The following is a 72,089-nucleotide window of genomic DNA, read 5'->3' on the forward strand; positions in this document are numbered from 1 at the left end:
ATGAAAAGTATTTTACTTCAGGACATCAAGCACACCTCATACCTTCTCTCCTCCTGCCTTGGTGCGCCTCTGGTAACTCTTTGTATTCTACAAGTCTCCATCATCCATGTTTTGCCTCCTCATCACCTCCTTCCTCAGGTTACTATATATGAAGCAGGCGCCTGTGTACACAAGTCATAGTAATCAGAACCATACCACTAAGCTACATCTCCAGGTCCCACTCTTTTTATTTTAAAGTTTGACCTCTAGTTCTCTTTTGGATTCCTCATTTTCATTTTTACTTTTTGTTTTCAGTATTTTCAGTACATAAAATACTCTATAAAATTAGTTATTTACCTCCATATATGCGAATAGGGTGTCTGTCTAAGAAAGTTAGGGCCTTGTATAAGTTTGGGTTCATAGCCAAAAACTAGGAAATGTATGTTAACACACACACACACACACACACACACACACAGAGAGAGAGAGAGAGAGAGAGACAGAGACAGAGACAGAGACAGAGAGACACAGAGAGAGAGACAGAGAGATACACACACACACAGAGAATGATTAGTGAAATCAGAGGCAGGAAAAACAATACTGTTTAAAAAACATTTATATTCTTTCATAGATATCTATCAATGTGAATTGCTAAGACTTTGTTCAATTGTCTGATTCCCTGTGAGGTGAGAAATAATGGTAGTCTAGTTTCACTTACATTGGTCTTTCTTTCCTGAGAATGAACACATAAGTGTTACAGCTCTGGAGGGAAAGGTGTCCTGGCCGTTGGATGCCAGACAATACCTACAGCCCTGTTCCAGCAGAAGACGTTTTCCTGGTAGAGGCGTAGGCGTTCTGATGCTCTCCGGGGAGAGCCATTACAGCTTGTTCTACTCTGCTGCTGTGAAAGAATCCTAACCCAAACCTCATTCAAGGGATTCATTGGGAGGGAGAAATCCAGGAGAGTGGCTGCCTCTGTCAGGGTGGAAACCCCAGCCGCAAGCTAAAGAAGTAGAGGACAATTATACGGTTTCTTAAGGTGCGGTTTTTTCAGGATGAAGATTTCCAGGGTGGGAATTGGCCAGATTTTAATCCCTGAGTTTGGACAAGTTTAGAGATTGGTTGAATTTCATTCTCAGGGATTGGTTGGGTTCATGTTCAGGGATTGGTTATCTATGTGCTTAGTTGGTCAGGGGCAGGGTATGCTTCTTTGGTTTAAGGGCCAGGAAATTGGCTCTGTTCTCAAAGTCAGGGCATATATTTTTGGCTAGTCATTTTACCTTTTAGAGTATGTCTTCCCTCTCTCATGTCTTTCAATTTCTAATAAGTTTTATTTCCTGCTCATTGTAATCATAGTTTGTCTTTCAAGTTCTTCATTTTCTTTTGAAAACTTAGTTATTGATTTTGTCTGCAGGTGCATGCAGCAGGTGGGTTGGCCCACAGTATTCATGTGGAGGTCAGAGGACAACTTTCAGGAGGTCATTTCTCCCTTCCACCATGCGAGTCTTGGGATCAGTTCTTCAGGCTTGTTGTCAAGTGCTTTTGCCACCAAGCCATTCAAATTGATCCGTAATCCTTTATTTCCATATGAACTCTATAAAATTAATGTATGAAATGATGTTTATAAATGAAAAGCCCTTAAGTACCATTAAGTTAAGTGTATATGATGAAGTTGAACTTGAAATAATTTACCAACAATTACTATTTTCTAGAAGAATTTTTTACATAGAAAATCTTCCTTAATGAACAAAAAAGACCAGAGTAAAATCAGCACTGTTTTGATAATTCTGAGACATACTGTAAACACTGTGAAAAGACCTGCCTCCTTGTTTGAAGTCATGCTGATCAGTGTATTGCCTTCTGTCTGAGACCACATTTACCTTTTTCTTCAGTGAAGAAATTTGAGAGCTTTTCTATTTGTCTGTTTTGCAAACCTGTATTAAGACACAGAGCCTCTTTGGAAAGGTTGCATTATTTTCAGCCTCACTTAGGCTAAAGATGCAAAGCTACAGCATGTGTAATTCATAATAGAATGTTTAAACTCAGAGCAAATTTGCATAATCCTCACCAATATTCCCCTATTTGTGTCTCTGTCTCTCTCTATCTTGTTCCCTCTCTCTCTTTCTCTCTCTCTCTCTCTCTCTCTCTCTCTCTCTCTCTCTCTCTCTCTCTCTCATGTGTGTGTGCGTGTATGAATACATGTGAATATCATGATGTACATGTGGAGATGAGATGAAAAGTTTCAAGTATTGGAACTTTCACCTTGTTTGAAGTAAGTATTCTGCTTAAGCCAAATGAGATGGCCCACAAGTTTCTGGAAGTTTTCCTGTATCTACTTCCCATATGCTGGTAAGGACATGCTGGAAATATGGACACTTGTAAACGGAAATACAGCATTTGCTTTTAATTCTGGGAATCCAAGCTCACCTTGCCATACTTGCAGGGCAAGCACTTTTACCCACTAAGCCATTTCCTCAGCTCCCTACAGGTTTTGGTTATGAATTAAACCAAAATCACATTAAAGTATTAAATTGGATAGGTTTATTGAAAAGAGAAATTTGAACTCCCTTTGTACCTTATTAATGAATTCTCCGAAGAAAATTTATTTGTTTGTTGATTTGATGAAACTAAAAAATGTATATTAGCTCAAATTCTGTGGAACCTGGGTTTTATTGTTCCTCCCTGAATATATCTGGAATTTTTAAAAAATTTTTCATGTGAGCATTTTCATTACTACCTGTTAAAGTTGGTTTTTTCAGTTGATTTAACGCTCTTACACTGATGTTCAATTCCCTCTTCTTTTTAAAAAAAAGAAGGTAATTTTGAAGTATAATCTAATGCTTAAAGCTCCTGTCCTCATTCTATGCAGTTAAATGATGTCATACATAACCATGGCTGTGCTGTATATAAAGGCAGAGTATAATTTGCATCTTAAGTTCCATCATTTCTTCTTAGGCACTGTCCTGAATACAGATGCTATAGTGAGTACTAACACTAGAGGGGGCTCCCATTGGTGCTCAAGGGCTTAACTGATGGAACTAGAAGATCCTCAGACTGCCCAAGCCACATTCAGAGAGCCTAGTTCAGTCCTATGAAGGCTTCCCCACTGTCAGTCCAGAATCATGAGCTCTCGCTAACTCCAGTAAGCTGTCTCTGTATGTTTCCCTATCATGATCTTGAGTCCTTTGCTCATGGGATCAGGCTGTTTAGAGCCCATCCCCTATGGTGGGATGTCATGTTCAACGTTAATGCAGGTGGAAGGGGCTTGATCCTGCTTCAACTTGATATGCCAGACTTTGTTGACTTCCTATATAAGGCTTTATTCTTTCTGAGGAGAGGATGGGGACTGGGTAGGTGGAAGATGAATGGGGGGAAGAGCGGGAGGAGGGGAGGAAGAAAAACCTGTGGTTGGTATGTAAAATGAAAAAAAATCTTTTAAATAAAATGTAAAAGAATATCTTTTTTACTTGTCCCAACTTGCTACAGGGTGCTGGCATTGTGGTTGTCTGTGAGTAAATTTACTCTCTTGATTAGCTCTCCTGAGGTTGCCCCTGGAAACTCTTCCACAAAGAGGGAGGCAGGGGGTGGCCGACTAATACCTTTAGTGGTTTCAAAAATCTTCCGCCAATATGTCTGTTTGCTCAGAATTGTAAGATGTTCGTTACCTTGACAACCATAGGCAGGAAAAGGCTGCGCTTTGAGCGACTTTAGATTCCTTTGCAATTCCTAATGGGGATAAACGATTTGTATGGCTAATCAATGCATGACAAAGACATGTTATTTAATAAGATTAATGAAGCTTTTATCAAACATTTTGTATCCTAGACCCAATGCCATGGCTTCCTTAAGAATGTACTGAACATTGCTTAGGATGTAGCTAACACTGATGAAATAAAGATCCAAGGAGAATCTTTTTTGAAATGAGGTGAAATTCCATTGGGTTGGGCATATGAGACCTCAGACACACAGTCTAGTCTGGGGTGTTTTTCTCAGTGTTTAAGGATATTCTGTAGTATCCGCTCCTGCTTCCTGAGTTAGTCATTTTCTACTGAGATCCCTGGATGGCATAGTTTTATCATCCAACTTCACGCTTACATCTTTTGCTTTCAGTCTGTCTACACAAACAAATTTGGGTTGTAACCACAGAAATATACTTGCTCTGTTTATCTACAATAGAAGTTAATTTCATGGATATTGCATCAGTTATTTATTGTAACACATTATGCAAAACTTTAGTTGCTTCAAATAACTGGCATTAATAACCTAACACGTTCTGGGTCTGGGAGCAGTATAGCCAGATGGTTCCAGCTCAGGGTCCCTTGAGGTTACATTTAAGTTGCCAGTAGGATCTGTCATCTAGTGAGACTTGAACAGACTAGAGAAAGTCATCTAGGCTCCCACATGAGGCCACTGGCAGGAATATGCACATCACCTTGCTTCTTTATTGACTCCTTTTTTTAACATGACAACAAGTCCCTATGGAAGGAACTATGAGAAACGTAGCAGAATGAAGATGGACGCTTAAAAGAAATCCCACACTAGTTCAGAATTGAGTATAATAGAGGGCCATTTATTTAAGGGTAGACTCACAGATTACAGTCCTCTGCTGGAACAGGGAACAGCAACTGAATCCTGCAACCAAAAGAGAGGCCAGACGAGTGCTTTACATAGGCATATACAGTATAAGAGGCCTCGCCCAAGTGGGCAGGTAACTTAAAGGCTACTGGCTGTAGGAATTTGTGCAGCAGCAGAAAATTCCTTCACCATCTTGTCTCTGAATTGACTAATTGTCACTTGAACTTTATTGCATCAACTACAAACACCAACCCTAGTACAGTGTGGGAGGGATACCTAAAAATATGAACACCAAGAGGTAAGTCACCAAAGGGTACATATATCACCCCTTTGCTTTATCAGTGTATAGAAAATTAATTACATTGAAAAGAAGTTCTTCCCAAGTCTTCTCTCATGCTTTTGGTTGTGAGCCTATTCTTTAATGACTGAAGCATCTTTCTGGCCCCACAAGTCTTCTTTCTAGAACTACATGTGTCACTTGGCAGAGACAAATCTGGGTTATTTGTGGTTATTTATGTGTGTAAAAGATATGCTTTAAGAGAGCATATATGACTTTGTCTTTAGGCATTATTATATGTGCATCTTGAAAAATGATGAGAGGCTCTATCAGACATTGTGCTCCTCTTACTATCTAGCAGGATTATGGGATCTTTTGTGCTCTAAGAGTCTGGGGCAATAATACACATTTAACTTAAGATAGAGGAGAAGGGGTGTTTCAACAGCCTGCCGGTGGAAAGATAGGCCCTGTGTCAGCTCAGCGAGATTCCTGGCCAGCAAGGGGTACTGATCCTCTAGCAGAAGATTCATCAGAGGGGTGAGTTTGCTCCTGACCCACGGCAGAAGCCCGGCAAGGAGGAGCTCAGACATTCCCCGACCCCCTTGACTCCCTGGTCACTCTGCAGGGGCTAAGCCCTCTCACCTCCTATCCCATCTCACTTTCACCCAGGAACCCCTTCCTTTATTCCTCCCTTCCTCCTCGGGGCCATACAATCCCCCAGCTCAGCCGGGTTGCACGCTGGGGCTGGGCTGGAAATGCAACCGGGCAGGAGGGAGTTCCTGTGTTTCAATAGCCTGCCTGTAGAAAGGTAGGCCCTGTGTCAGTTCAGCGAGATTCCTGGCCAGCGAGGGGTACTGATCCTCTAGCAGAAGATTCATCAGAGGGGGCAACCTGACCTGGTACCAGAAGATCCATTAGAGAACATTTGAAGGAAGATGGGCAGAAGCCAAGGCAGGAATCCCTCCAACAATCTGAAAAGCAACTTGAAAACATCAGATCCAAGTGATCCTACAACAGAAGGACTTGAACACCCTAATCCAGAAGAAGTGGAAAAAAGTGCCATCATGAAAGCAATAGAGACCCTTAAACAGGATATGAATAATTCCCTTAAAGAAATGGAAGAGAAGTATAACAAAAAGTTTGAAGAAATGAGTAAACTCATAAACGATACCCTGAGAAACCAAGAAGAAACAATCAAACAGGTAATGGAAACAGTTCAAGAATTGAAAACTAAAATGGAGGCAATGAAGAAAACACAAACCAAGAACCGGCTGGATATGGAAAATCTAGGTAAACAAACAGAGACTACAGAATCAAGCATAACCAATAGAATACAAGAGATAGAAGAACAAATCTCAGTTTCTGAAGACGCCATAGAGAAAAAAAACGCTCTGATCAAAGAAAACAGCAAATCCAACAAATTCTCATCACAAAACATTCAAGAAATCTGGGACATAATAAAAAGACCAAACCTAAGAATAATAGGAGTAGAAGAAGGAGAAGAATTGCAGATCAAAGGTCCAGAAAATATATTCAACAAAATTATAGAAGAAAACTTTCCCAACCTAAAGAATGATATTTCTATGAAGATTCAAGAAGATTACAGAACATCGAATAGACTGGATCAAAAAAAATCCCCTCGCCATATAATAATCAAAACACAAAATGTACAAATTAAAGAAAGAATATTAAGAGCTGCAAAGGAAAAGGTCAAGTAACTTATAAAGGTAAACCTATCAGACTTACACTGGATTTCTCTATGGAAACCATGAAAGCCAGAAGGTCCTGGATAGAGGTACTGCAGAAACTAGGAGACCATGGATGAAAACCCAGACTACTATACCTAGCAAAGCTATTGTTCACTATCAACGGAGAAAACAAAATATTCCAGAATAAAAACAAATTTAAACAATATGTAGCCACAAATCCAGCCTTACAGAAAGTCATAGAAGGAAAATCACAACCCAAGGAATCTAACATTGACAACACTGCCTACAATAACTCAGACATCTAGTGACCCTTCACAAGTACAACTCAAAGAAGGGAAACACACAAACTATACTACACAAAAAATAAAAATAAAAATAAATAGCCGGAGTGAACAACCACTGATCCTTAATATCACTTAATGTTAATGGACTCAACTCACCTATAAAAAGGCACAGACTAAGAGATTGGATACAAAAACAGGAACCAACATTCTGATGTTTACAAGAAACACACCTCAACCACAAAGACAGACATCTACTCAGAGTAAAGGGTTGGGAAAAGGTTTTAAAAGCAAATAGACCTAAGAAACAAGCGGGTGTGACCATTCTAATTTCCATCAAAATTGACTTCAAAGTAAAATCAATCAGAAGAGATGGAGACAGACATTTTATACTCATAACAGGAACAATTCATCAGGAGGAAGTCTCAATTCTGAATATCTATGCCCCTAATATAAAAGCACCCACATATGTAAAAGAAAAACTTTTAGACCTCAAGGCAGTCATCAAACCACACACACTAATAGTAGGAGACTTCAACACACCTCTCTAACCAATGGACAGGTCAATCAGTCAGAAACCTAACAGAGAAATAAGAGAATTAATAGAGGTAATGAATCAAATGGACTTAACAGATATCTATAAAACATTCCACCCAAATAGGAAAGAATATACCGTCTTCTCTGCAGCTCATGAAACCTTCTCTAAAATTGAACACATACTCTGTAAAAAAGCAAACTTTCACAGATACAAAAAAATATTAGTAACCACCTGTGTCTTGTTGGAAAACCATGGAATAAAGTTAGAATTCAACAACAATGCTTCCCCCAGGAAGCCAACAAACTCATGGAAGCTGAACAGTCAACTACTGAATCACCCCTGGGTCAAGGAAGAAATAAAGAAAGAAATTAAAGTCTTCCTTGAATTTAATGAAAATAAAGACACAACATACTCAAACCTATGGGACACAATGAAAGCAGTGCTAAGAGGAAAGTTCATAGCACTAAGTGCCCAATTAAAGAAAATGGAAAGCACACATTGGAAACTTAACAGCACACCTGAAAGCTCTAGAAAAAAAGAAGGAGTGAGAACATGTGCAAGGAAGTCAGGATCAGAGGGAACCTTCATCTGACGATAGATGGAGATTGAGACAGAGACCCACTTAGAGCACTGGACTGAGCCCCCAAGGTCCAAATGAGGAGCAGAAGGAAGGAGAACATGAACAAGGAGGTCAGGACCTCGAGGGGTGCGTTCACCCACTGATACAATGGGAATGATCTAATGAGAGCTCACCAATGCCAGCTGGACTGGGACTGAACGAGCATGTGATCAAACCGGATTCTCCGAATGTGGCTGACATCGGGCTGTCTGGGAAGCCATTGATAATGGCTATAGGACTTGTTTAGTCTGCATGTACTAGCTTTTTGGGATCCTAGTCTGTTTGGATGCTCACCTTCCTAGACCTGGAGGGAGCAGGGAGAAACTTGAACTTCCCACAGGGCAGGAAACCCTTACTGCTCTTAGGACTGGAGAGGGAGGAGCAAAAGGAGTGCGGGGAGTGGGAGGGTATTGGGAGGAGAAGGGAGTGGAAATTTTTATAAATTAATAAAAAAAGAAAAAAGAAAAAATGAAAAAAGATAGAGGAGAAGGAATTTTAGGTCTTCACTATTCAATTTGTACCTATAAGTTCCATATACTATCAAGCACTAGAAATCAAGCCTTAATTAAAATGTACTAAATATAAAATACTTATTCTATGTTAATATTTCAATGTAAATAACATATTGACTTGGAATAGATACACATATGTTTAAGTTGAAGAATTTAAATTAAATTATCCATTCTATATTGATTTAAAATATCAGCTACTGAAAAAAAACACTGTATTACTTAAGTAATGCATGAATGTAGCTCACCTTACCTTCCCATTAGTTTTTCCTCTTGATTCCTGGATGGAAGGTAGCAATATAAGGAAAAGACTTCCCATACAGTGTCTGAGGTGTTTTTACAGATTGAATATTTGGATGAAACAAATAATCAGGTCAAGCTTCAAGTAAGAAAAATGACAAGTAAACATTTTGTATTCTGCGCATAGTAGTGCATACCAAAAAAAAACCAGATTGAGCAAGTGCCCACGGATTATCAGCACCTCCCATGCATCACTGTTGCTGTATTCTTTCTGAAAACCTTTAAATAATTTCTAAAAAAAGCCCCTCATGTGAGGAATATAGAAGATGGAGAGACCTGGGTCTTATTGCCCTTGGGCAAGCCTTCAAACAAAGCAGAATCACAGTCTCTGAGAGTATGTGGAGATGTACATAGATCTAACCTACATGGGAAGTAGGAAAAAGACAAGATCTCCTGAGTAAATTGGGAGCATGGGGACTTTAGGGGACTTTAGGATTGAAGAGGAGGGGAGAGGCAGGAAGGGGAGCAGAGAAAAATGTAGAGCTCAATAAAAATAAGTTTTAAAGTAGAGCTTGTATTGCACCTGGAGAGAGCAGACATCTAAAGATATAATTGGCTTCATTCTTTTCTGGTTAGTCTAAGCATTCTTTTGCTGCTTCCTCGTATATTTTCTTTCTGTCTCCTTGTATTTCATTTATGCTTCATCATTCCATCCATAGTCATGTCTGATCTTTTGTGCTCAAACACATTATCATCTTCTGTGTGGCTGTTCACAAAGCCTGGCAACTGGATCATATTCTCAGATTACAGGATATACATGGCATTCTATGTTTGCTATTGGCACTGGTTGAAAGAAGAGCATTTTTCTTTGTCTGAGGTTACCTTAAGAGAGATTTGCTTCCAGTGTTCATAGGTTGCCTCCCTGCTTCCTTCAACTTAAATGGGTCTCAGTTTATAAGCCACATGTACAATTGCACCCAGAGCCACAACAGAAGACACAATGCCCTATTTTAGCTCAGCATGGAATTAACATTAATGATAATAAACGGCCAGCTCCCTACTACAACGAAGTCTCAATGATGGCACCAACAAACTCAGAAAGTGCTGTCCTGCAGCGATGGTTTTGAGGCATATAGGCTGTATTTCTTTGGTTTCCATGCTGCCTTAACCTAAACGCACTAATATTAACAATAGCATCATTTCTTAAAGGGGGACTGCTTCCCTAAATCCTTCTCTGAGTCCTTTGACATTCCATGATATTCCTACTGCAGACAAGATGGTGAATTCTTGGTACCTTTATATCATTTAGGTTTACCGTCTTAAGGACACACTTGGGTTTACTGGAATTGATACATGTGTATATCAGAAATTTAGCAAATTGATTCTCAATAGCTGCAGTATCCATTTCAGGCAGACACTAGACCAATGCACATCATTTTTTTTTAGCTCATTCCACTCCAACCTCTACTTTCTTTATAACTTATTCTCATACATAAAGCATCCAGATATGACCCTCTTATTTAATCGTACCCTATCTCAAGACTTGATTGTAAAATGATTCTAGATAATGGACCACTTTGGTATGATCCCAGGATGTCCCTTGGGTGGGATTAATCATTTTAATTCTCCATGGAGAGAGCATGGATTTCCAGTTTACACTGAAAATTCAACACTTTTTCATTTTCTTTTCTTTCTTTTCTTTTCTTTCTTTACTTTTTTTTTTAAAAAAATCAACATGTTGTTATTTGAGTCCTTTTTTGTAAAATTCCCTGTCAAATAAAATCAGAGAGTCCTTGATAAAAAAACACTGCCAGGAAAGTAAGTAACATAATAGCAAGACTTGGGTAAAACACTAGTCAAGAGATTCAGTAAAGGGAGCATAAGAAGCCTTGTGATTTCAAGTAAGATGGAAACCAGTACACCATAAAATAATGGCAGTGACAGAGCCAGGTGATGTCGTGGCAGTTTCCAGTGAATTAAGGTGTTGTTCACCATTCTTGCTGGGAGCAGGGGCGCTGTCTTTACACATCCAGCAGAGTGTTATTCTAGAACGGAGCTACACAGAGTCGATGTGCTCTCTTTCGATCTCGGTAGCTTTTGACACTTTATCTGTCCACCGCGAGCAAGCTTGTCCTTTTTGGAATAAAAGAACACCAAATGATTCAATAATTTGCCCCCTTAGTCTGCATTAATCTCATTCCTATGCTGCAGCCTCTTGTGTCAATCTAGGATGTCACTGAAAGAAGCATGCAAGCAACAGTTTCAGGAGGAAACCGTCTCTTTAAATTTTCTCAAACCTCTGCTAATGATGCCAAGGGCAATTCAGTTTAATTTTGTATTTTCTCAGAAATGATCTGGCCACAGGGCAGAATGACTTTTTGAAAACAAGGGAAATAAGCCAGCAGTTCAATCTGTACACTGTTTAACACACATATTCTCTCCATTAACAATATGTTGTAAGAGAGAGGCTAGGGGTCATTAAAGGACCTGAAACACCCTGCAATGTGTTTGCACAAGATTAGCCTCTCGTCACAAAGATGTATTCATTCTTGTACAGCGTTATGTCAGGGTTGATGGCCTTTTTGTGTGGAACTTTTCCAGTTCATCAAGGCAAAAATGCCCAGAGCTGTTTTCTGGGATTGAAATAAAAGAGCAAGCTGTGGCAGCTGGAAACCTTGGTGCTATTTCTCTGTCGTACTTTTCCCTCCGTTTTCTGTTCCTTTTGTCCACCTTAGTTACCTTTGTTTACTAAACAGAGGAAAGCTTGTGGAAAATTGTGGTAATAAACTCTCTCAACCTGCTGCACACCAATTTGACTTCAATTTTAATATCAGGGTGTTTCAAGTAGTGCATGCATTTCTGCTTACCTCAGAGCTAGCTCCTCAGAGATATGAATGAACCCAGACTCTATCTAGACTACTCCATGGTGACTTAGGCAGCTTCTCAAGCTCTGCTGCCATGGCAGAAGCTCAGAAAAACACTCCCTAGTGTATGGTGCTCTGGTATGGTTCATACTTTGCCCTACAATATATTGAAAGAGCACAAAAGTCTGCCATCTGAGACCTTCTTCTGGCACCAGGGTCTGTTTAATTGGCTGAATCAAGTAGGAAAATCTTGACTCTGTAGCTGGGTCTACTCCATCCAATCACTCTCTGCAGATACCTAACTGTTCCTCATGTCTGGATCTAGTAAGAAATGTACCTCCTCTGTGGCTCTACCCACTTCGCCTCAGGGCTCTCTTCAGGTACCGAACTAGTAGTTCCTGAAGCTGAAGTCAATTAGAGGCCTTCTGCCTCCTCTGTACCTCTACTTACTTTTTCTTAGGACTGTTGGAAGATGGTCAGATGCCCATGTGACTGCCTAGGCATTCTGTATTGCTGAGCCTCTTAAGAGTCCCGCATCCCCTGAGGCTCTGCTCACCCTGCCCCAGAAATCTCTGCAGACTCCCTGATCATCTTCAAGGCACAAACAATAAGAAGCCTGTTTTCCTCACACCTTGGAAATGCCCTGAGCTACCTACCCTTGGGACTCCAGAACATGGTCAAAAACCACAACCAACAGCCTATATCTAAGTGTCTAGATGGGTTGGGGAGACAGGGGGACCCTTCCCTGGTTGTTCCCCCATACCTCCTCCCTAAAAAAGATAGTCTATTTCTCTCTAAAATTACCACTCTCACCAAAAACAGTTGTCAGTTAGAATAAGTCATATAAAATGAAGCTTAAATTCAGTTAAGCATAAAAGAACGTGAATTCAGAAAATAAACACACTTGTGAGAAGTTAAACAAAACACCATGGAATGATTAGGGTATCATTGAAGAGATTGAGAAATAAAGTTTCAAAGAATTATTGGAATTAAAACAAAATAAATACATAACGTACCAGAAATCTATGGGATACAATGAAAACAAACCTAAGAAGAAAAATATATAGTTCTAAATGTCTATATTTAACATAACAGAAATACCTAAGACAAACAAACAAAGAAATACATAAACAATGTACCTCTTTGGGGGGAAACAAAACAAATCAAACCCAAAGGCAATACACAATAATAAATAATCAAAACCAGAACAGAAGTTAGTTACATGGGAATAAGCAGAAAAACAATACAAAGAATCTATCAAATGAAAAATTTTTTCTTTGAAAAGATAAACAAGAACACCTTCAGTCAAATTAGCCAAACAGAACCAAGAAATAAGCAGGCATAAATCCTCTAATAGCCAACAAATTAGACTTCAAATCAAAGCTAGTCAGAAGAAACAAGAAAGATGACTTCCGAGTCATTAAGAATATATTACAATTATATGAACTATACATGGGTGCTTTCAACTTCTTAAGAGAAATACTTTTAGATCTAAAACCAGAGATTAACTTAAAGATAATGATCGGAAATAACTTAAATATTCCATTATCACCAATACAAAGATTATTTACAAAACAAAACAACAACAAAAAACTGATCAGAAAAGCATTCGTGTTAAATGACTTCATCAATCAAATAGACCTAACAGATATCTACAAAACGTTCACACTAAAAAGTACATATTCCTCTTTACCACCTATGAACTTTCTCCAAAATTGATCACAGATTAGAACACAAAGCAAGATTCAACAAAATAGGAAAATTGAAACAACATTGGGATTCTATTTGATCACAACCAATGAAACTACAGAAACATACCAACTCTTGGTAACCTAACCACACAATTTACAATGATAATTAGATCAAGGAAGAAACCAAGCAAGAATTTAAGGAATTCCTGAAAGTGAATTAAGATGAAACATGGATAAAATCTATTGACACATAAAACATGGACAAAATCTATTGACACATGAAGCAGTCCAAAGAGCAAAAAAGAGAGAGAGATCTCAAGTTAATTTCTTAAAAGTGCATGTGGAAGTTTTAGAAAACAAGAACAAGCAAATCACAAAAATAGTAGACTGAAAGAGATAATCAAAATTAGAATAGAAATAAATTAATTAAAATTTGAGAAAAACAATAAAAAGAATTAAATGAAATAAAATTTTGGTTATTTAAAAAGATTTACAGAACAACAAACCATTCATCAAATGATGGGCGTGGTCAATCGGTAGTTAGAATTAACCAGACTAGCTTAATATAAAAGATTCAGCTTTAATAAACAGAAGACAGGAAACTTACAAAACCAGGGTTCCAGTGATCCAGGAGCGCAGGGAACAAAAGGGCAGAGGCAAGAGCACCTGGGTGTTTTATCTGTTTTCTTTGGCCCTAGGGGGACACAACCTAAACAGAATGTGATTGGCTGTGCTTCCCCATCATCTGCCCCTTTTGTCTAAACAAGATCGAACCAAACCAAATACAACTATATACAGTAGGAACAGATACCAAATATAAAATTACAAACAACAAACAATATTAAGCAGGAGACATATAACAAAAGTTCTACTAAGCATTCCATTTCAAGGAATCTAAATAATGTATTAAAATTGAGTTTAGCTAAATCATGAGGGTAACTCCAATTATCTAATCTTCAACTCCATCAAATATTTGAGAAGGGAAGTAATATTACTTGAGCAGCCAGGAAGTACAGACGAGAAACTTCTGAAATGTGCAACAAATGTCAGAGACAACTGACTACCTGGGCAATCACCCAAAATCTCATTTGCAATGTTGAGGCTACCATCTTTGGCTAAGGCCTAACATAACTGACATGCCATTTTCAAAGGCGAAAACCTTTTTAGAACTATCTTACCCTGTCTTGGCAAGATAAGACAATCCTGTTTTTATCCATTAATGGATACTCTGTAACTCTGTCAGTGGTCGAGGTATGGACTTTTATTCGCCCAAAGGCCAATTCTGCCAAGAAGACAAGCTCCAAGTGGAGTGTCTTTGGTGCTCAATGTTCTCTCAGGAGTAGAGCAGTGTTGCCAGTAGTGATTGTATCTTGTTAGTACAGAACTCTAGGTTAGATTAAAGGCTGTTTTCTACAGCTCTTCGAAGAGGTTGAAGATTTACTATCTATACTAAAGATATCTCTATGTATCTAAAGAAACTGATTAGCCTAAATATAAATATGACAAGCATACATGACTATTGATTTATAATTCTCGATACCTATCTAACTTGAAGACTAAGAGAATAAACAACTGTGCAATAAATGAGAACAATGACCTCCAAATGTAAACAATGTATATCATTACATAAATAATATATAAGTATATTAATCAGAGGTAGAAATGTACACTTCAATATGGTAATATATGTTCATATTATATAAAATAATATCACACAAATTAATAAGGCTTGAGATGTTATGGGAGACATTGATAATAATGCTGAGGAAATTCAGAGAATCATATGGACAAACTTAAAATTTATAATCTGTTAAAGTAGAAAATATAAGCAATGAAAAAATGAAAAAAAATTTAAGTATATCTCATGTGCTGAAGTTCAACCAAGATGAAGTAAATAAACACTGATTATTACCAGTGAGGTAGAAGCTGTAATTAAATATCTCCCAACTAAAAAAATAAAAGCCAGATTCTACCAGACTCTCAAAGAACTAATGCCAATACTTCTCAAATTATTTCATAAAATACAAAAGGAAGAAATAATTCTCAATCCTAAATTATTTCTGTGATGATACCTTGAAACCAAGACCAGATAAAGTGGCAACCCATAAGAAAATTATAGGTAATCTCTCTGATGAACACAGACCAAAATATTCTCAATAAAGTTCTTCCAAACTGAGTTCAAGACCACCTCAAAAAAATCATCCATCAATATAGAAGAAGTCCACAGAGATAGTCTTATTAAATTTGAGAAACATACATATGTGTTGTAATAAATACAATCAAGTAAGTAAAAGACATATACAATAAAAACATCAAGACACTTAGGATAGAAATGAAAGTATATACCAGAAGACGGAGAACCCTCCCATGCTTATGGGTTTGTAAGATTAATATTGTGAAAATAGTCACCCTACCCAAAGCAATATACAGATTCAAAGCAAGACCCGTCAAAATTCCAATGCAATCATTCATTCAAATGGTAATTTCAAATTTTATATGGAAACACAGAGAGGTCAAGCGATCCTGAGAAACAAAGGAACAGATGGAGGCATCCTTGCCCATGATTTCTAGTCATACTACAGAGACATAGTTAGAAACAGCATAATACAGGCATGAAGACATACACATTGATTAATGGATTAAAATTGCAGATTTACATTCAAGCAGATGTTCCAATAGCCATGTGATTCTTGACAAAGAGATCAAAATACACTCCAGAGAAAAGAAAGCATTTTCAACAAAAGGTTTTATTCAAACTGGATATCAAGTTTGGCTTCACCTTGACAAAACTCAATTTTAGGTGGATCAAGGAACTCAAGATAATTCTTGATGTACTGAATCTAATAGAGAAGAAATAGGGGATATGATTCAACTTATAGAAACAGGAAAGGACATTTTGACCTGGACACTGTAACACAGGCATTAAGACCAAGAGTTGAAAATGGAACATAGTGAAGCCAAAGTCTGTATGGTGAAGAGATACCATCACTGGAGTAAAGAGAAAGGCTACAGAATCAGAAGAAAAAATATTTGCTTGCCAGACATCTGACAGAAATTGATATCCAGAATACATAAAAACTTAAAAAAAACTAGGTGTTCAGAAAAAATTACCCAATTATGAATTGGGAAATAGAAGCAAAAAGAATTCTTTTATGAATAAATACAAATGGCCCATAATGCAGTTTTGTAATTTCTTAGAAAAATGTTTAAGATTGTAATTTAAATCAATATATCTTCCCTTCCTTTCCTTCTTCTCTACCTTCCCACATGCCCCTTATTGTTCTTTTCAAATTTATGGCACCTTTTTTATCAACTTTTGTTGCATGCATACATACATATTTTTTCCTAAGTACACAGTTATTTGTATGTATGTTTTTAGGGCTGTTTGGCACTGGACAGCCAACTGATGTGCTCTTCCTCGGGGAGACCACCCCCCTTCTTTTCCCAGTTTTCCTCTATTGCCTACAGTTCTTTGTGTAGAGTTGAGTCTTCATGGATTTTGTAAAGTTCTCAATAACATGATTATAGTTCTTTACCTTGCTAATCTCAAGTTTAAGCAGTCACTTTGGTGAGACATTGTGGTTGTAGCTTCTGATGTTATGAGCAGACATAATCTTGTAGCAAACACCCTGTTTTTGTTTTTTGTTTTTTCACTTTTAGCTTCTTTCTTTCCCCCAGAACACTCACTATCCTTAGCTGTTATGGTAGTACAAGTGAAACTACTCTGTAACTTCATCTAACCATAGAATGACTGATAATCAAACAAACAAAACATGACAAATGTAAGATGTAGGGAAATGAAAATACTGTTGGTAAGAGTGCAAACTAGTACAGCCACTGTGGAAAACAATGTGCACATTTCTCCAAAAGTAAGAATAAGTCTACCGTTGTTCAAGATATAACATTCCTGGCTGTATTCCCAATGCACTCCACATACCTCTATGAAAGTACTTGCTCATCAATGTATATTGATGCTGTAATAATATCTACCAGGAAATGGAAGCAAACTAGATGTCCATCAATGAATGAATGTACAAAGAAAATGTACATTCATTGCACAATGAAATAATGTTTAGCTATGAAAATGAAGTTAGGAAATTTGTTAGTAAACTGAATATGGCTAGAAATCACCATCCCTAGTGATATTATAAAAAATAAATGCCTCGTGTTCTCTTACGTAGATATCATTTTGAATCTTTAGATAAGTGTACTTTTATTAGAATACCCTTAGTAGACAGAACATTAGCAAGGGACTATTGTCAGGGATTTCAAAGTACGGAATTAGAATGTAGTGTGTATGAAGGGAGAAAGCAGGAGAATGAAAAAGAAAGGCTGATGGAGTGGGAAAAGGGAGGAGAGGATATAAGCATTGGTATAAAGACCTTAAAAATGCCATATGGAAAACCTGCTATTATAGAATCCTCCAATAATATATGTATAAATAAATAAAAGGGGTTTAAGCGTAGTCATTCCGTAATAGTCGAACAATGCCTCTCTAGATACTATAGGCTATCAAATAAAAAAAAAACTTGATATATTACGACTCTATACTAATTTATTTCTATAACAACAGAAACAATTAAAAGATATTTTACTGGTAAAAAACAATCTTACTCCATTCCTTCTTAATTACTATGAATACTAATGGTGTGTCTTTTCCTCTAGAGAGTTGCCTATATTGCATTATTGCAAGTATCAAGTAGTTAGCCATATTGCACCTCTCAGAACACTGATTTTAGTCAAGTCTGAAAGGCAGCTAAAAAAGAGAAGATAGCTCAGGAAAAGACAAATGGGAAGACTCATAGAAAGAAGGAAATTGCTTGGTGTGCAGGGAGGGAGGACAAGCAGGAGAAGAAGGAGACTGTTGAAGGAGGAGGAGCTGACCTACACATCAGGAGATGGTAGGGTTTGGAGCAAATCCTGGACTTGCCAGATAGGGAATTAATTCTATATTCATAATGAATAAGAATATTACTAACAAAACATCTTGCAGATGTTACCTAGTTTTCCTAAAACTACATTGTCTTATGTTTAAAGTAAAGAAATATCTTTTCTCTGCCTTTTAGCTATGGTCAGAGCAATTTCAGTGTTTATCAGCTTAAAATAAAAAGAGATAGCAAACTCCAAAGACTGTCTCTAATCTAAAGAACAGATAATCAAATTCTTTGTTTGACAGTTGCCACACTCCCCGTGATGAAGGGTAGTTCCTATCTTTATTAGCACAATGGTGAGAAACTGACACAGTCACAGCTCCTCTGACTCAGACACAACCACTTTGATGACAAAATTATAAAGTAAATAGCAAAAGTTCAACTCCTTCCATTTTCTTTGGAGCTATATTGTAAATTCAGAGAATTTACCTTCCCCTCTGTGTTTCCTTGAACTGTTTGGAGTTAGACATCGCTATTAATGTGCATTGAATGAACAGAATGACAGCCACGTGCCAGGAGATTTCCCCAACAGTGACGGAGTGTGCACAGCCCAGAGCTGCATAAGGACACAAGAGGGAAAGGATACCACAGGGAGCCCTCCTTGCCTCTTCGGTCCCAGACTGAAACCTTCTATATCCCTGGAGGTGACCAGGCAGATACATTTTTAACATTTTTTCCCTTATTTTTGAGATTATAATATAATTACATATTTTTTCTCTTCTGTTTCCTCCATCCAAGACCCTCCTTCCTCTGTTTTAGATTCATTGCTTCTTTTTTGTTCATTAAATTGTTGCTGCATGCATATATGTATGTGAATACCACATATATTCCTAAATATATCCTGCTCAGTCTGTATGATGTTACTTCTACGCAAGTTTTCAGGGCTGGCCTTTTCTACTCATTATTGTTGTTCGGTAAAGTGGATATAAGGCTTCCACAAGGCCTCTGCTTTCCTGCCTTTTAAACAGGTTTCCTGCTGATTCTAGGACGCTGGCTTTGCTTTTCTTTGAGTATTACATTTGAAAATGCTTTGATAATACTAATTTCTTTTGTACTTTTTTTGAATTGTAAATCTTCTGCCATGTACCTGACCATTTTTATATAAGTGTAATTAAAGAAGGAAGCACCCTTATTTCCCAGTGTTTGTAGAAGGTGAGGAGACTAAATTTCATCAGCATCAATGAGCAGATGCAGGTGGCCTATCCTGCTGATCACAGCCCCCGGTGCCCATCATTTCTCTCCTCTCGTTTTCCCGCTGCTCAGCCACTCCACCTCATGTCCCACGAGAGTTGAGAAACACTGGTCTTGTTTTTCTTCACACTGACTTCCAAGTCAAAGGGCATAGTCACATTTCCAGAGTGATCCTTAATCCTCAATTGCAAATTAAAATAGCAGGATAGTTCTAACACTCCGATTCAGAAGTTGATAGTTCCTGTGTCTCATGTATACATCAGAACATCATAATAACTCTGCTTTCACAGGAAATTCTATGCATTGCATCATTTATCTCTGAATATTAAACCGTTAGATTTTTCCAAATTTAAATTGGAGGAAAACTAGAATATTGGGCTATATTTCCCATGGATTGCCTGTTTTCTCGTTCATTATAAAAGAAATGCCAAGTTCTTAACCCATTTTATTAACATGCATTAAAATTTAATGCCGTGAGCACACACTAAATAATGAAATGCACATGTTAATACATAAACCTTTTATTTATTCAGCATAAAATGCTGTTTTATATCTAAAACAGCCAGACACTAGATGCCTTAAAGAATTCATACTCAGTAAGTTTTGTCTAAAATTCTTAATGTCTTTTTATAAAAGTAAAATGTTGATCAGAAAGAGTTCCAGTGTATCCCTGTTTTCTTACAATAATTTAACTAGTATCGAATCCTCCATGATCAAATGGTTAGAAAAAGTAATATGAGCAGCATGCTCCTTACATGCTCTGGTCTTACTTGTGCCCCCTCCCCTTTTTATCTGCTAGAATCCCCAGGTATGGTTTGGAGATGTAATGTTCCCTGAAAAGGCTCAGGCCCCTAGTACGCAGTGCTATGGAGAAGGGTTAGATCGTTAGGAGAATAGCTTCAATATTAGATAATCCGTTGATAAGATCATGACTGAATGATCTTTTCTAGAAAGGTTTAGCTAGAAGTCAGTCAATGGGAATGCTTCTGTAAAGCAGTGGTTCCCAATCTTCTAACACTGCAACACTTTAACATAGTTCCTCATGCTGTGGAATACCTAATCACAAAATTATTTTTGTTGCTACTTCATAATTGTGATTTTGATTGTTCTTTGAGTTATAATGTAAATATCTGTGTTTTCCTTATCTTAGGCAACATCTGTGAAAGGGTCCTTTGACCCCCAAAGGGGTTGAGATCCACAGGTTAGGAACTGCTGCTCTAATGGTGTGTGTGTGTGTGTGTGTGTGTGTGTGTGTGTGTGTGTAAACAAATACATATTTGTGTATGTATATACAAACAAATACATAATACACACATACATAATATATGTTCCTCTATCCCTTACCTTTGTCCCTTCTCAATTGTCCTCAATATCTGATCTCAGTCATGGAAAGCTAGCTACATTATTCCTCAAAGAAAGTAACCATGGGAAGATACTTTGAGCATCTTTCTAGGCAGATTACTAATGGGTTCAACATTTAACCATGGTCTTTTTAGTTTAAATAAATAAGTAAATACAGTAACAAATAATGCAGGAATAGTTACTCATTTTCTCTCTTGTTTTCTTTCATATTTACTAAATGTTCGACTAACCCTTCTTTTACACTAAATATTAAATAATATGTTATGGAGGCATATTTTCACTTATAGCAAAGATGGAGTGGATCAATCAGAAACTCTAGTTTCAAGGAAATCCAAAACCATCTTCTCTTTTCCCCAGGAGCCAGGCGTGCACTCGGTGAACATTTGTACATTAATGGAAAACACACATGTAGAAATAAATAAATCTTAATGTAAATATAAAAAACCTGGATAATAGTGTTGAAGATCTGATTGAAAATGTCATTTTGCTGTAGAGGTAAATGAGAGAGCAGAGACCCCCAAAAGAGGAGAAAACAGGATCTTCCCCTAAAGTATCTGTCAGATAATAGTTCTGTGAAATTATGTCTGAGAAATAAAGTAAGTGATGAGACCCAAAGGGGGGAAAAAGTTCAAAAGTTTGGCAATTAGAGGAGGGCAGTGAGTCGTTTTCTTGGGACAATGAGGATACCATGGGCACAGGAATCTCAGAGACATCAAGAGTTGGTAAAAGGGAACTGTACCTTCCAGATATTTCTATTTGAATGCATGAATCTCAAGATGATCGCCCCAATATGCCAAGAAGCAGACCTGAGAGCCCTTTCAATACCAGCAGTCTTCAGTTACCCCTGTCTGGCTGGAAAAAGAGTAATTAGAGTTGAGTACTTGTTGTGAATACGTGAAGTATAACTAGCAAGCACTCATGGTGATTCTCCAGCAGTCACTTTGAGCTGCATCTGAGCTTTGGTGACAAACGGAAAGAGGCAGAGTCTAATGAACACTTTACGTCAATCATAAATCACAACAGTTTTGAATAGGTTACCGGGATTTGTTCTCTATTCCAGTCTTACTCCCAAGGTAATTCAATCATTGATGGAGGAAGGGAAGTTAGCCAAGCAAATATATTTTTAAAGGATAATTTCTAACATTGATCCAAAAATTTGCATGCATACTAAGATACATAGAAGTGGGGGTGAGACACAAGAGGTGGCAGTGGGGGGATGGCTTAGAGGTTAAGAGCATTTGCTGCACTTACAGAGAACCTGGGTTTGGTTCACAGCACCCATGTGGTAGCACACAAGTGCCTATAGCTCCAGGTCTAGGAGATCCAATGTCCTCTTTTGACTATTGCTGGCCTCACGCATAAGTATGGTACGCATGCATGCATGCTAACAAAACACTCACTCATATGTTGGCAGAGACTGCTCATTCATTTCTGGCTGCCCAGACCATGAAATAATCATTTAGAAAACTGTATTAATTAAATCCCGGCTTGGCCTATTATCTCTGGTTTCTTATTGGCTAGCTCTCACATCCTAAACTAACCCATCTCCACTAATCTGTGTATTGTCATGTGGCTGTGGCTTACCTGGTAAAGTTCTGTCTGGCTCCTGTCTTTGGCAGGGCAAAATGGCTTCTCTCTGACTCTGCCTTCTTTCTCCCAGCATTCACTTTAGTTTTCCCTGCCCACCTCTGTTCTGCCCTTAGTAGGTCTAAGACAGTTTCGTTACTAACCAATGGCATTCACAGCATGCAGAGGGGAATCCCACATCACCTATAGAATAAAAAATACTAAAAAAAATGTTAATGGGGCCAGGGGAAGGTTATGGAAACTGCCATTCTTTGAAATGTCAGCTTTCTACCAAATTTATATATTAAATTTTTAATTATCCTGATGATTTATTTTGGAAGTAAACTTTCCCTATGTAACAGTAATTTAATTTAAAAGAGATAGAAAAAAAAGGAGAACACTAGTTTAATATAATTAGTGTCCTTACTAACAAGAGACAATAGAATGTTCTCTCCTTCCCTCCCTCCCTCCAATGTTGTATACATGTACTCACAGTAAGAAAGCATACAGGTAGTATAGTGTGTTCTGACACTGGGAATTAAGTCAGTAGGCAGACAACCAGTGACCTTAATCTTCTCCGCTTCTGGAATTAAGACTACAAGGTTTTCTATTCAAGTCACTTAACCTGATACTTTGTTATTATAGCAGAATAACATGGAATCACTTTCACAAATAACTCAATTGTGCTTCTGGCATGTACATTGATGTTGGCTTGCTGTTTACTTATGGTTTACAGGGGTCCTGACCTGCAGAGGTCTTTGTGTAGTATCTTCTCAGGTGTTACATCTCACAAATTCCAGATACTTCTGCCTAGCAAGTCTCTGAGAGTAACCCTCAATTTTTTTTTGTGACTATCCTAATTTCACTGCTTTGCTTTGGCAGAAATTGTCATCAGGAAGAAAGCTAGAAATTCAACAGCGTCACCCAATTTGTTTCCCTCCCACTGGGAATCACAGCTCAGCAGCATTTACTTGTATTGATGCCTAAAAGAGATTACTTTATATAATAGGCTGGTGTTTAGCCTGATTACGATGTGAGTTCAAAATCTATACTATTTATGATTAGAAGATGAATTGTTCTATTTTATAAAAAAAACAGAAATTATAATGAAAAATAGATAAAACCTAGATATGGGGCTCCTGGAGTAAGAATGATGTCACCAGCAATCAGGCCAACAACACTGAGTAAGGAGAACCATCAAGATAATATCTAGAGGTTGGATTCATAGCTTTTGCAAATCTTTTCTTGACAGTTCAATAAGTAAAAAAATAGAGTGGCAAAACAAAGAACACAGGGGAGTTTTCTGGGAATGGTTTTAAGGAAATAAAAAAAATTATAACTAAAACATTTGAAGCCAGATGATTGCTCTATCTTTATAGGCAAAGATTTAGAATATTAAAAATACTGTTAATAGTATCAAAAAAGGAAAAAAAAACACAAAACAGAAGAAAGGCAAATAGTTATCAATAAAAATGAGGATCATGTGCAGATAAAATATATTCATGAGTAAAAATTATGGAATAGTCACACAAAAGTAATACTATATTCATGAAGGGGAATGAACTGATATATGGGAACAATAAGGTTGCTCATAAACATATGCTGAGCAAAAGAAGCCAGACACAAAAGAATACATAATGAATGTAAGCATTTATGCTTAGTTCTGACACAGATGATCCTGATATATGGTGACAGAAATCAGAGCAGTTGTTAGAGTTGGCATGAGCTTGTTTCTCAGAAGGGATATGAGAAGAACCCCAGCTGCTTCTTAGTTTTCTACCTCCACTAAGTAGAAACTTTCCAATAAGGTTCACAGTCCTAAATATTCATCAAGTTCTATACTTGTGAAATGTTTATACCCTTCTATATGCACATTCAAATCCCTGTGTTTTTTATGCTATGCTAGATTTCATAAAACCACAAAGCTCACCCTCAAGGAATAATCATAGAGTATAATAAAAGACTTGCAGGTAGAAACTTACAATAGCCACAGTATATAAAGCTAGTAAAATTTTTTAATTAATTATTCCTCTATAGTTATGAAGAGAAGATTGATTTTACTTTAGCAGAGGTTGTGGAATTGGGGATGATACCGTTGTTTCTGAAAAGAACTGTGAGTCAGAGCTAAAAAGAAAACTAGGTCACTATTAGAGAGAAAGGAGTGTACTTTCCTGTGTAGAAAATAACACTGACTCTCTAAAACTGGTTTTGTATATATAAGGGAAATAGACCAAAGTCCTATTTGTTTGGCCCAAAGTCAGTAACATTAAAATAGGTTTGAGAGAAATAGTCTTACTGTGATTTCAATGGGAAATTGTTTGCAAGAACTAATGTTATTCACATCTGTGGATGCCCAAATCCTTATATAATATGTGATGATATTTGTTTAGTACTTAGGAACATATTACTGTGTGTTTTACATAATCTCTAAATCATGTATACTTCACCACACACAGTAAATGTCATGCAAATACTTTACAATATTGTTTATGGAATAATGAGATAGAATAGAAAATGCATGTGTATGCTCATATATAGTTTTTTTTCTTTGAAACAGTTTTGGTCTGTAGTTGGATGCACCTAGAGATGTGACATCCACAGATATGTACAACTGAGTGTGGTAAGGCCAGAGTTTTAATGAATTCAGATAATGGAGAAGAGAATTTGTAGTTCTGTAGGCACAGGGGAGCCATTTAACGTTTATGAACAGGAAAAAGTTATGATGAAAATTATGCTCCAGAAAAATAAATCCATTGACCTCAAGATTATTGGAAGGAGAAGAGAATTGATGTAGCAAGAATACATAAATGGGTGTTATGAAAATGTAATTCAGTTCCATTTAACAAACAGTTATTAAAGGTCTACTGACTGACTCTAGCAAAAATTAGTGAGCACATGCATTTGGTCACTGCAGTGGGAGAATGATAAGTGGCAGACACGACACTTTTATTAAAGAATGATTTGAAAGATTATTTATTGGGTAGTACTAATAAAATTTTATGGCAATATATGAATTAAGGATATGTATGGTCACCATACAAAGCAATCTCCACAAATGCATAGCAGTTTATCTTTCTTACATAATAAGAACATTATGCCTACATATCGCTGATGCTAGCTCATCATCCCTACAATCCCATTGCACCAAGGATCTTTCTTTCAGCTTTATTGTGTATGATTGATAAATAAACATTATGTATATCCAAAGTACACAAATAGAATGTTATAGTACAGGGGTATGTTGTGAATTGTATTGCATAATTAAGCTAATTAATATCAATCCTCACACCTGCTGCCCCCTTTCTTTGTGTGTGATGAATATTACTTCAAATTTACCTTCCTACTAATTGCCATTATCATGTTGAATAGTAGATCCTCAGAATTTATTCATCTTAATACTGGAAACTTTGTACACTTTGATTAACTTTTCCACACCTGCACCTCGAAACACAAAAACTTTGACGTTTAAACATATTGATATTTTCTACACTACTGTGCCATTTCTCATAAGTACCTGCCAGAGTTTCAATACAGTTGCTTGAAACAGAAGTTAAAGAAAATGGTAATATCTGACTATTGGGTGAATCATTTATAGGAAAGAAAGGACACGAGCAGAGACCTTTTCAGCAGATTTCCTCAATGAGTGAGTTGCTATAACAAGTCTAGCCACAGCTGAAATTGAAGCCTTGAAAGTAAGGAATGGTAACAGGACACACAAGATGCCATTGTCATTGGGCAAGATACATTAGCAATCTACTAGATCCATATAGCTAGACAAGGTATGGTTAACAAAGATTAAAGGAAGAGCTATGGTTGATCTTAACACAATAGATTATTTTTCAGAGGTTAAAACACATTGGCTACATACTGGATAAGAGATTTCTTCTACTCTTGAGATCATACTTAATAACTATTGATATATTGCAGGTATCTGTAGAAAAAAACTCTATTTGATAAGAGATTAATACTTTGTACTTCATGTGTGTGATCAGTTTTACAATTGTTTGTATATTTTGCTAACTATTCCTTATTACTCCAAAAACTGTTTCTAAACATATATAATGATCAAGAGAATCATCATAAATAATAGAAAGAGAGTGGAGAAATGGATGCAGACGGAAGGTGCATGAATAAGCTTCAAGTTTAATGTCAACTTAACTCAAGTTAATGTTCCTAAAAGACCTCTCAACTTTTAACACTTTAATAAAGTAAATTTATTTTGATAAAATACTTCTCAACAATGAACACATAAAGAAATTAACATGAAATCTTTATATTTTATATGTCAAGTCCCTGATGAGAATTTCTTTGTACAGATGAAGTTTTCAAGCATGATTTCACATTCTTTCTCTTATGATTCCTTCCTTCAGCCAGATCATATATAATATATGTAACGTGTACATATATTATATAATAGATGCATATTTATAATTTATATTATATATAATAAACATATAATATATAAATATATTTTAATGATTTAAAATTTTTGTATTAATTATTGCTTACTTGAATTCTTTTCAATATTTCTTTCATGTAATAGTTCCTTGAAGAAAGGCGTATGTTTACTTAATTTACTGTCTTATTTTTGTATGTTGAAGTCAATCAATGAATATTTATTGAAAAGTAAGGGATATTATAATTTCTCTTCAACATGAATTCTAAATGATTGATTCTTTAACACTCCACAGACAGAAAATTACAATATTAACTCAAAGGGTTAGAGTTCAAACATTCATATTTAAATAGTTCTTACATTTTCTTTTACATCTCAAAGTACTCAATATGACATATCCCACCTCTTGGGTCTTTTGGTGGCTAACTGACATCCTCATGAACGAAGGGATTCCTAAAGACGACTGAATCAATGTTAGGTTGGCGATTTTTTCCTGACTATCTAGCTATTAAGACAGAGCTTAACCTATAGAAATAGAAGTTTAAGGAAGGTTTGAGGCTTTTCTAACATATTAGTGTACCAAGCAGACTTTAAGAATTGCTGGTTCAGAGAAGGTTCACAGCTGAACAGTCTGCTGTTGATAAGAAAAAAAGGCATATGCTGTAGAAACAAGGTGAGACAAGTAAGTCATTGAGCATTCTGTTGTCTAAACTGAGTGAACTGGCCTTTATTTCTGTCTAGACAGATTTCACCCTCTTTTCCAGAGACACCTTACAAGGATATTTGCCTCCCTGCCAAGAATTTCTCCATAACAGGATCTACTAATATTTTGGGAAAACAAACAACTTGAAATCTCGGTTATCTATATGCTACATTATGGAAGAAATATTTTTGGTATGGAAAGCTTTATTTTTAGATGATCAAAACCAACTGCTTTCATCATTGGAATCATTGTATAATACCTGTAAAAAGTAACTGAATATCTAGACATTTCATAGACTTATCCAGGGATTATACTATATCCTTTTTTTCCCCATTTTTTTTTAAAACAGGGTTTCTCTGTAGCTGTAGAGCCTGTCCTGGAAGTAGCTCTTTTAGACCAGGCTGGCCTCGTACTCACAGAGATATGCCTGCCTCCGCCTTCTGAGTGCTGGAATTAAAGCCATGCGCCACCACCACTGGCTGTACTATATTCTTAAATGTAAGCTTTTCTCTCACAATTTAAAAGTGGTGTTGGAAAAGATGTGACCAAGAGAAACAGAAATGATGAGCATACTTCTGAAATCACAAGGCCAAGTGTAAGATAAATCATGATGCTTTTGACAGAAGTAAAAGACTAAGGGAAAAGACTGTTTCATTTGAGATAGCCTACCTGTAATGCAACCTGAAATTCTTATTTGGAGGTTCTTTGCTACTTGAGTTAAACAGGAGTATGTTTAAGGAAGGCACAGTGTACCCTAGATCATAAGTAAGACATGTAATGCAAAGCAGTAATCAGAATGAAGGTCCAGGAGGGAACAGCCAAGGTCTGGATCAGAGCACCTCATCCTGGACTGGCTCAGTGTGGACCTCTTTTTATTTGGCACGTTCCACTCATAACCTGACTTAATTTGACTTAAGACCTCTGACTTCATATTCCATTCCTAATACTGCACTTACATCCCTGTACTTGACAGCCAATTTAACATGCCTGGCCTCCCAAGACCCTGTCTCAGCAATATACTCACCTTCTGAGTATCTGATCCTGGCTGTCTATGGGGAATTTGAACAGGTAGTATTTGTCTTATATGTTTTAAGAGGAAAATAGTTGAGTGTCTAGGAATACCTTTATAGTTAGAACATATTTATTTCAAGACAGACCTTTATTAGGGCTCTAGGCACTGCAACTAATCATGTTCTACTTTTTGTAGTATGCAAATACAAACACACACACATTAAAGGGAAGAGATTACTTAGAATACAAGTTATGACTCATAGCACTCTTGTGACATACTTCAAAAATGCAGAAGGAATGGAAAATGCTTTCATAAATTATTATGTTTTCAATTTGTTAACATGTACTGACTCCACTGTGTCTCAGCACTGCCCTAGACTCTTCTTAGGAATATTACAGCAGAAACAGAATCTGAAATTTAAATTTCTGATTGGTTTCTACTCCTATATGATGCAATATTAGTATCTGACAGTCACTAGATTCTACATATTTCAATATTATAAAACATTTATAAAATTCACATCTTTGAAATGTTATTTTTTCTTCTCTTTTTTTGGGGGGGGGAGAATGTGGGCATAGTTTTCCAGGATACTTCCAGCTGGCTGGGGGCAGTGATGATCTTTTGGGGATCTAGAGAAAATTTAGGATTATGGTCAAGTCCTGAATGTAATATTCTGTGAGGCTTGACCATCTCAACCAACAGTCTGTTCTGGATGTAGAACTTAGACATCTGGGCCATTCGTTACTATTGGAGATTTCTCAGGCAGTCTTCCTTGATCAAATCTGGTATCAGATGCTTTGTGTTTTTTTCATCTTTACATGGCTTTATTCTAAACTCTACTTCCTTTATTTTTGTTTTTTTATATCTTATTTTTTGTTGATTTTATTGAGCTATAAAATTTTTTGTTCCCATCTTTTCTTCTCCCCTCCCCTTCAATCCTCTCCCATGGTCCATATGCTCCCAGTTTACTCGAAATCTATAGGAGCAAGTCAAATTTTATTTTTCTCTACTCACTTCCTTCTTTTTGCTCAGTTTATGGATTATTGTTGTCACTAATGGCAGATTTTTCCAAATCAATTAACCCTTTCTGGAAATAACCTTATAGATACACTTAAAGATGGATCTCCTTGGTGATTCTAAACCAGTCAATTTGACAATGAAGATTAACCATCACAAATTCCTAGCAGAAGAAATAACAGAAAGTATAAAGCATAAAGAACACAGGCTTTAAAATATTAATAGATGGTTAGTGAGCTATGGGACAATTTCACTGACCTAATGTACTTACAATAACACTCTGCTGCAAGCAAAGAAAGGAGGGCAGTTATATATAAATAATGTGGTTGCAAGAATTCTAACCCCAGGTTTCCTGCCCCTAATGCATTCAGCTTACTGTGGTGGTTCGAACGAGAAATTTCTCCTATAAGCTAATACTTGGTCTCATTGATGGCACTATTTGGGGAAGTTAGGGAGTTTTGAGGATATAGAACCTCACAGAAGGAAGTATGTCACTGGGTGGAGACATACAGCCTTTCCCAACAACCACTTCTATTTGTGTGTCCTGGGTATAGAGGGAAATGTGATCTCTCAACTTCCAGCTCAGGCCGACTCTTGCTGTCTGCCATGGAGGACTACTAATTTGGAACCATGAGCACAGATGAACTCTTTAAGAAGTTGAATTTGTCATACATACTGTTTCATCAGAACAATAGAAGTAACTAATAAAACCATCATCTTTTGGTTATTTTGAGAAGAATAAAGCAGCAGGGAAGGACAGATTAATGCTTTTAGCAGATAATTGATCTTTGGTCTCCACATATGAGTTTCGTGATGAACATGAGGAGAATATAACCAAAGAAAACACTTTGAAAGGTCACAAACTAAAACTAAGTATTTCCAGACTACCCTTGTATCTCTTTTACTGTGATTCAAGACACTGATGTACCATTTTGCCTTTGTTGCTCAGCAGAGAACAAGAGTCTGTTAATAAAATTAAGAATTAATGCTGAAGACTATGCCATGAATTAGCTACTAGATAGAGACACATTTAAGTTGCAAATTACTTTAAAAGTCATTAACCACCCCAAACTTAATAAAGTGAAATCTTCACCCTATTAAGGAGATTAACAAATGTTGTTTTAAATGTTTAATGAAAAATATTTATTTGCTGCTGTAATGTAATCCTGCTTCTTATTTTACCTTTTTTTGTTCTCTCTCTCTCTCTCTCTCTCTCTCTCTCTCTCTCTCTCTCTCTGTGTGTGTGTGTGTGTGTGTGTGTGTGTGTGTGTCTTGCTAGGTATAATTTCTTTTAAAAGTTTTTTTTTGGTTTGTTTTACTTTGAAAAAACACTGATGTATTTTTCCCAGTACCAGGTTCAGTCTTAAACAAATGACATTTTTAAGGATTTCTCTACGAGGCATCTCCGAGGAGCAAGTAGCAGCCTGAAGGAATCCGTGGGAGTAATACAGAGAAAAGACCATTTGTTTTTCTACATGTAGCAATGCACATGGAGACTTGTAAGCACACCAAAAAAAATAAAAAACTGTTTAACTAATGTAGCTTCCAGCTATGAGTGGGACAGAGTGACAACCGCCCTTTGTTTTGACTCATCTTTTCTTTTACTTGGATTTATTTAAAGAGGGTTATTTCTTTGAGCCATAAGCAATATTACCACAACTGTGAGTAAGACTTATGTGGGAAAAATAGTGTCACTTCAGTATTTGGGAAAATATCCTTATTGCCAGGGGGAAGAACTCAGTTTAAACTGTGAAAATTTGGAAACTTCCTCTCAAGATTTGTTTATAGTTACTTTACTTTCTCTCAAGCAGAATAATGTGTCAAACTTGTAGCAGGAGGGAAGACATAGAAAACTGAGCTTGACCTAAGTGATCCCAGCAGTGTAAGCAGCAAAAGAGATTTCAACAAGAAGAGAGATGATGAAGATAAAAGAGGAGAAGGAGAGGAGGAGGAAGAAAAGGAGGAGAAAAACGTGCTGGTGACCCTCTGGATGAGAGACAAACTGACTGATGTCAATCCATGGATACCTGAAGTGGTGAGTGCTGGCCAGTGCAATCCTGGCTTCTGGTCGGAAACTACACTGTACAACTGTTCACTTCGCTTCTGAGCCGTACAAAGAGGACTATCTCATCTCACCTTTTAGTCTGATTACTAGCTTCTGATGTTCTTTCTTTCCGGGCCAAGACAAAAGTATCAGTAATGAAATAGAGAAGAGAGAGAAAGAGAAGAAGTAAGGGAGAGAGGGGGAGAGTGAGAGAGAGGTGGGGAATTAGGAAAAATGATAATCTCTCAAAATTCTATTTAGCCTCCTTGGACTTCCATTCCTATCCAAAGTAACCCCTTTCCATCTTTCAGATAGTTCTTGAAGACCGAAAACACTAAACAGTCACCTTTTTGTTCTGTACTGTGATAATGTGCTTATGTTTATCCTTGAGTACAGATGAAAAGATCATGACCTTCTGAGTAGCTTGACCCAAATTACAGAGGTTCTTAACCTGTGGGTCTTGCCCCCTTTGATGGTCAATTATCAGCTATCCTCCATATCAAATATTTACATTACAATTCATTACAGTAGCAAAATTACAGTTATTAAGTAGCAATGAAATACTTTGATGGTTGGGGGTCACCATAACATGAGAAAATGTATTAAAGGATCATTTAGCATTGGGAAAGTTGAGAGCCATTGATCTAGAAGATAATATGAGTTATAAAGATATGATAGATAAAAATAGTATGAATGCCAATTTTAGTTTTATAAATATTGACAGAATATGACTCCAACTGAAGGCCAGGCACTATTACAAGTCCTTCAGTGTAGAAAAACAAAAATAATAGCCTCTGATTACGGGAAGCTTGAAGTTTAAAAAAAAGTTACACAAGCACACAGCATGTAATGGATAGCGGCAGAAAAGAACCATGTAGAGATGTTAAAGATGTTTTAGAGATGCTCATGGACCTTTAGAGTTCCTAAGTCCAGAATGATGTCACTGTTGAGTTCTTTGGATTGAATAGGTTTTCTACAGCGCAAGGTAAAGCAAGATGATTCTAGCTGGGAAGACAAAGTGGCACACGTGCAAAGCCACACGTGCGAAGTTTTAGGATACTGGGAGATAGAAAATTGTTTAAAGAAGTCTTTCCCAACTGGCTTAGGAAATGTAGGACTTGCTGAAAAAAATTTCCTTGTTATATATTTCTACAGTCAGGTCTAGGTTTTTGTTTGTTTTGAACTTGAAGGATGGCATTTTTAATAAAAGTGAATGTCAGGCACATGCCTTTAATTCCAGAACTAAGAAAGCAGAGGCAGGAGATTGCTGTGAACTTAAGGTCATCTAGTTTACGAAGTGACTTCCATGACAGTCAGGTCTACCTAGAAAGACAGAGAGAAATACAAGGATAGATAGATAGATAGATAGATAGATAGATAGATAGATAGATAGATGATAGATAAAACAGATAGATAGAAAAATTTCCTAAGTTATTGAAATACCTGGCATCTAGCTAAAGAAAATGAAACTACAGTAATATAGAGCCTCTGTCACTGCTTTTATAGATTTGGTCACCTCTCACCCCTGAAAAGTTTATGTTTATTTCTATCATTGTATCACTGTCTATTCATTTCTCTTTGCTCATAATTTAATACAAATGAAATAATAAATTAGACTCATCTATGTTTGACTGCACTTAATCTTCTTTTTGTACCATATAAATATAGTTTGTTCTTTTGATTGCTGATTGTAATTCAATTCATGAAATTGTATGGCTGGTCTATTTTTCATGTACATTTGAGCTTTTCATTTGTTTCATCTTAATTTTCCAAGCAAATGGATTAAAACCAATTCAATTCCAAAATGTCTAAGCAAATGTAGTCACCTGCTGAATATTAATATAAGAGCCTACATGCAGTATTCAAGGATGGGCACTGTTCAGCAATTTTCTTTCATAGAGATGAGTGTCAAGTCCAGTCTGAGGACTTCTGTAGTGTGTATCACCTCTGTGTCATGTCATCTCTCATAATATACGTTATTCCCTGACCTGTATTGGCATCCCTGGATTTCTGTGTTGTTGTCTCTGATTAGAAGAGTCCTCGTATGAATGATGCATATTTTATTCTGGTACAAGGGTTATCTTTTCTTTTTAAGTTTTGTTCATTGTTGAAAACATTGTGCATGTCTTCTTCAAACTATGGTATTGACTAATAAATGCATATTATATATACATATGTGTGTTATATGTTTTATATACATTCAACATAGATATCAACACATAAATTCCTTGCACAATTTAGCTGTATAACTCCTGATTAATTCTAATTGTTTCTCTTATTCCCTACGATGAAAGAAGTATAATCCTCCTCTGAATGAAGCTACGTGTTTTGAGCTGGAAAACAGGGTTTCATGCTTTCCATCTGGATGGTTTCTCACTTGGGAAACTTCTTAGATTCCCTCTCTGTTGTCTTCTAAGAGATCATCCATCCATGATTTTGCAGCTCTCAAGAATCTTCACTGTTGGTACCTGTCTGGGGGAAACTGTACTTCCAAAGGTTCTGCACAGTACACTCACCCTTTTGCAGCCCCCATTACCTCCTCCAGCCCTTGGTATCTATTTGTATATACAATCAGAGGAGTAGAAAGAAAGGATCCAGGAAAAGGCATAAGTGGGATTGTCACATCACGGTGATACACATCCAGGGTCTGAGAAGACCAAAGACTGCTGAGCAAGGTGCTCCATGGAAACTCTGAGCGCTGCCCGCAAACCAGTCCTAAGATCACTGTACTTTTTTTTTTCCCATACTAGAGATCAAAGGATGTAAGATGTGGGAGGCAGAGTAAGAAATGCTTTCTCTTTGTTCAGCCTTGCTGTTGTACAGCTATGATTTTCAGGGAATCTCTGAAGTTCATTTCCCAGCCTCCATTTCAGCAGCAAGAATCAGCTTTCAGGTAAACACTCTCAGTAAATCACAGGAGATGTGCAAATCACGGAGGTGGAACTTGCTGGTGGTATGCAATTTGAATAGAAATAAAATTCCTTCTGTATAGATTAAACATAAAACAAACTGCTAAAGGAAAGGTTTTTTTAATTTTTAAGAACTTGTAAGATTTTGATATAATTACAAAATTTCTCCATTCCCTTTCCTTCCTTCAAGCCCTGCCATTTCTAATGGAATTTTGATGTAATATTCTAGTACTACTTTCCCTACCTAAAATATCTCAATGTGAACTTTTCATTATTTCTGAATAGAGGAAAACTAGAATTTATTGTAATTCCAAGTTATTATTATATTATACATTTAACAACAGCTGAATGCCCATTACTGTGCCAGTTACGTTAATTCCACCATATTTACTGAGTACTAAGTGTAAAGCCCTTTTCAGACCTTGGAAATATAAAACTACTGAGGGCCTTTAGGCTGTATTTCAAGGAATTTATATTATGGCCCAGAAATTAGTAAAAGAGGAGAAACGATAGATAACATGGTGAGATATATGTCACAATGAAGCTACCCTATGGTAAGTCAGACGGGACAAGTTTTAAAATGATTTTTTGTCTTGTTGAGGGATGTTTTTGAAACAGAGTCTCACTATGTGGTCAGTGCTGTTCTTGGGTTTCCAATTCTTCCACCACATCCTCCTAAGTGCTGGAATTACCATGATGAAGCACCAGAACTTGCTTTGTGCTTATATAACATGGTTACATATTAAATTTAGGAACAAATGAGAGAAATAGGATTTAAGGACTAGATAATTTTTTAGGATGTGGAATAGAGAGAGTTGTTCCAAGGTTAAGTGATGCTTCATTCATCTTCAGAGTGAGGTTATCCATGTTCCCTGAAGACTTAGAATTATAGTCTTGATTTTAAGCTCAATTTTCAGTAAGAATAAGCACATCTGATACCTCACTCTATACAATAAAGACAATGAAGCAGAGTTATTCATCTTTAATACCATACACTTATGAATAGATTGCTTCACAATTTCAGTCTTCAGTGGCATGTTTTTATATTTTTCACAACCACCATGTTCAAACTTTTTTAAATGTAGGAAACCAAGGACAGCATAGTAAAGAACTGACCCAAGATCACACATACACACACACACACACACACACAGAGAGAGAGAGAGAGAGAGAGAGAGAGAAACATCAAAGCTTTTTCATTATTATATTCTTTACTTTGTGCTATTTTTGTAATTCTCTACTCTCAGTATCATAGTTACTCTGACAAAATGTGCAGTGTAAACTTCATCTAATCAAGTGACTAGACTTTTTTTTAAAAGCATATCTAATTATCTATTTTTTTTGTTGTTTTTTTCGAGACAAGGTTTCTCTGTAGCTTTGGTGCCTGGCCTGGAACTAGCTCTACTACACCGGGCTGTCCTTGAACTCACAGAGATCTGCCTGCCTCAGTCTCCCAAGTGCTAGGATTAAAGACATTCACCGTCACTGCCCTGCTATATTTAATGCTTTTTAAGCAAGGTAAATTCAATGCAGAATAGATGACAAGCTGTCATGTATAGGACAGATGTATTACAAAAGCATAATTGTCTTGAAAGGATATCCAAAAGTCACTTAAAGTATATATTTTTCAGTCTTCTCTGAAAGAGCAGAACTGGCAGAATAGTAGAATATATAGAATCATTTTTTAAAAATGCTAGATTGACTGGGTTTATAAAATGTGATCTAGGTAGTGTAGAGTACCAGTCTCTTAAGTGAAAGAGAAACATTTCAATAAATTCCACGGACTGCTATCTACAAAACAAATTGAGCAGAATACCCTCATACATTCCAAAGAAACAAATGTCCATTTGAGTCTTTAACTGACATTGCTGCTTGTTGATGACCAGGTTAGGTGGGATTTGAGCAGTGATTCAAACTGAAGATGAATACAATGACAGACCAGAGCAGTTCGAATTTAAAGGAAGAATACTTTCAGAGAACATGCAAATAGCCAGGTTTAATATGCAGGTCCTATTCGACACATGAGAAATAATCCTACACGTCTCCAGTCCTGTCAGCGGGGTGGTAATAGTTATGCAGGGCACTATAACGCTGAGTCAATCATCTGTGTGCTGAGACGGACCTGTCAGAGAAAGCTAATGAGATGATCAGCGACACTTAAAGCCATAGCTAAATTAGTTTAGATGAGGCTGTAATTCTCATCTTCATCACAGATTTTATTTTCTTCTGTCAAAGATGTAATAATACTGAATAGACCTTAAATGATTGAAGGGTCCATAACAGTTTCTTTCTTCATATCTCATTAATTACTCAAAATGATAATGATGACCAACCCCATAAATGAAAATAGAAAATAGGCTGAAATGAGGACTCATAAACCATGCCTTTTGCCTATATAAATACGGGTAGAGTACAATATTTAAGATGACTTTATACTTGACATTCAAGGAAAAGAAAATTCTGCAAGTTAAATTCCATTTCTTTAATACAGACATGTTAATGGCAGTTTTGCCAAGAATTACCTTTTTTCTGTGATCAATTTATTTTTTCTGACTTTTTATAATAAAATGCAGCATATCCTATACTCTTCTAACAATTGCTATGGATACATTGGAAAAGGGTATGATAAAGTGGTAAATAATGTAGGTGTTTCTTTCTTTGACTTCCAAACTTTTGATACTAGAATTGCTATAGAGTTCTAATTTCTAGATTATATATAATGATATTCAAAGTTACTTAAGTGAAAAATTTGGTAGTGCCAATTTGCTGTACTAAATCAGAACATGAATATAAAGGTGCCTATAAATCTATATTTTTAATATTTCTCATAGAGATTATAGTTTATGTCTAGAATCAACAACCACAATTACATCAGATATTAAATATGAGTGTATATTTGCTACTATGTGCATATAACTATTTCTTTAGAAATGGTTTCCTAGACTATATAATAGTAAAAGTACTAAATAATATCATACATTTCAGCCTCTCACTTCCTCTGGTGTGATATGACCAGCTGCTTCAAAACTCCACCTGCCTTGACTTGCCCAGGATGGAGCATACCTTGAATTGTGAGCCAGAAGAAACTCTTTCCTCCATAAAGTTATTTTTGTCACAGAACTTTATTACAACAGTAAGAAAGAAACTAAGGCCAAAAACTCTAGCACCAAGAAGTAGACTATCACCAGGTGGGTGAGGTTTCTAGGTCATGGTACATGTTTTGTGGCTAAAACATGGAAGAATCTGGTATAAATATCTTGAACTATAAAATGATCTAGCTAGTATGGTGGAAACGGAGTACAAAGAATCATTCAGGTAGAAACTTGGAAGACAGTAAGATTTAGAAAAAATGCACACATGCAACCTGTCCTGTGAAATTTCAGAGAGGAACCAGGATTGTATCACAAACAGGGCCACATATATGATATTTTGGTCAAGAATCTGGCTTTGTTTTCCCTGTATTCTTAGAACTTGTGAGAAGTTGAATTTAAAAATAATGGACTAATTTTTTTTTCCAGAGGAAATTTAAAGACAGGAAAGGATTAAAATTGCTGCTGAGAAAGCACCTGTAATTGCTTTCTCCAGTGGATAATTACCACTGAAGAGAAACCTCCTTCTCCACACTTGAACAATAGGAAAGGTGTCCTGAGGGCAACAATAATAGCCCTAGGAAGCTCTGTCTTGTGAAAATCCAGACTCATTTAAATGAAGAAAGCTTAAACTGAAGGTGTCCATTGCTCCTAAGAAACAACTTTCTAGGAAGGTGTTTCCTGGAAGGTTTTTATACATCCGCTGATGCCACAGTTCAAGAGGGCTGGGCTGCACACTGAGGTGGCTGGGGGATTTCATAGCCTCACCTCCGTGGCCCTTGCTTTGGAGACATGGAAGATGGAAAACCAAGGGTACAATAAAATTTTGACTTCGGAGAGCAGCTGAGCCTAAGCAGTGTGTGTCAGGGTCAGAGTTCCTGCAGGATCAGAGGTCAGAGTTCCAGGGACCCCGTTGTGTGAAGTTATAGAGGGGCCTAGGCTACACAGGGGGCTCCAGGCGCTGGACATGTCAGGACCAAGGGATGAGAGCCGCAGATAGAGGATTGACGCTCACCCAGGAGAGAATGCTGAGGGTAGCAGATGTTGTAGGTTAGGTTACTCAAGCCTTTGGAGTCCAGATGATTTTCACTACCACCCCAGACGAGGGACATAAAAGTTCAGGAGTTGATGTTTACCCTGCTGAACTTCGGTTTGGTGTTTGTACAATTGTTTCTTGCTACCGCCCAGTTCTTCCAGTTTACAATGGAAAAGTTTACTCTGTGTTTTTTAAGTTTGCATCGTGTTGACGTGGGCTGCTTTTACAGAAGCCCACAGTTAAGAGCAGTTGCACTTTTGAAGTATTAGGATCTTTCGAGACTCTAGAGGTTTCTAGAGAAAAACTGAGCACTTTACATTATCACATGGTCGTGTGCCTATGGGGACATGGGATGGAAGGCTATGGATTAAAAGTGATGTGTTTGGGTGTGAAATTCACAAAGAATAGAGTAGTAGCAGTTAGTGCTAATTGTCGTCCTGACAGCATCTAGAATCACCCAAGAGATAGGCCTAAAAGTATGATGGGATGATTATGTTGATGCCTTTAATTGCTTTGTGAGCCTCCATGGGTGGTACTATCCCATGTGCAGGGATCTTTGAGTGGAAAAAATAGAGAAAATGAACTGATTACCAGGATGTACTCATCCCTCTGTGCCTTCCTGATTGTGTGTGCTGTGACCAGTTGCTTCATGGTCCTGCTGTCTAACGAAGATAGACCTTGAATTGTGGGACAGAATTAAATCTTTCTCCTTTAAGTTGCTTTTATAAGACTAATTTATCATAGTGACAAGAAAGCAGCGAAGATTACATAAATGCACATATATGTGCACACCGCATATTTAATGTGTAATTTTATAAAGATATTTATTAAAATTATAAAGTACATAAATTGTCATTTATCATATGCTAGTCACCATCCAACATCATCATTATAAATTTTACCATTAGTAGTAGCATGAGAACCTGCTACCAGTTACTTGGGTACATTTCATCTGGGGTGAAGGTCACCTGTCACCAGCTTAGCATTTGCCAAAGGAACTCCTTCAGGGTCTTTTTATATATCAACACAATTACAGCAATCATCACTGATTACAAAGATTTTTCTACATTCTCTTTTAAATATTTACGTAAGTTATTTGATATAGTCTTTACAAAAATCTCAGGAGATATTTGTTATTAAATGTAACTTAAAGTCCAAGATGCTGGGAATGCCACAGGCAAGTCAAAATCTATTGTATATTTTTAAACTAGGAAGATAATAAAAATCACACAAAAAAACCATCTTCCTACAGGTAGAAATGACAGCAAAGCACTTTCTTCATAAGTACAACTAATATGACTAGCAGTAAAATATGGAAAGCCTGTTTCCCCCATGGCCTGAAAGAAAACCCTTCTCCCACACTTCCTTCTGTGCCTCTGAAGTGCTCAGTTCAATGAAGGTAGCCTACTTAAGTTTGGGACTACATCAATCAGGTACTGTAGGGCCAGTGGGCACTAGAGACCTTCTATTAAGTTTTCTTATGAGGCACTAGTGAAGCATAGTAGTTTTCTGCCTCTGGCACTCCATAGGAAGAAAAAAAAAGGAACAAAGGAAAGGAGGCAATTTGCTCCTGTCACATAGATTAATCAAGAAAGCCATAACCTTTGTATCTTTGGCTGGTCTCTGATAAGGCGAAAGGTCGCTATGATAGATATGGGGAGGAAACACTTCAATCATCTTTAACCATCCTAGGACATAAGGCAAGAGACTTAAAGCTTCCATTTAAGACATATATCTTTTCTATTGAAGTTTCTATAATTATTACCTGTACTGTTTCTATCACGCCGCATTTGAGAACCTGAGGGAAAAGAAGTGCATTCTTCAGATCAAAGAAAAAAAACAATTGACTAAGAAAAGAAGAAGGGTTGCCTTTCTACTAAACACACACATATTCTGTTGTTATGGCAACATGAGATCTAAGAATGACACACCAAATAATCTGGCATCAAGGCGCACTACTATGATCAGATGTCACAATAAATGTGCTTCAGCTTCTGACTGTCGCCTGCTGTGCTGACCCCTGCTTTCTGACAACTTTCCCTCGAGGCCCAAGCAACTTGGTGTAATGGAAATCAGAGATAATTCATCCTCCTTCTTGGTGGGTCTTTGCATGAGACATCCTATCAATTTCCCTGAAAAATACAAGCAGTCGTATGAAACTTGGGCTGTTGCTTCTTTGTTTCTTACGGATAACCTATACAGCATATTATTACAGCAACACATGCAATATAAGAATTCTTTTATGAGTACATACATAAGAACCATGAATTGACTAAAATTTGGTTAAAATATCTAAGTTAAACCATTCTGTTTGACTCACCTAATTTACAGAAGAGATTACATATCCTTCTACATATTTTTAATTCATAAAATTCTTTGGTTTCTGATTTGTACTTACTATTGGGTGGAAAGAATAATATGTGATATCCTACAGAATAGCACAATAGATATAGTTTATTATAACGTGTTATATATCTAATAATGAATTAGATAGATTCAAAGTCTAAGAATGTCCAGAGCAAAGAAACGCAAAAAACTTAATATTTAAATGCTGATTATCCTGCTTTGATCACTAATTAATCACACTATATTTCATAAATGTGTACAATTATGTCTCAATTAAAGGCATTATATGGAGACATTTGAAGGAACCTTATCCTTGAGTGTGATCCTGCATATTTGTAACTTGTTCTCTTGTTCGTAACTTTCATAATATTCTGATATGCATATACAGAAATGAGTATTATATCATTGGTACTGACTTGAGACCAGGCTATGTGAAGTTCCCAAATGAAAAGTTAGGGGAAAATGGTAGAAGGATTGCTTGCAGGTCAAGAGCAATTTCCTGCGGGAGAATACGGAGAGATCACAGCACTGAAAAGGTCAGACATCTAGGAGGTCTTATGGATGATGGAAAAGATCACACACTCTATAGAGGCGTGAGGTACTGAGCACTGAGCTAGGTGACAGAAATTGGCTTCAGGGACTGGGCCCTCTTTCATGTACGAGCAGAAGTGGAATGAAAAGGAAAGGCTATGCTGAAATGAAACACGGGCTTCAAAGCCTGGCCCTTGGGTGGATGTTATCATCATGTGTTCTTGCCCTCTGCCTCTCAGAGTTCACCTTGACGGTGCCCTTACGTGGGCTTTTTGTTCAGACCAAGTATTTGTCATCCAAATGTGTCAGAATAGATTTATGACTCATTTTCATCCATTTCCAAAGGGTCTTTAACATTTTTCCTTATGAGTTCATTGCAACAGAAAACAGAACCCATAAAATTGCTATTTAGTAGTGTCAGCTAATTTCACTGCTCCCCCCTATTTATTTAAAAAAAATTGCCATTCTACAACACAGTATATTTGTGATGAGACTGAAATAAGGGTGATAATACTGAACACACTAATTTAAAATATATGCTAAGGTTCTTAGCTTAGTCAAACACAGTTAATGTTTCTCTGCTCAATATTCTCCCTGACTAACCATTTCAAGAAATGATTTAGCAGTGAGTGGTGAGCTGTTCACTGATGGGGGGGGGGGGAGGCTACCATCCCTAAAGCATTTACCATCAGTTTACTTTGAGTGTTCTTAAAACGCCAAAGAAAATGAAATTTCAACCAGTAATTTAGCCAATGTGCTAAATATATTTTCTGATGAGATCGCTGTATATTACTGAACCAAATTAAAATGTCAGTAACAATGGATTGGAAAATAGAAGGACTGCAGAAGGAAGATGAAGGCATTAGTAGAATGAACATAGATTTCTGTGCACGTTGATCTGACACTCAAAATTTCATTTTTATTAAGAAGCCCAGATTGTAGGGCTGTAGAGAAGGATCTGGAGTCAAGGACGGCATAGGGCTCTTTCAGAGTACCTGGGTTTGATTCCCAGCACTCACATAGCAGCTTACACACTCTACAACTATATTTCTAAAGGGCCAACTCTTTCTTCCAGCCCCTCTGGATACAAGGCATGCAAATGCTGCATAGATATATATGCAGGCAAAACACACAAACAGACAAAGTAAAATCATAATATGAATTGTTTTAAAGTCCAAGTTAGTATTCATCACCAAAAGCGTGTAACCTGCCTATTACATCTGAGAGGTGGATATGGAACCATGCTAAAAAACAGTTGCAACATCATTGCCAATAAAATATCACAGGAACTCTGTCAGAAGTTAATTTCTGAAGTGTCTGTATAACATAATCATGGAGACTTGGAATGAACACAAGGCTTTGAAGTTCTCAGCAATGTCTCAAAACTTTCCTCTTGTAAAGAAAGACATGAGGGGGAAAACAACTATATTATCATTTTTCACGTTCAGTTGGGATTGGCATAGGTGAGCAGTTGTTCCCTGTGGTTTTGCTATTCAGCAGTTGTGAAGGATCTTAGATTCGAAAACAACCCTCACTCATTACTCACCAGATCCTGACAATGTGAGTGGTGGTCTTCAGTGAGTTCCTTTTAACAGTGCTGGGAAGGGAGACAAAGGAAGACACACACACACACACAAACACACACAGTATTAATTTTGCAAATCTTTCCTTCCTTTTATTGCTCTGTTCTGTAGGGTCAACATGTCACTATTCACATTAACAGATAACACTAATATGTAACTCTTTTTGAAATTTAATTATGTAATATTGGTGATGATCAATATTTATCTTATTTCAGTGCAATAAATTAAATTAATAAATAAAGTAGGGGTTTGGTCACATCAAAACCGCTTGACAAAATAAGGTGACTCGTGGAGGCATGTGCCTTTAACCCCAGAACTTGGGAGGCAAAGGCAGGCGGGTCTCTGTGAGTTTGAGGATAGCCTGTTCTACAGAGCGAGTTCCAGGACAACCAGGGCTGTTACACAAAGAATTCCTGTGTTAAAAACTAAAGCGAAGCAAAACAAAGCAAAGAAATAATAATAAAGAAACAAGAAAAAAAGAAATTTATATCAGTCATTTTTTTCAGATATTCATTTGTATTGGTTACCATCACGGTTATGTGACACCTGACAAAGAAACTTAAGAAATAGGCTCATGGTTTAGGAATGGCTTCAGTCCATTATCCCAAAATATCTGAAGTGTGTTTGGTCACATCTGCCAGGAACACAGAGAGAAAGAATACTGGCTCCCAGTTTCCTACGTCTTTTCCATTCAGTACAGGATCCCACCCCACAGAACGATGCCACCCAGAGCCAGGGGGGTTCTTCCCTTCTCATTTAATCCTTTTTGGAACCATCTTTATCCCTCCCCAGAGGTGTGTATTCTAAGATGATTATACATTCTACCAAGTTAGCAGTCAAAATTAACCATCACTTTTCACTCTTCTCATTTGCATTCATTCCTACTTTACTAAAAGCATAAAACTCATTTTCACGTAGCCATCCTTCCTAGTTTCCATGTCGTTGTTCTTTCTCCTTCAGTTAGCATGTATGTCACAACTGTATTTTCCTTACCTGCTTTGCTCTGCATTCTACGGCGATATTACAGAACCACGCACTCTTGATTCACACGCTGTAGCTTTTTCCCTCCACCTTCACCTGATCAGTCTTTCACCATTCCAAAATCCCTGCTGTGATTTTTGGTTTCCAATTATTAACCCTTTCTCATCTTTACAATTTTGTTTTCTATTTCTATGATGAATAATCTTATTTTGCCATCTTTTTTCTTTCAACACCTGTCTGTCTTCTACACATTTTCCTTCATATGAGACAGACACGGTTGGAATCTTGCCGGTAAGCCATAGCCATGTGGCGGTATACAGAATAATAGAAATGGGTCAAAGTACTATGTAAGAGTCAGCCAATAAAAAGTTAGAGCTAATGGGCCAAGCAACGATTTAATTAATACAGTTTCTGTGTGATTATTTCAGGGCTGAGCAGTTGAGAAACAACAAGCGGCCGCTATGATAGATATGATAACAGTGCTATGATTTTTGGCTTCCAGTTTTAAAACTCTCTTTTATCTTTACAATTTTGCTCTCTATTTCTATGATGAATAATCTTATCATTTTGTCATCTCTTTTTCCCATCACTTGTTCTGTCTTTTACACACTCTCATTCACAGATACACAAATCAAGTGGCTGTTTTCCCAGTCCAAGTATGACTCTTTCTAAGTATGTTGCTAGAAGTTAACCCTATTGGCTGATTACATATGTTGCATAAATGATTACATTAAAGGATTAAATAGCTTCTCTTATGAAGTTACCCATAAAATTATTTATAAGAAGAGAATGATCATTTGATTGGTCCTATCATCAGCTTTTTTGATTACTTCAATACCTATTGACTACAGGTATTGTAGACTATGAACATTTTTTTTAATTCAAATTAAAGGCATCTCTTGATATTACCAGACTAGTAATATATATGAAATAGTTATAAATTTTCTCCTCTTCCTTTGTAGGTTAACTAAATCCCATCACTATACTTTACCAAGGTGCTTTTGTTTAGTAACTAGTGGGATGCTGTCTGATAATTTCAAGTATCAATTTGACAAAATAATAAACAAATAAATGTAGTTAGGAATCTGTATGTTTTAATAATTTATCATTAATTCATCTTTATGTGATTATTTTTACCATATAACAAAAGATCCAAATTGGAACTGATCTTGATATTCATGAACTGATTTAGTATTGTATTTATAAATTAATCTAAGGCTAAATACATTCTATGTTCTATTTCAACTCACTAGTTATAAATATTCATTACATTTATAGAAGACTATGCTGAATAAGTGTCCTGAAGCAGAAAAAATAAGACCACTGAACACAAAGAGATATTTTCATGTCTTATAGTAGAAAAAAACAGATAATGGGAGAAAAACTGTATAAAATATATTTTATTTTTATCATAATTATTCAAATTTTGAAGCAAAAGCATTCAAAATAGAGGTATCTTAAACACCAAGGACATAAAAATAATGTGTTTAATTTAATAAACTTAAGACAGTCTTCCCTGATGAAAACTGAGAGGTCATAGGAAAAGTAGGTGTTATTTGAAGATAGCTGGGTGGTGATGGTGCACACTTTTCAATTCAGCACTTGAAAGCCAGAGGCAGGTGAATCTCTGTGAGTTCAAGGCCAGCCTGATCTGCAGAGTGAGCTAAAGGGTAGGCTCCAAAGCTACACAGAGAAACCCTATCTCAAAAAACCAAAAAAAAAAAAAAGATGAAAAGAGAAAGAAAGGAAGGAAGGAAGAATAGGGATTAGAGAGACGATTCAGTGGCTAAGAGTATCTGCTGCCCTTGCAGAGGCAGATTCAGTTCCTAGTACCCTCACTGTGGCTCGCAACTCCAGTTCTAGGCCATTTGATGTGTCCTCCTTCTGGTCTTGAAGGGTATTGCATACATGTGGTGCATGTACATACATGCAGATAAAATAATCACATAAAATTTCTAAAAAATAAGATATGTCATATATATTCTGAAATGCTTCTAAATTATCTTATTTTCACTTTTTGTAATCACGCCATTCCTGTCAAGACTGGGTGTCGCGCGTTTTATCCTTCCATATGTTTGTGTATTTTGCATACGTAAGGACACACCAATTTATAAAACTTTTCACTTGCTATCTTAGTTATTTCCATGTTGCTATAAAGAATACCTAGAGGTAGGTATTAGAAATAACAGTGAACTCCAGGTATATGCTTTGCTGTGGTGAAGACTTTATGAGTATATGACAACATGACAGATGTTGTTATGTATGAGAACAGATTTCATGGAAAGATGTGAAGGAAGATGATGGAGGAGGGTTATCTGTCTATTGTGTTATTTTCATTGGTTAATAAAGAGACTGCCTTGGCCCTTTGATAGGACAGAAAATTAGGTAGGCGGAGTAAACAGAACAGAATGCTGGGAAGAGGGCAATGAGGCAGACGCCATGGAGCCAGTCACCAGGTCAGACATGTTGAATACTTCCCGGTAAGCCACCACCTCGTGGTGCTACACAGATTATTAGAAATGGGTTAATCAAGATGTGAGAGCTAGCCAGTAACTAACTCTCTAGAGATAATGGGTCAGGCAGTGTTTAAAAGAATACAATTTGTGTGTTGTTATTTCCGGGGTTAAGCTGGCTATGTGGGAGCTTGGCGGGACGAAGAGCAGGCCTGCCCACAGCTCCTCACTACAGGAAGAGGTTCAGGAGACATGTTTGCTTTTCTGTGAGAGTAGTCTACTTTAGTGGGAACTAATCAAGGTCCTAAGAACCCCACTGCATTCTCTTCTAAGAGTAATATGTCCAGTAATGTAGTTTTGTAATGGTAAAGGTTCTTCAGCAGTAATACCGCTAAGGTGGGCTTCACTTAATTTTTGGAGGTTCGCTAGAATTACATTAACAGTAATTGCTTACCACAGAATTTTCCTTATTTAGCTATACCCTATTTTGTATTACACTGAGATGCTATTGCAAAGTATGATTTAATTTTCTTTCCTTTAATTAAAAATGTATCTATTTATCATGAGTGTGGGGACATGCTCATGCCACATAGACTTCCAATAGACTTCCTTCTGTGTTACCTGTTTGCTGTCGGATGCAGCTCCAAGGCTCACTGACATCTCAGGTCGGAACCCTATTTAATTGTTTTAATACCTTTTATTCCATATATCCTCCAAACTTTTAATGTGACTCATCTTAAAAATTGTTAAACTTTTACACCTTGACTTCTACTCATATGTGTTTTCTTTCCTTGCTTTTGCTCCAAAGGCCACAGAGGTTATTAATATAAAAGGAATAAATGCTGAAGGACAAAGATTATGGGAATTTAGTTCATAGGATGGAACTAAGCTACAAAGACACAGTCAGAGACTGCTGATGACTAAGACAGTCAGATTAGAACTAGAGAATGAACAATTCCAGGTCTTAGAAGAGGCATCTCAATAAGTGAGAGGCAAGAATGCCGATCTCTAGATAGAGTAGTTGTGAGCCTATGTATGGGAGATTCATTCACACCTATGTCACTCTATTCTGTCACCAAACTAGACGAATGCCTGACTCTAAAACAAAGATTTGCACTCTAAGAATTGTAGAATTAAAGAGCTGGGAATCACAGCTTCATATATTTTGGAAAATGGGGATGGGGTATGCAACCATAGATGAAGGTATCATCCATTCCTTTGTTCTTAGAACACCTCCCATTAATCAAATCCTAAAAGCAGAAGTCTGTGAACACTCCCTTAAGGAAGATGGAGAATCACAACCGACAGTCCCCAAGCATTCTTGTGGGTGGTGGTTTGCTGTTAACTATGAAACCCCATTTGATACCTAGTCCAAGAAGTTGATTCAGCAGCTACCTAATCGTGCCTGTATCACTCTCAGTCACTCTTCAACATGAACAGGCACTCCACAGAGTAGAATGAAATGTTAACAAAGTACTCACCAGCCCTCCCTGCTTTGAGAAGTTTCTACCATTTCAGTGGTAGTTAGCCAGACAGAGGCTCATATTGCTTGAATCTCCTCCTCCCATTTCAGACAAATTAGCCAAATGTATCATACTGTGATACCAAGCTCCCACCAATAGAATGAGATGATCACCACCTACTCACATGGATAACTGTCATCCTGGCCATGTGGGCATGCTAACCCTGCTTGGGTTCTAGCAACTTGGACACACTTTACAAAAATAAGTTGTGTCATAGAGTTACTTTTTCCTCTATGGATGCAACACTGAGATTATTCTTTGCCAACACAAAGAGACTATTTTATTTTACCACATCAGCATTAACCTTCACTGGGTGACTGACTTTGAGGAGTGAAATGTTTGTCACCCTGAACAGAGATGGTGGCAGTTACTTGAAATTAGGTTCTTGGCACAGTTGACTAATGAAATCATATGCATCTCTAGATTTATTGTTGGGTAAGCTTTAAAGCCCAAATTTGATTTCCTTGAGAATTAAAGAAATGTACAGACCATTTATTGTATATTGTGTATCTGTTTAAGAAATTGCTCCATGGCATCTGGGTTGAAAATTTATGTATACAGAGATGTTCTTGGTATATCCTCTCATAGTGGTGTTTACAAGGTTTGTAGACATCAAAATATATATGCAATAATACTTGGTTTTATTCTTAATATTTTTCACTTAATGTCTTCTCAATCTCATAGGTTTTTTGTTTACCTATTCTTGTTCCAAAGAGTTTTCTTGTTTTATTTCATTAATTTTTCTGTTTTCAACCCCTTAGAGTGTATTCTGACATGTAGGCATTTATTTGTTTTGTAGCATTTGTTTTCACATTGTATTTTTAGATTCTTGAGGGTAAACATGGGCTTATTTTTCTAAGTTTTATAATTTTTTCTCAACATGGTTTTAGCTATACCCTAAGCTTATGGATCAGTTATATTATAATCTCCATTCTGTTCAGTGTATATTTATTTAATTGATGCTACATCTTTGCCAATGGATTACTGAGAAATGTATGGTTTAGTTTTTAAGTATTTGGGAAATTTTATGCCATCTTCTAACTTTTGGTATCTAGTTTGATTCCATTGTTGTTAAAGAGCATATGCGTGTCAAATATCTTATACTTCCTTGAGATTTGTCTTATGAACTGGAATATCTTGTGTCTTTGGCTATGTTAGTGATCTACCTTATCTAGACCTTCCATTTCTGATATTTTATTAATATTTATATGAAGTGGGAATGATTGCACAAAGCCTCTATCGAGGCTATTAAGAAGGCTGAGAGAGGAAAGGCAGTATTCATTGCTGATCTTGGCTCAAGAATGAGTTCAAAGTCAACCTCAGGAAGTTAGTGAGGTCCTAGCTCAACATAAAAAGGTGGGGGAGGGCTTGAGTTATCAGTAGTCGAATGCATGGAGAGCATTTGTGAGGCCCTGGGTTCAATTTTTAGTACCAACAAAAAATGTCTACAGTCATGAACACTGTGCAGTGAAAGATGCCAAAACAGATGCTCAGAGTCTGTCACAATATGAACAGAGAGACAATACATGGAAAGACAAGAGGGCAGCCTGGAATCCCAGAGGGATCACATTACTAAGAGAAGGCAAAAATCCTTTACAATTGATGGGGGAGCTACTTGGCATTATCTTATGACCTGTGTGTACAGGGTCCATCTCATAGATAGACTGACATCTCTGTATCTTGTTAAGCAGTCAATTTGCATTGTAAATTGTTTTCCTTGAGGCTGGCCATCTGTCCAGGTGCAGGAGCCAACAGGAGCTAGTCTTCACATGTTTGTGTAAGACATGCTAGATCATCAGGGACACTTCAAGTAAATGTGGCCTGATGTTTGAAGTGAGAGAATCTTGATTTTATTTCTGGTGTTTTGTTTCTACATAACATTTATTTTTCCATTACTTATTTTTAAATAAATATAACATCATATTTGAGGTGCCATTCTTGTATTTGAAGAATGACTTTTTTTAAATCCACTCTCCTTATATTTGCCTTTTATCAGAGGTACTCAAGGCATTTACATTATTGCCATTATTTATTACTATTACATTAATTTATTACATTTACATAATTTATTAGTATTATATCAATATTATTGTATTAACAACAGCAATACATTTATTGCTATTATTAATAACTTAGGACCCTAAGTCTTTCATTTTTCCTTATATTGTGTGTTGTCTTTGTTTTTGTTTTTTTCTCTTTTCTTTTTACTGCTTCCTTATATAATGTGGAAAATTCAAATTCTAGTTTATCCTTTTATTCTTTTTCTCTGGTTAACTATTATACACATTAATTATAGTCTGTGGCTGAATATATTTGAACAGTTCAAATGAAGTTTAATTTATGTCTTTAAAGTCATATCATTAATTGATTTCTTTCCTGTGTGTATGGGTATGCCCATGTCACACTGCTCACTTGGAGGCCAGATGACAATCTGAAGAAATGGGTTCTCTCCTTTCTACATGTAGGTCCCCAGAATCTGACTCAAACCATCAGGCTTTGCGGCAAGTGTCCTTTTCTACAGAGACAACTTGTCATCCACCAATGCACTTCAAAAATCTCGTTAGCTTCCATTTTAAAAGTATGCACTTTAGTGTATACTCTGGACATTTAAAAACACATCAGGAAACAGAACTCTTGCTTCACCTGTAGCACATAAGCTCAGAAACTACACAGAGAGGTAAACTTTATTGTATCTGACCATACACAATTCTTTGTTTCCTTGATCCTTTCTCCTTTGTTACTGATGTCCTTAGAAGCCTTCTTCCCCTCTGTTCTTTTTCTTTAGAGAATATCTTTTGGTAATTCTGTAAATATTATGGCAAGAAATGGCAAGTTCTTTGAGTTTTCTTTTATGTTTTCTTCCCTTATTTTTCTCAAAGTGATTTTATATGTTTTTAGCCGAGATAGAACATTTAATTTTCCCGCTCTCTTTCCTCTTTCCACTCCCCTCCTGACTACCCTCCTCAAGCTTCTACCCTCCAACCATGTCATTCCCATTCTTGAATAAGTATAGCTACAACTGCTCCTAATCCAATAAGCCTCTCATTGCAGCAAATGAAGATGGTCACAAAAAACTGGACACATGCAGAGACAAACAGATGGTGGGGAGTCCAGCCTCAACAGATGTGTCAACATCATAGTCCCTGCATCAGTGGCTTGGGGAACATCTCAGAAGGGTGCAGGAAAATTGTATGAGCCATAATAACAGGAAGTCTTCTGTCAAACAGTTTCTCCTAGAAATGGAGGCATAACTGAGACCATAATAATGAGACTATGAGCAGATATGTTAAGGAAAAACCAAAAATTTTTGTGGGATCCAACTCTAGACAGAGAACTTCACTCTTTTTTTTTTAATTTTAGTTTTTTGATACAGGGTTTCTGACTGTGTGACTGTCCTGGAACTCACTCTATAAACCAGGCTGGCCTCAAACTCACAGAGATCCCCCTGCCTCTGCCTCCAGAGTGTTGGGATTAAAAACATGTGCCACTACATACGGACTCAAGCTCGTTTGTATTGGGTAAAGAAGAATGGTCTGGTAAATCTTTTCTTCCAGCACTTAAAGAGTACTGAGACTTTCCCTTTCAGCTTTCAGAGTTTCTTGTGGATAAGAACTCATGTTTGAATCGTTCTTATCCAAATGTAAAGAACTGCTTTTTACTTGACTATTTCAATATTATTTTTGTCTTTAGTTTTATGAAATTAGAATATGGCATGCTTATTTTTGGAGCTTCACTGATTGTTTTAGCTGGGGTTCACTCAGGTACTTGTGAAGAGTGTTCCTGACCATTATTTCTTTAAGTTTTCAGGGTTACTTTTTCTTATTCATCAGGGTTCTGCTAAGTGTTGGTCCATCACCACAGCACCGTGGGTACTTAAGGGTCTGAGGGTTTTAGTTTTGCTGCTATTTTCATTTTGTTGCAATTTTTATTCACTTTGTTTTTCAGTTTGAATACCTGATCAGTCTATATTGTCTTATACACAGTTAAAATAAATTCGTACCCAGTTCAGAAGCCTACAAAATCTTAAATCAGCCAGCATCAATTCCAGGCCAAAAGTCTCATGTGAATATATCATCTAAATCAAATGAGGGTATCACTGCGGCTACGATTCATTCTGAAATAAAATTTCTCTTCACTTGTGAACTTGAGAAACCAAGAAAGGTACAGAGCTAGTGTATACAAGCTTAGAATAGACATCCCGGTTCTAGATGGAGAAAATGGAGAGAAGAAAGAATATACATGCTCTGAGCAAATCCAAAGTCTAGCAAGGCCAATTCCATTCATTATATTTTAAATCTAAACATTGTCAGTGTTTTAGTTATGATCTCTCATGAAAGTCCATCAGGATAGCAACCTATCATATTTCCTACAGTTTGCTTACAGTAGGTCACTTTCTACCTAAAGACATTCATGGAGAAACTGGAGGCTGTGATTTGTGGTGGAGCAAATGCATTCTCCAAATGTTTGCCTAACCAGTCAAAGAAGATACCACATGAAAATAAAAACAGTGGTATATCTGAAGGGGAAATTCAATGTATTTACAGTTTTCAAAAGTTTGTTACAATCAATATGTACCCTTCAAACATACATGAGAAGGTAGATACCCCATCTTTATACACAGTGATTGTTCAACATCAAGTAACATAACAGGCCTTTTTGAAGCATGTTGCATTTGGAGAGAGAAATAAGAATGATGGAGGGAGGGATAGATGGAGAGAAAGAAGGGGGGAGAAAGAGCAAGGCATGAGGTAGGGAGGGAAGGAAAGAGAACAAGAGAGGGAGAGAGATGAACCTTCCTGATGTTAAGCAGAATGAAATCCAGTGCTCACTAAAGAAAACCTCGGCAGAGTTCTGTAATCCTGCATGTCAACACTAAAGCTGCCCAGCATTCCCCAGTAAACATGTGTTATGACTTAAAAGTAAAGGAGGAGGCTGTGGTTTAACTCTGTCATTTTCTTTTGCTCAGCTTGTATAAGAACATGCTCTGGAAATATGTTGTCTTCTTTGCAAAGAGACAGTTTGGAAAGCTCAAATTTACCACACGTTGAAGTGTTTTTTCAAGATTGTTTTTTGGGGCAAAAAAAAATGAAGTCCTCCCGGGAAATAGATTTCACGGTGTGTCTGAATGAAGGGCGTCCTTTTTAAGTGAGCGCCAGCTGCAGACTTCATTCACCTTCCTCAAAATCACATTTGCATAGCATCTTCTGTGGCGCTTCAGTTTTTCTTAGTTTTCCTAGATTCCTATTCCCCCTCTTCACACACCTCCTCCTCTCTTCCAGTAGCAAGTTTCTTCCAAAACGCAATATCTGATCTGTCTTATAAAAGGACATAGGGAGGCCTTGTGCTGTGACATCAAAACCTCACTTGTATAAAATATGACATTATACCTATTGTGTCAGACACGGCTAGTTTCTCATTTGTTTCAGAATCGATTGCTATTGATTGCCCAGGCACTGTGACTTTAGAACCTTCATCTCCCTGTCCCCTAATAGATATATTTTCATACCTCTTCTCTTAGTCTCCCAACCCCATAGAGATGTCTGATTTCCTGATAGGCTTTGAGCAATTGGAGTTGATGGTACACTCTAATTTCCTATATGACCATGCTTGGGTCAGTTTCTCCTCTCCTGCCCTGAACTGATTCTATGCAGGTCTGACCTTTATCATTCAAATAAACAATGGGGGAAGCAAGACAGAGATGAAAATTCTGCTCATTTTTATTCTTCCTAAAAGGCTATCACTTATACACCTGCACACCTGGGAGTTTGTTTTTGGAGTTGTTATTTTGGCAAAATCATCCCACATTCAATTCAATATTATAACCCCTTAAGGTCCCCACATTAATTTTTATCAATGTCATTGTTTTGTTTGTTAGTTGTGGACAATTGTCCTGGAGCTATGCCAATTTTACATATTTTTCTAGATTCTTGAAAATGAAGAAGGTGGGAGCGCTTTGAAAATGTTAGCCATGATTTGTATATGCATGCCTGCTGTCATTATGCCCCTCAAGCGAAGCCATCCTAGATTTGAACTGTCCTGCAGTTCTGATTTCCCAACATGCAGCCTGATTCTGCTCTTAGCAAGGCTTGTAGAACCATTGCTGTTGTGTTAATAGCTGGGGTTCATCAGCATACATTGCTTTCGGGGCATTCCCCGGTGTGCCAGATCCCATATTTGATGTTATGATTTGTGGGGAATGGCAGAGGCACACACTGACTTAGCTGTCTGTGCATAGCTGTTGCTGCAAGGGAACTGAGGGGCTTTTAAATAAAGTACGTATGATTTCCTCACATGGGATGCTGTTTAAGTGGTGTACCTGACAGGCCAGTACATTTGAGGGAAACATAAATGAACCAGTGGAGATTGGCAGAGCCGACCTAAGAATCAGTTCCAGAGCTCAGCCTGGTGAGATGGTGCTGGGCTAGAAGTTCCTGAGTGAGAGTGGCGGGTGAAGGAGGAAAGGCAACAGAGACAGATGTGTAGAGGTGTACTGCCTGGATTTAAACAGTTTTAGAGATTTCGTGTTGACAGTGGATGAGGCAAGGGCGAGGATACTGTACAAGAGAAAGTGTGTGTTTTGTGACACAAACTGAATTACAGGAAGAGGTAGAGAGAGAAGGATCAGGAGTTCATTCAGTGACTTCGTTGGCTGTACAGCAAAATTGAAGCCAAGGTTACAACATACCTTCTCTCAAAACATTATAGAGAAAGAAGGGGGAAGGAGAGCAGAAGGAGAAAGAGAGAGAGAGACAGAGACAGAGACAGAGATCTGTTTTCCCTGAACAGTGTATTCTAATACACTGTTAATAATAATAATCTTGTGGTCATATAGCCCATTAAATTGAATCTATTTTTCTACAAGTATATTATCTTGATAAATTAATTATAGAGTAGAATTTAAAATAATATTCAAATGTTAGGACTTGATAATCTTTTTATATTTATGTGTTTTTATATTTTTAACTAGAAAACTATGTATTTTGAGTTGTAGATCATATGTTTACAACCCCAGAGCTTACTATAGTACCTGGTACATTGTAGCTATTCAGGAAGAGGACTGAATAGACTTTGGGATTATAGTTTTGTAAATACACTCACATTTAAAAATCAACACTTTACATCAAATCAAATTCTATGTAAGATGTCACACATGTTTGAATTTGGGCTCTAGCAATTTCTAACTATTTAAATTAGAAGTGATCCACTGAGCCTGACTTATTGGAACATACAATTAAAAGAAAGAGACAAAGATATCAGTATCCTGTATCCTTGTCAAGGTAGTGAATTCAGTGTTAGCTTGCACCCCAAATGAAATATTTTCCATGAAAAATAGTTCTCAATTTTTTTTAACTTCTTAATTTGTTATTACACTAAAGGAACTTAAAGATCAGGACATTGAATACAAAGAAGGTAAAGAGGTCACATAACTCAGGATTGATAAGATAAATAAATGTGTGCATATATGTTGCTGTCTGGGTAACATGCAAAGCGATACGCATAGTGAATTGCAAGGAAAAATAATGCTGCATAAACTTACTAAGATGGCTTGAAAGTAAAACTTGAGCAATTCAATAATCAATGCAAAATAATGTTTTTCTGTGCAGTAAACACTTGCAAACTAATGGATGTAATAACCTTCAGAGGATTCTAAAAGAGGAAAAAAAAATCTAGACATTCTATGATAATGTCTACGTTTAATTGGAGAAGGGGCTTCCCCACCTCTAGGAAGGGATAGTTTACTGGATAAAAGTTTTACACATTTCTTTACTAGAAAGTGCCTTTGCTTGTAGAAAAAACTGCTTAGAAATTAGTGTCCTTTATGTCAGAGTATTTACTGCATTATCATCGCTACATCTTTTATTTTATCTTTTTTAAGGTTCTTATCTCTAAAGTGTTGTATTAAGAACTGTTAGCAATCACTATATAATATGGCTGGGATCAAGGTCCCAGAGCACTGAGAAGTTGAAAACTAAGCCTTCACTGTAGTCAGAATATGCTTCCTCACTGCCCTTTGTCACACTCATGAATTTTAATCCCATTATAAGGTGGGACTTTTAAAACTGAGTAGATCTCTACCCTTATGAATGGATTAACCTGTTCATGTGACCAGTAGATTTACAGATTGTCATTGTGTCTCTGGCAGGACATCCTTTAATCAACCAGGTCTTTTACCCTCTTTCTTTTCATGTGATTCCCTGTGTTTTCTCGGATCTATGACAGCAAGAAGGCCAGATGTGACTCACCAAACTTGGGCCATTACCATGATTCCTAATTCATCTTTTTTCCTTAAAAATTCTGTATCCAGTCTGTAGGTGCATTAGTAACAACATGAATGGATTAAGTCAGCACCCTTGCCCAAGAAAACAGTTACTTTAAACAAAATACATTAGCTTCAAAGCACTTTACATATGTGACGCGTATCCCGGGACCTCTGCAAAGCACAACAGTCACACCTTCCCTTTCACGCTTGCTAGAGAAGTATTGTACCCCATACACACTTTATTGGCCAGTGAACTGCGGGATTAAAAAAAAATACAACTCCTGCCAAGCTGCTGCAAACACCAGGCACTGTAGTTTAAGGGATCTCTCGAGGAACTACAAATCATTGCACTTAATGGCCTGACTGTACAAACACTCAGTGCATGGTGTTTATTTCAGGATCCAAGGCCATAAAATTTGTCAGTGGCTTTCATGTAGGAATAGCCTGTGAGGACATTTTGCGATCTAATGCCTTCAATTTCCATGGTTTCCATGATAATGAGCCTAGCATTCTGTAATGGTGGAGGGCAGCCTGCATCTCAGATATCCCCGAAAGATTTTATTTCTGCATTTACATCTTTAAGAAATGGCAAATCTATGTGGTATGTTCAGTTTATGGTAATAAGACACAAAAGGGAGGAGGTAAAACAGGCAGAGAGAAAGAGAAGTGGGTGTGAAAAAGTATCTGGGAACTTCTGCTCGCAAACACCTTACAATTTTGCCAATTGGTGAGGAGGTGGTATCACTCAGTCGAGCGTTAAACCAGACCACTAGTCAATTGAGGCTCTCCATGGGTATTTCTCTTTGTGAGATTTCAAATGCTGTTTCATAGTGCAGCATGTTTTCTGAATTCTAGAAATCAAGCAACCCAAGGATATTTTTCACTCACAAATATTGGGATGAGAGAGGGCTTCCCAAGGATCAGTTGATGCTTGGCTCTTAAAGGTGCCACTGTGGCATGGTCCAAAGCACACTGTGTTGCATTGCTCAAGTGTGTAACCTTTGCCATCCATCAAATTCACTCGCAGGTGTATAACTCCAGTTAGAATCAGTGATCACAAAATTATGTAGTTGGGTTACAAAAACCTAAGCTACTGATTCTACATGGACATAATTGGTGCTTTTTAAAGCCAACCAATAGCAATACCACAGTACTCTTGCAAGACGATTTACTGTCTCTACACTGCTGTTTTATTGGTTCCCAGCAAAGAAGTTTAATAAACACAGATTACTCAATAAGAAACAAAGAACTTTGAGGAAAGGACTATTGACTCTAAGTCAGTATTGTTATGAGTACTGTTTTGAACCACAATGGTAATTAATGAATACCAAGATGATTCTGAATATCACCCCTGCTTGTTAAGCTCAAATCTTTGATTCCTGAAACTCTTCACAAGAGTTTATGTTTTACTTTGTGTTAGATCTTGCGTGTGAAGATGGTGGATACATATATGTCTGTTTGCATGCCTCTGCGGGTGTGCACATGTATGTACATGGGGAAAACCAGAGAAGGACTTTGAATGCCTTCCTCGAAGGCCTTTGCTTTGAGATAGGGTGATTTCACTGAACCTGAGGCTGGACAGTGAGCTGGGGAAATCTCCTTGTTTCTACCCCCAGTGCTGAGGTTTCAGGCATACACAACTATGCTTGGTGGTTTGCATGGGTACTGGGGATTTGAACTCAGGGCCTCATGGTTACAGAGCAGGTGTCCTTAACCCGCTGAGCCATGTCCCCAGTCCCTTGTTTTGAACATATTGGTTGCTATTTAGATTAAATATTTAGATTGAAAAAAAAAGAAAAACAGGAAAAAATGAAGCATGAAAGTCTCATTTCCGTAGACTGTTTAACCATTCTTTCAGTCCTGGATTGTTGTACTCTAGATAAATAGTAATGATCACTGCCTAAGAAAAGAGGGGCTGGCTTTAAAACTGAATTAATTTCCATTTTGCTTTTGTGTAGCGTTTTTGGTTTAATGTCTTGAAATGCCCTCATATATATGAAGGCTTGTCTGATTATATCCACATCAACATAGAATTAAAGGGCTGTAGTGAGGCAGAAAGGCCTGCCATGCCAACCACTTAGACAAACCTGGTTTCATTGTGACTTGTAGTTCTCACTGGCTTTGCTTCCATGGTTTTGTTTCAGTTAGTTTGGTCTGGTTTGTTTTGGTTGTTGTTCTCACAAGCAAACCTTTCCTCACAGTTTTCTACATATATGTAAAGTCTCCAGGTTCCACTCGAAGTGATATTGTTTTGGTCCTCTAAGTCCCTGGTCACCTCAAGCAGGAGTTGATATTCCAATATCTTTTGGGTGTCATGTCTTTCTCTTTTTGTACTTGATGGCCCCACTGTGATGACATAGGGTAAGGAAGCTAAGATCTTCTTCATGTGTGAGGATAATAATTCACTGAGAAATAGAGACATTATTAGAATCACAGCACAGAATCAAATACGTAATCTCTTGTGAGCACGGCCAAGTTTTCTTTATGCAAAATTATAGCAATCACCAGGAATGCACCTACTACCTGTAAAACTTGTGATTCTACCTAATTCGCAATAGTACAACATGGCCTCAAATGCATTATCCAAATGCACATTAATATCAACTTGTTCTACATGCCAACACTTTGTCAAATACAGCTTTGGAGAAATTATATACTCCTGATGGAAGCTCTCAGCTAGACTTCAACAATTTATTTTCTTTTTATTCCTAAAAGGGATTTTTACAAAAGGCATTCTTTCTTTTGAAAATATTTCACTCAGAAACATGCTGAATACAGAAAGGAATAGATGCTATTGAATTTTGAGCAGTGTTTGTAATTTTAATTAAGTGATAAATATTAATTATTATTTAAAATACAATAAAGTTAAGGCTCTTACATTCTAACTATTATGCACAGAAATATACCCAGTTAGTTCAAATTTAATTTGTAATAATTGTTTCTGTAATACTTAAATTATATAGTACAGTGTAATAAGTGATAATAGTACATGTTACAAATGGGCTGACATATTAACAAAAAACCATTCTAACACATGGCTATTATACTGAGGGAAACAGTATTAGTATTGTAAAGTAGCTACATTTGCGGTTTGCTTAGAAAATGAATCATAATGCATTAAACCTGAATAATTTGCAAGCAAATGAACAAAAACCTCTAAGTGACTGGTCCTAAGCCTTAGATGCTATTTGAGGGAGAGGGTAGGAGGGTAAGAGGATTTTCAGTAAAACCTTGTGTTAATGAGTACACACATGTGTGCTAAGCAATCATATTATTCAACCAGCAGAGGTCTGAAATGCAATTACTTTCTATTTATTATTTTGCTGATTTGTTTTCTAATAAAGCGTTATTGCCCAACGATGATGTTGAATTAACTACATAATGATGCTCTTGAAGATTAGCTAGATTAAATCACAGCATCCAAGGACTGAAGAATTGCTTCTGAGACCGTCTAGGACTTACAAATCTCCCAATAACAAAATCCCTTTAAATCATTGTCTAAAGATGGCTTTTCACTCTGTCTATGACCCATCTTCTGTCCAACATTCAAATGAATTTCTCACTAAACTCCTTAACTTTTATCAAAGCTGTAAGGATGTGTAATTAACCTTCACATCAAAGTAAACTATTTTGTTTCATTTGTGGACTTTTTATTTACTTTTAAGTAGTATATAGTCACTATTCAAAATAATGAGATTTGTTATGGCATTATTATCCTTTATGTAATGTCCTTTGATCATATTTACCCCCAATTATCCTCTCCTGTCTTTTCTCCACTTTCAAGTACAATTTTTATACATTAGTGTGGATTTTTAAAAATAATTTTGATCCAGATATAAGAGGTGTAATATTTGTCTATTTGGGAATAGCTTATTTGCTTAGTATGTTTTGCAGGTCCACCCATTGTCTAGGAAGTGATCTTACTTCATTCTTTTTTTGTGACTGAATAACATTTCATTTACATGTCATATTTATATTTCCCTTATCCATTCATCTTTGATGGGTACCTAAGCTTTTGATATATCTTGGTTGTCATGTATAGTGGAATGATCAACATGGTGTGATGTTGTGTATAATGTATGCCTTTTTTGCTTTATTTGAATAGAAACCCAGAATAGTGTGGCTGGATCATACGGTAGCTCTATTTTTAGTTGTGTAAAAAATCTCCATACTGATTTCAGAAGTAAGATGTTGTCATTGCCATCCTGATCTGTAGTGAATGAAGAAGGTTTTATTGCTATTCTTCCTCCTGTTTCCCACATTCTAGCCAGCCTTCCTTGCTGACTGTTTTCTTGGAGATAACTATTCAGACGAGGGTGAGAGGGTACCTCAGTGTACTTTTGATTTTCCATTCCTGAAGGCTAAAATTACTCACATATTCCTATGTCCTTGCTATTATTTCTTGAAAACTTTTAGCACCACCTCCCCATTCTTTGGAGAACTACCTACTCAATCCATTTGCCCATTCACTGCTTGAATTATTTGTTGTTTTGATGGTTAACTTCCTGGGATCATTAGGCATTCTCGATAGTAATCCAATTATATATGAATGTTGCCCATATTTTCTTCTCTTCTGTACACTATCTTTTTATTCTGGTAATTATTTCTGTCTGTTGTACAGATGCCTCTGAATGGAATACATACCTGTCTATACCTTTGCTATTAGTTTTCTAGGTACTGGAGTTCTAACCAGAAATTCACAACCATTATTCGATGTATTTCCCTTATGTATCTCTTATAGTTTCATGGTTCTACATCTTAACTGAATGTTTTTGTTGTATATCTATTTTTAGTTTTCATATGGAGTGAGAGATAGGGGCTTGTCTCAGTCTTTTGCATATATTTATCTAAGTTCCACAAAACTATTTTGAAGAGACAACCAAATCTATAGTCAGGATTTGTCATTTATTTTAGCTGAAATAAAAATAATAATAAATAAACAAATAAGCACGAATGTCCTATAGTTTTGGGAAGTATTTTATCTGTTTAATAAAAGTCAAAATGGATATATCTCCCATCCATTTTAAATACTGACACAATGGATGAATTCAATATCTGTTTTGTTGCCCCAGAATAATTTTCTTGATTTGACCCTAGCACCCATGAATTTTAATTAACATCTAAATACTTCCAGAGTATTTTATAAAACAGAAAAATATTAATGATTTAAACTAATATCTGACTTCTAATTCTTGGTATATACTACATTTGTAGATTATAAACTAGTAATAAATTATCTCAGAGATGATAAATTTATAAAACTACACCAAATTACACCATTGCCTAAACTTTTCTAACTAGATTTATGGAGGCACTTTGAACAATATACATGCCGAGTTGAAATAATTATGTCATCATAAAAGTTTTCTTTCCCTTTTGTTTTCCCATTTAAGTAGGAAAGTTGCTATCCTTGAGGTCAGATCCTGCAAATTCCCTTTTTGTAGGCACAGCTCATTTTCTACTTTGACTTCTAACAACCTGATGACTCATGTATTGCTTATTTAACATATACCAATAATGTGGAGGTGTTTGATACTGTTCTAACTCACACAGATATTTTTTGGTAGAGCTAGATGTTGACTATAGACAGTTTGATAACAAAATCCATAGCTGATGCATCCCACTAACTGGAATGCTTTCAAAAGGTAATAAAAGCACAGCACACTAGGCTTCCAGATACCCTGATCTCTACGATAACAATTCTGTATTGCCCTAGAACAAACAGCTGTAGGATGATATACTCAGTAAGGTGGGGAAATCCACTACTAAGTAATATCTAAATTCTATTTACTTAGGATGTCGCAGTCAGTTTGCCCAACTCCACTACACATGCGTCTAACTCTCTATTCTAACAAAAAAGATTCATATGAGTTATAAAAAAGGAAACTGAATGTTAATATATCAAAGTCATGAGGACAAGAAAATACACTTATGAATACTCCACTACATGCAGGATTATGTATTTACTTCATCTTCAAATTACTTCCAGGAAATGTCTCCTGTTAGACATAATTGACAGATGAGGAACTGAAGATATGCAGTGAAAGTGTGCAAAGTCCTTGCTATGCGAGCATGAAGTCTGGAGTTCAGTTCATGTGTAAGTACCTACGAGCTGCATGCAGTGGCACGTGTCTGTAACACAGTGTGGAGAAGGGATAGAGCCAGGCAGATGCTGGCGTACCACAGTATTCTTTAGGTTTAATTAAAGACTCCATCTCAATAAATAAAGTGGAAATAAACAGAGGATGTCTGCTGTATGTGGTGCCTTCCAGGGAAGGTTGGTGTGGGAGGTCATTCTGTCTATGTGTTGCTTCTATTGGTTCATGAATAAAGAAACTGCCTTGGCCGGTTGATAGGGCAAAACTTAGGTATGCAAGAAGACAGAACTAAATGCTGGTAGGAAGAAAGGTGACATTGGGGAGAGACAAACCATGGAGCCATGGACAGATGCTGGGAATTTTGTCTGATAAGCCAAAGCCTCTTGGTGATACACAGCTTCTTCTACAGAAGGTGATCTTGTTTTGACCTAGCGTGTGGTTGTTTGATGCTTTAGGTATTGAGAAGGTGATTATTTTGTTCCTTGTACAATGGTATAAAAGTCTTTTGTCTCCCCCCTGCTCTTTGGATTGGGGTATATAAAGTCTATGAAAAATAAACATGGGTGGATTCACTGATTTGCCCTCCTGAATCTATCCTGTGTCTCTTTCTTTATTTTTTATATCTTCAACTTTTCTACCTGCCATTTCTTAATCCTCACACTTCCCTCCAAGCACAGACGAATAAGCTGGACATGACCCAGCTCATGTTGTTGCCTGGACATAGGATATGTCAGAAGTATTCAGGTATGTATATATGTGCATGTACACATACATAAGCATGAATAGCCAACATAATATAAATACATTTTAAATGATTTTAATGAACTTCTATAAGTGTAGAAAACTTAAGTATATTTAGTTAAAAACAGAAGTTCAAAGGTATATTGCCATAATACTTTTTAATATCTCCTGAGGTTCCACAGTATGCACTTAATGATAGCCAGGTTTCCTAGAAACGAGTTTCCTAAATCTGGAGATATTTGTTCTTAATAGTTCTTCTTTGGCTTTAAGAAGTATATTTATTAATACTGCCAAACATTATATGTAAAAAGATAGAAAGATATGAAGAAATCATATAGACATTTCCTTTTTCCAGATTCATAATTTATTGTGCAGATTGAGTATAACATGATGGGCTGACATTAGCTTCTTCAGGCATGGAATTTAGCAGATGGTGTCAGACACTTTGGAACCTGTTAATGTTGCTCCTGCAGCTGGAGACTATTTAAGCCTGAACTTGAAGTACATAACCCACAGAGTAATGGCTCAGTTTTTGACCAGTGTACCACTCACTTTACCTGCTTTCCTAGCTGCAATCAAATGTTCTTTTTTTAAAATTGGAAACAAGTAAGGATACTTTATTCATTGCTATATCTTAGTATCTAGTAAATATAATAATAAAATAAATCAAAATAAGTACATAACATGTAAGTTTCTCATTTGCTTGCTGGAAACTAAGAAAAGTTCTAAACATTATAGGATTTGATAAGATGAGTTAATTCAACCAAATTTAAGTGAACTGTAGAGACAACAGCTATGCTCTCCCATCAGTGAGAAAATATTTTAAAAGAAACAGTCCTCATAGTTACATTATCCCAAAGAGTAAAATTGAGAATAGTTTAACTTAATACAACATATATCCTAGAGTTCGTGGAAGTGAGAACTCTTGATCAAATACACTAAAGGGTTACAAAGTCAACTAAGAGATATGATGTATTATGATCAGAATAACTTGGTATTGAAAAGTTCAGGTTGTTGCCTATGCTAACCTTTCAGTACACTGTGAATACATGTTGCTCTCATTACTTGATACTTAAAGCTGTTTTGGCCTATAGCAAGGCAGAATATAGCTAGTCAGGAAAGCTATGCTGAACAGGGAGAAATAAGGGCAGAGTCAGGAGAGAGACAAGCCAGTTACCCAAGAAACAAGATGCCAGCAGACTTGTAAAAGCCATGGCCACATGACAATACATAAATTAATAGAAACGGGTTAGTTTAAATGTAAGAGCTAGTTAGTAATAAGCCTGAACTTTGGGCCAAGAAGTTTGTTATTAAAATTTTAAGCCTCCGAGTGATTGTTTAGAAGCAGCTGCAAGATGGGGAGGGGCAGAGAAACCTCTGTTTACAAATTTAGTACATGACTTAATTGAAATAAGTTATTTAAATTTTGTTTTTGATCAATTAATTAACAAGCTTATTCCAACATCTATGTGAATAGACAGTATGAAAAGTATCCCTGGAGCAGAATATTGGGGAAGGTATTCACAACAGCAAATGACAGAAGTCATTTGAGATTAAATTAGTAAAAGCAGAAACTATGAAAAGGAATATGGTTATATTACTATAAGAGCCCAAAGACTACATATTTGAAGTACATCCAATTGAAATATATGGTTATATATTCTTAGCATAGAAAAGCCTTATGTAAGTCAATAAGTAAATGAATATGTTCAGCAAAAAGTACTTAGCATAATGTTTGTAAGATTTCTTTTACATAGTCAGGAGGAGAAAATAAATATCTATATATTTATATATATTAGGGAGAGAGAGAGTTGGTTCATCTTCTATGATTGGGCTAAAAATCAAGAGTCATGAAAATGCTATTTAAGTTCTCTATCAGTGAGACACATTTTCTACATTTTATACCTTCTCAAATAGTGAAAGGTCAAAAACAATTTAAATATTCATCAAAAGAATGTAATGCAATTATAGCATATACAAAGACTGAAATATTATTTTTAAAAGATTTGAATAAAGTCTGTGTTAATAGCTGAATCTTGTGAAATTTTCTTAGGCAAGATAGAAAAATATAAGTTGTCAAATTATGAGTGCAGAAAGATTTTAGATATATGCCTGTGAAAATGTATTGCAAAAATCAGCAAAATTTATTGCCCATATTTACATATATATTCATACACTTTACATGAATTATAATGGAAAGGTGACAATTAAGGGGACATAAACACAAAATTCAGAGCCGTTCTTTTTTTTAGGGGACTAAGAAATTGAGGTAAGTGGTTTATGACTTTATCTTAATATTCATATCCAATCTTGTCACTAGGTACTGGGGTCTTTTAGATTGTATTTTTTAAATCTTGTATGTCTACAGCATTTCTTACTGAAAAGGACACTCATGTTGTAAAAGCTAAACAGAAAACATAAATAAAAGAGAAAATGAATCAATGTGTAAAAAGTAGACACAGTATAAAATGCAGGAAGAACGATCTGAATAAAACTAGACGGAGACAAATAAGAACAAACAATAAGATATACTGGAAGCTGCTTCAAAGTCTGCTCACAGATAGTGTTCACTATTATTATAAATGTGGGCAACAAACAAAGTGCTTTACCACTGCGAAGAAGGAGAGAGTGTGGGTAAATGGGATTCAAAACTGTAAACTTACGGGGTGTGAGGCACAGCTACTCCTTGACCCTTGGTTATTGCTTTGCAGGAAGGGTATCGAAATTCTTCTAGTTTAGTATGGCATCTGGTCATTTTCTTCTCTCTCCCCCTAGAGTTTGGAAATGCTCTGATTTCTATATTCAAAGTCCCAATTTTGAGGAATCCTTCAATTCCAAACTAGAATAATCTGACTATTTATTAATAGGACTTGGACAGCGAGAAATTTTATATGCTGTTTTAGTAAGCTATTTTTGTTGACACATAATAACTCTACATAATGCATGCTGATCATCCTCTTCCTCTTTCTGTCTTAACTCCTATTTTGTCAGGCCTTCTCCTCCCTGCTGCTCCTTTCACTAGATCCATGAGTTTTGGTTTTGTTTTTGACCCATTTAATTTAACCAGGGTTTTAGATTTGACTATTGTACTGAGATTGGTCATTTAGCTTCGCTGTTGACAGGTGCATTCTTGTGCTGACTAGTAGCAGTATCTGCAGTTTCTGCGAATTCCTGACTTCAATGTCTCTGTCTCGCCCAGAAGATGAAATTTTGTAGCCCTGTCCTTATCTTTAGAGTCCCACATTCATACATATAAAATGCATTTAAATCATATCCACCCCCAATTTCCCTCTCTACCTCCCCATGAACTGCCCTGTCTTATCACCCTTCAAATGTCACGTCCTTTTCTTTTTTTGTAAATAACACATTGAATTCAGTGAGTGCTGCTTGCATGTCCATGGATGTAAAACCTTCAACTGGAGCATTCAGCAGGAGCCACAGGCCTTCAGAAAACTGATTCTCCTTTCCTCAACAACTATCATTTGCCAATAACTTTTCCCATAAGTAATTTAGACTGTCTTTATCTTCTGCAGGTCTTGGGCAGGTTATCACAGCTACTGAGATTATATGTGCAAGGACCATGTCATATCAAGAAGACATAATTTCACAGGACTCCTCCCCACCTTCCTTTCTCTCTCTCTCTCTCTCTCTCTCTCTCTCTCTCTCTCTCTCTCTCTCTCTCTCTCTCTCCTTACAGAAACCAAACTGTTCTTTCTTGGATTCATAACAATCTTATTTCTGGATTCATAAATTTCAATGTTTTTGAGTAGTTTCCAATTGTTATGGTTTGAATCAGTTCTTCATTCACTAAAATATCTTGTGGAATGAGTCCAGAGAGATCCCCAGTTGAGTAATTGCATTTGCATGATTGTGTTTCATATTTTCATTATTTCAGCCTTCCTTTCTTATGAGCTTTGTGCCTTCAAATGAGTTGGTACAATTTATATTTCAAATATGGGCCTTGGCATTTCCTTATCCTACCTAGAGAAATAACTGCCTACCCCGAACAATAGGAGGTGTGTTTTTAGCCATTTCACTATTTAAAAGTTCTGTTAATTTTATTATCATGCTACAAAGTGACCAGAAAAAAATAGCTTCCATTGAACACACACCTTTAAGGTCTCTCTAGATGCTTTATGCATGCTTATTAGGTGAAAATAACATCTTTGCTGAAATTTCTCCACACATTGGTATGTATATTTATGTGTATCTTCATCAAAACTGGAATAGTTTATACATTATTTCAGTATTGTTATATGAATTATATATTTGGTTTCTGTAAAATTGGTACATTGAATAATATTAATGCATAGTTGGCAATAATCTATTTTATTATAATTTTATTCATTTAAAAAGAATAAAGTAAATTCTTTAAATTTGTAAAGTAAAAGTGGTTTTCAACTAATATGTATTTAATCTCTACTGAAATTACATCAGAAATAAAATACATAAAAATGTGTTCTTTTCATTTAATAAAATCAATGATGTGCAAAAATTTCAGTCCTTATTCTTTTCTGTATGTTCTACAGTACCCGATAAAACCAGCTCTGCTAAATGATTAATTTCTAAATTTAAAATGGAATGTCTGCTACAAAACTAAATCATGGCCAGCGGACTGTGTAACATAAATCCTTCACAGGGTGCTGTAACCTTTATCGTTTTGAAATGTGCCCCATCAAGGAGCCCTCAGGAAATGTACAAGGGACCTATGTGACATTTACATAGCCACTGTGTCAGATTAGACTCTGTGATCTTTCCAGATCATTCCAGCGAAGACCGCACAGAGCAGGTGCCTGTCAGATTGCCGAACACCAAATGCATAGCAAACAGAAGCAGTGGGGCCCTGTTCCCACCAGAACCCCATATCAGAGGATTGCCTGTTACGGACAGTCTTCAAGCTCAATTCTTTCAAACTGGAGATTCTGGAAACAAGCTGAAACCCAATCATGTGATATTTGCTCAGTACCCCAGGCCAAGTAACAGGCAACAAATATTTTGCAGCCAGCACATCCCTGATCAACTGAACATCCACTGAATGTGGATTGGTACATTACTGAGTGATCCCCTTATAGTAAAAGAGCTTATAATTATGAATTTTATTCTTTTGATATTAAAAATACAAGACCATGTTTATCAGTTTTTGAGTTGTTTTGTTTTTATGTTATCAAAAGAATAGTACACATTGGTGTGGGAGAGGGAAGCTGAAGGCAGGTGAGTATCACTGGCTTGGAGACGGTCAGAATCTGTGTTTGTGGCAGGGGGAGGGAACTTGGCATTTGCCTCCACACTTTAGAATCATATCAGCACAGCAATAACTAAGAAAGAAAAGCAGTAAAAACCCAGATACAGGAAGCGAATCAGCACATTTGTAATCTGAGTCGAGAAGGAAGAACTGAAAAATCATTCAGATTTCGCAAGTGCCCTAACTGCAACTCTCCCTCCCTTCCTCCCTCCCTTCCTTCTTCCCTCCCTCCCTCCCTCCCTTCTGCTTTCCCTTTCACCTCCCATGTGTGTGTGTGTGTGTGTGTGTGTTTGTGTGTATGTGTACCTGTGTGTGAGTGGAGGCCAGAGGTCAGTGGTAGGAGTCTTCCTGTCTTTCTCCACATTATTAATATTGTTATTGCTATAGACAGGATAGCTCATTGACCCTAAGTTTAATGATGAAGCTAAACACATTGGCCAGAAAGCTCAGTGATCTGGCCCGTCCCTACCTTCCTAGTGCTGAGTAGGAGCTGCCATTTCTCGTTTCATCATGTTTGTTTACTGATACTCTTCCGACCAAGATATTCCTATATCTCCAGGCCTCTGAATTTCTATTTTTATTTTTAATCTACAGTAATATTTTTGTATTGAATGATTTTTTTCATTTGACATATAAAACCGGGGTTACTTTTATAGTGGGTAAAGGTACCACTGATAACTGCATGGACGAAACTGGGCAAATCAGGATCATAGTCACCTTGGGCATGGTATGAATGTGAGTGTACTTCCAACATTTTATCAGTGGAAGTGGGATATGAAGGTAATGCTTTTAGGAAACTATTTGGTCATGAGAAGTGATTTAAAGCCCTCATAAATGATATTTTGGTATCAAAATGATATTTTGACATGTCCAAGCCCTGGGGCACTGTGCTTCAGAGAACTTCCCTTTCGCATTTTGCCATTCTGTGGTCTGTACATGAGAAACAGTATTCTTGCTATCTGTCTGATGTGTTTATTTTTTTTTTTCATGTAAGAACAGCAAGATGGTCCTCCGCAGATGCTGAGAGTTATCATCTTGATCCTGCACTTTTTAGGACTGTGTACAAGCTTGAGTCATATAGGAAGAAGGTACATCCATTAAGGAATTGTCTACATCAGATTGGCCTGAAGGCAAGTCTTTTTGGCATTTTCTTGATTAATGATTGGTGATAGAGAAGCCCAGTCCAATGTAGTTGATCTCTGGGAAGATGGTCTTGGGTGGTATAAAAAACTAGACTAAGCAAGCCATGGGGAACAGTTTGTAAACAGAATTACTTCATGATAGCCTCCAAGATCCTGCTCTGAATTCCTGCCCTGACTTTGCTTCAGATTGGGCTATTACCTGTAAAATGAAACAAACTCTTTCCTTGAAAGTTGCTTTTAGTCTTGCTTTTTACCACAGCAATAGAAACTTAAGTGCAATAGGCTTCCATACTGTAAGAGAGAAATTTCTTTTTATTATAATTTTCCCAGTCTAAAGCATTTGTCAGAGCAGCAGGGATAGACAAAGTCTCGTTGCTTCTGTATAAAATGCATATGGATACAGATATCTAGCTTTGAAGGGTTGAGATTCTATGGCAACTCATCTTTAATAATAAAGCCATGAGAAATACACCTAAGAGTTGCAAAGGGGTAGTAATTAAAAATCTGCAAGGTTTCTTTGTACATATTTATGTCTTCCATCGTCTAGGCTGAGAGTGCAGAGGGGAACAGGATTCTTACTTGCCTCTTAAAGTGTTTTTTTTTTTTTTGGAAACTAGCAAGATAACTCAGTAGTGAACAACACTGATTGCTCTTGCAGAGGACCCAGGTTCAGTTCCCAGTGGCCATGTGACAGCTCACAACTGTCTGTAAATCTGGTTCCCTTGGGTCCAGTGCACTCTTCTGGCCTCTGTGGCAATCAGGCCTATGTATGCTACACATACATACAAGCCCATAATTACTCCTATACATAAAATAAAAGTAAATACGTATTTTTTAAAATGTATGATTCTACCCATAGTTTGGTTATTCACAGCACCGTGTCAATCTACTGAAAGTATGCTGCATGTATGAAAATGTAGTGACTGTGCTGATGTCACTTAGTTCTCCATTGTTCCTCTTTTATCTCTTTCAAAAGAGAAATCTCATCTCTTACTTTTCCTTGTATAGTTGATGTTAGTATCAATGAACCTAACTCTTGCTTTATAGTGATTAATCTGTCTCTATTATTAAACAGATGAGATTCAGAATTTCCATGAGTATGCCTGTAAAGAATTTTCTAGGTGAGTCAGTTTAAATGGGACTACCTCCTTACATGTGGGACGTGACATTTCACGGGCTGGGTTCCCAAACTATGTGAAAATGGGAATACTAACCATACATAAACATTCATATTATTGGGCTTCCTTACAGCAGATGCAATGTGACTGGCTTCCTATGCCTCCTGCCCCATTACTCTCAGGACTAGACAGACTCTTCCCTTGAACTGTAAGCCAAAATTAACCTTTCCTCCCTTAATCTGTTTTTGAAAAGGCATTTTGCTCAAACAATGGGAAAAGTAACTAGTACAGCCTCTGACCACTTACTCACACTTGATTCTTGTGACACTCCAGCACCCCTACACAAGAATATAAGAGTAGAAAAAGATAAATAGAAAGGTGCTTATAATTTCTCAGTTATCAGTTGCAAAGCAAAAGGAAAACATTAAGAAGACTGTCACACAAAAAATACAGATCAAATGAAAAACACAGATCAAATGAATACAAATAAGTAAATACAGAACCCTAGACTATTTGTGATCGAATTTTAGAAATTTCTATTTAGAGAGAAATGGGGGGACAGAGAGAGAAAGAGGTGTTGAAATTGTCTTTCAAATATTAAGTGTCTAAAATAATTAAATTATAAAAATCCTATTCTGCATCAAGACTTGTTAGTAGGCTTTGAAAATCAATTTGGCAGTTTCTCAGAAAACTGGGAATCAATCTACCTCAAGACCCAGATATACTGGGCACATCCATAAAGAACACTCTATCCTGCCACAAGGACACTCATTCAACTATGTTCAAAATAACTTTATTCATAAAAACCAAAAATTGGAAACAAACTAAATATCCCTTAACCAAAGAGTGGATTTTAAAAAAGTGATACATTAACACAGTAGAGTATTACTCAATTGTTAAAAAAAATAAAATCATGAAATTTTCTGTCAAATATATTAAACTAGAAAAAAATCATCCTGAATGAGGTAACAGAACCATAAAAACAAACATGGTATGTATTCACTTATAAGTTAATATTAGTTGTAAAATAAAGAATGTTCATGATATAATCCACAGACTGAGACAGGCTAAGTAACAAGGAAGATTCAATATGTGTGTGTATTATATATGTAATACATTATATGTGTACATTATATATAGTATATGACATATATATATTACATAAAGTTCACTACAAATTACTAAAGGAACTTAAAACTATATTTTAAGATCATATTTCCCATTGTTTAATTCTTTAGGTAGACTTGAAATTTTATTAAGAGAGAATAAAAAATGCCTAAGGCTTTATTCAGTAATGTGGAACTCAACTCTTCCAAAATGGCAATTATTAAACCAAAAGATTGCAAAATACTCTATTCATGTATGAAATCATTCTTCTCCTCTCTGTTCTAGGGCAACATAGACTTCCTGACCTTCATAATTTGTGTAATGACGCTAGTATGATTCCTAATGAAGGCTTAGTTTGTTGAGAAGATGTATTGAAGTCTAACCACTCTATAGAGACATCTCATAAGAAGCAGAAGTACAAAACAG

The sequence above is a fragment of the Myodes glareolus genome, chromosome 3 (genome assembly GCF_982192425.1).
Source record: "Myodes glareolus chromosome 3, mMyoGla1.1, whole genome shotgun sequence".
Taxonomy (NCBI): domain Eukaryota; kingdom Metazoa; phylum Chordata; class Mammalia; order Rodentia; family Cricetidae; genus Myodes; species Myodes glareolus.